This window comes from Gossypium hirsutum, chromosome A03 (assembly GCF_007990345.1).
Source record: "Gossypium hirsutum isolate 1008001.06 chromosome A03, Gossypium_hirsutum_v2.1, whole genome shotgun sequence".
Classification (NCBI taxonomy): domain Eukaryota; kingdom Viridiplantae; phylum Streptophyta; class Magnoliopsida; order Malvales; family Malvaceae; genus Gossypium; species Gossypium hirsutum.
This window is the reverse complement of record NC_053426.1, coordinates 93,426,665-93,497,881: the sequence shown is the minus strand read 5'-3', so window position 1 is coordinate 93,497,881 and position 71,217 is coordinate 93,426,665. Positions and strand designations below refer to the sequence as shown.

Below are 71,217 nucleotides of genomic sequence, written 5' to 3'. Positions count from 1 at the left end.
GTTAAAAGGTATTTTTCTTAAAAGGAGGTTAAGGTGAAAACCCACAAAGGGCGCAAAAAAAAGAGAGGCCGAGGTGAAAACCCATAAAGGGCGTATTGAGACCAAAGGGGTTTTGAATTGAAAACCCCAGAAGGCCAATTCAATTTTCGATCGAAGATGAGGCATGTGGTAGTCTTGCTCTACTTGAATTAACGAAGCGGAAGTATGCTACGTCTTGGGGCATCGACAAAGTACTCTAGATCTCTTAAGCACATAATAAGTTCAAAATGGTCCTTAAAGAGTTCGTACAGAGAAGCTCAGGCTGCGATATCCAAGGCACCAATTCTTCATCTTACCCATATTGAATTTACCATTTCTAATTACTTTATTCATCTCGAGATACCCTCCCAATAAATTTCCCTCTTATTGCATTTGCTATTTTTGATTAACTTATTTGTTTCGAGCTATGCTCCTAATTATTTTCTTTCTTATCCATTGTTATGATCTTTTTTTCGATCATTTTGCATTGAAATAATGATTATTGGACTAATAAAACTTTCATAAAGAAGTTATGCATATTACTCTGAAAAGTTTCTAAATAGTATAAGAACCTGAAGCGGGACTGATGTTTAGAACTTACCAAACTTTAGGGTTGGAAATATTTGAGAAAGACTAAATTGCAAAGATACCAGCAGAGCAAAAAAGGCAGGATAGCGCATCAGTGACAGAACTTTGATGAATAATGAGCAATGACATCCCAAATTTTAAAAAGGAATCATTCTCATAACATTTCTACAATCATATCATTCATAGTGCATTTGGCTAGGAGCATTTGATTCATTCTGATCATAGCATCCTAATCATTTGGCATAAACATAGGCATATAAAACCGAGTCTACAGGACATGTTCCCTAGAGGACAGTGTAGCGACATTGGTGAATTCACAGGTCTTATATCCCTAAGCAGTAGTGGAGCAGACCAAAGACGGCGAATCTTATCTCCATGTAGCGGTAATAGAGCAGATTAAAGCCACTAGCCTTATCTTTCCAAGCAGTAGCGGAATAGGCTGAAGATTGCAAATCTTATCTCCTTAAGCAGTAGTGGAGTAGATCGAAGATAGCGAATCTTATCTCTATGTATCAGCAATGGAGCAGATTAAAGCCACTAGCCTTATCTCTCTAAGCAATAGCGGAGCATGCTGAAGATTACATGTCTTATCTTCCTAAGCAGTGGTGGAGCAGACCAAAGACGGCGAACATTATCTCCATGTAGTGGCAATGGAGCAGATTAAAGCCACTAGCCTTATCTCCCTAAGCAATAGCGGAGCAGATTGAAGATTACAGATCTTATCTCCCTAAGCAGTAGTGGAGCAGATCGAAGATGGCGAACCTTATCTCCATACAGCAGCACTGGAGCAGATTTAAGCCACTAGCCTTATCTCCCTAAGCGGTAGTGGAGCAGGCTGATGATTGCAGATCTTATCTCTCTAAGCAGTAGTAGAGCAGATTGAAGACGGTGAGCCTTATCTCCCTGAACAACAGTGGAGTAGGCTGAAGATTACAGCTCATATCTCCTTAAGCAGTAGTGGAGCAGATTGAAACGAAAATTCTAATACTCCTGAAGATGCAGTGGGTTAAAGCGAGGGTACCTGAAAAAAGGAAGCATCAAGAAGTCAAGACTTAGCAAGCCCGAGAAAAATTGGCCCATTTAAAGTTTTTGCTCCATTCTCGGTACACGACAATGAGCAAAGAGGGGCAGCTGTAGGGCCAAATTTTAGCCCGGGACCCAATAAACAACAGTCTAAACTTAAGACCTAAAATATGTAATGCAGCCCAATAGGCCCAAAACATAACCCTAGCCCAAACTTAAACACTAAACAGAAAATAGGGAAGCAGCACACCCCTTGGACTAGCTTCGCATGTTCATTGGCCGCCTCGCATCCCGCTCCTCCACGTTCGCACCCACGTACCACGTCAGTGCCTATGTCCACCATGCCTCCCATAACCTGCAATGGTTTAAAATGTTATAATTTAGGCTATATAAAGCCAGAGACAACACTGTAAAAGAAAAAAAAAATTACGAAGATACAGAGAGATACAAAATAAAAAAATACAGAGAATCTACAGAGATAATTCAAGTAGGTTTTAAAGGTAGTTTTACGTTTTTGTACGGACATACACACAAAGAAATCAAAGTACAATGTGACTTTTTTGTATTATTTTCGAGTTTTTCTTATTCTTTTTTATTTTTGAAAATGTTTACTACTATTGTTTTTCATTTTTATTTACGTATATTTCATAAAAAATTACAAAAAAAAAGAGAGAAATGTGGTGCCAGCGATGACAGCTGGCGGCGAACGAGGGTGGTTGGTGAATGAAGCTTGGCCGAACTTCAGTCCTGCAGAGAGAAGCTGGGGAGAGGGTTTGAGTTTTTTTTTTAAAAAAAGGCTCAAATGGTTTTTTTTACAAAATATTGGCTTATATAATACTACCAAAACGACGTCGTTTTGGCTTAGGGCAATAAGCATCTAAACAACGTCGTTTCGCTTGTCCCGTGTGAAAACCGACCTGACCCGGGGAGGATCCGCGTGTTTTCACTCTGATGGGGAATTTGCACGTTTGGCCCTTCCTCTATTCCTGATTCTTCAAATCGATTTATTTTATTTTAAAATTTATCCCTAAAATCTTACTGTTGTTTCGATTTAGTCCTTGGCCATTTAAACGTGGATTTTGGAACAGCGTCGTTTTTGCGATAGGGCATAATTGCCCAGTTAGTCCCTACGATGTGGCGCACATTTCAATTGGGTCCCTAGATTGGCCCCATTCTTTTATTTTTTTTAAAATTGGCCACCAAAATCTTATTTAAACTTTATTTTAGTCCTTATGCGCTTAGTTCTTTGAGTTTTACCCCTGATTTTCATTCTTTGTTCTGATTTAATTTTTTTTATGTATGGTTATTTATTTATTTCGATGTTGTATATATACTTCTAAATTATTTTGTTCATTTTCTATTATTGTTTGCATTAAAATTGTTTCATTATAAATCTTCATATTGTTTTACTTTGCATATATTATTAAATCTAAATTGTTTTGTATTTTATTTTTAAAAAGGTTTACCATATTATTTATTTTCAAAGTTGTTTCATCATCTTTCTAAAATTCTTCATATATTATTTATCCTATATTTTTTCTTTTATTTTCATATTTGATCTTTTTATATTTCCCTTAATTAAGTTTTTATTTATTCCCTCCTTATTGTAAAATTTAGGTTTTGTTATTATTATCACTGTTAGGTTCTTTGCTAGAATTATTATTATCGTTACATTGTTCATGTTATTAGTTATTTTACATTGTTATTCTTTTTCTTGATCATCAATATTAGCGTTACATGTTAAAATGTTGTGTAACTAAGGTGTTTTTTTAGTGCATTTGTATTCTTATTATTCGGTAACATAAGGATTTTGTTCCCAAATTATCCTTTTAAATAAAAATACATTTCATCTATTTATTACATATTATTCAAAAGTTTTTAAATAAGGCAATGCTCAGTACTTGGGAGATTCAAGAAAATTGTGCCTTAACTTACTGGGCTTCGATTTTTCTCATTGAATTTAAGTAACCGAGCACCCTTCTCGAAATCAAAACACATATAAGTCTCAAATAAAAGCTTATCCTCAGAAATTCAATATGTTGTGTCCTAACTTACTGGACGTGACATTTTGTCACTTTGTGGTAAGGATTTTCTATAATTAAAGACAAACTTAGTTTCGAGGGTTTGAAATGGCATATCCTAACTTACTGGGTGTGGCATTTTATTTTCTTGGAAATAAGGGGGTCTTGGCATCCAACTTAATTTATTCAAGTTTTCTTAAATAAAAAGGATCGTGTTCTAAAATCTTTTCAAACATTCGATGTTAAGACATTAATTAATCAATTAGGTACCAATTTCGGGCGTTACGAGGGTGCTAACCCTTCCTCGTGCGTAACCGACTCCCGAACCTTTGTTATCAAATTTCATAGATCAAAATTAGTTAATAAGTTAAAATGTTTTATTAAAATGGTCAATCTCAAGGTGATCTGATCACACCTCGATAAAGATCGGTGGCGACTCCATTTTTGTTTTTAAGTCGACTCCCGTTTTTCAAATAAAAAATGGTTTCGACAGCGAAATTATGACAATTAAATATTAGCTCATTGATTGTGTAAGTTCAAACAGAAGATAAGTGGCATTGTAAGAAAGTTTACATTATGAGAAAGACAATTTACTTCAGTAAGTAATCTAAATAAGTCTGTAATCTCGTAAAAGAATCAAAGTGAGCATTTGATTTAAATACTGAGAAGGGTCATTATGTCGTCTACAATTCCAATTGGGGAGATGGTTAGTCTTGTCTATCAAGCAGTTGACTCCACGAGTAAAGACATAGATGTATTGATTGGTAGAATGATACATTGGACTGGACCTAAGATGAATTAATTCTGAATCCGTTTGTGAATTAATTCACTTGTGACGTTCATGATACGATTTACCTAAATCCTGGGTTAGTCACCAACCATACGTATGTGACTCATGTGCTTTGATATAAGTAGAGGCTTATGCTCTAAAGATGATCAAACCTATAGGCGGTATGTTAGGTACATGAATTGTGTATGGCATGGCTTTACTAGCAAAAGTGGAATTCATAGCTCAATTAAAGAGTTAATGATATCCTCTCATTGGAATTGTCTAGATTGATAAATATGGAACGTGGCCACAGGTTTCTTGTTCTCGAACAAGCAATTTATCACAGCCATTTGTTGACAGTGATCATATTAATCATTAAGAAGACCCAATAGTGACAATGAGATAAAATAGGATTGTATTGAGTGAACGGATTTAACTCGAAAGCATCAAGGATATCATATGAGGGTAACACACACGTGACAAGGTCATTGGACAAAGCAGTTGGATAAATTGCTTTCATAAAGAGTATACAATAGGGAGTTTTCGAACATGGTACTTCTTGTGGATTGACTACATGATCAATTAATTGCGAATTATTAGAACGATGCTTATAGACATAATTGCAATTACTAGAGTCTAATTGTATATGTCTGATTGGTCCCTCCGCTAGCTCAATAAAAGCTTGATCAGATTGCATTTGAATCAGAAGAAATTTCTACGACTTTGAAAATAATTTAATTGAGTTGATTTATTCGATGTGGAATTAAATTAGGTGGTCATGATAATCGTTCAACTAGAGAAATTGATTAAAGAATTTTCTTGAAAAATTAATTTGAAAAATCTAAGTGATTTTTGGAAAAATTAATTTTGATCAAGTAAAATTAAATTAATCAAATTAATTAAAATTAATATGATATTTTAAAAAATTAATTTTCATGTTAGACAATTGGTCTAATGAGTAATTGAACATAAAAATTGGACCTAAGATCGTAAATTGGGTCTGGGAGCCCAGAATCAATATTAAGACCCAAAAACTGGTCGAACCGGTTTCGAAATGTGAAACCGAGCCAACGGTCCTATAACACCCTGAAAATTTCTATAGTAAGATATTATCCTTAATATAGTAAAATAAGGAAATAAAGTGACAAGAAGAGGAAAAATTGAGTTATGTCACTGGGAAGTATATTATGATATACTAATTTAAGAAAAGACTAAATTGTAAAAGTGAGAAAAGTTTTGTGGCCCAAGAGTAAATACTTAAAATTTGAGGGATTAAAATGTAAATATGAAAAGTTGAAGGACTAATAGTGAAAATATTTTAAGGGTGGAATGATCTAGAAACCAAGGAAAATTGATGAATTAGGACCAAATTGAATAGGTGAAGAATTATGAGGGACTAAATTGTAATTTTATCAAATTAAGTGATGACTCAAGAATGGCATTTTAAAAGATCACTAAGGGCAAAATGGTCAATTGGAAGAGAAAGAAATCTAGAGACAATGATGATGTTGGAGATATTTTAGATAAATTAAATAAATAAATATTAGTTTATTAATACTTTAAATTGATTTTTAAATGATATTTTATTATTTTATTATTATTTTATTTAGGTTATATAAAGAAAGAAAGATGAAGAATCATCATCTTTTCTTTCCCATGCAAACCAACGTGAGAGAGAGGAAGAAGAAAAGAAGTTTTCTTTTTTTATAATTTGGTCATTCCACCAAAAATTCACCATTTTCACCTAGAAATCAAAAGAATTTCCATAGCTACTAAGAGAGAAAAATGTTAAGGAGTCCATGAGGAGTTAGAATATCAAGTTGGATTCAAGAAATAAAAGCTGGAGGAGAGAGAAAATCAAGTTAAAGATTAGTATCAATAGAACAATGTAAGTACATCAAGATTTCAATATGTTTTTTAAGTTTGTTATTATTGACAAAGCATGGAAATAATGTAATAGTAGAGTTTTCTTACATAAGGTTCTATATTTTTTATATGTTAGTGAAGAGAAAATAAGAGAAAGTGATGAGAAATGGTGTAGAAAAAGAAAAATAAGGGTGTTATAACCTGGTAATTAATATCTTGCACTAAAACAGTTTTGGACAGTAGCAGTAGTCTAATTTTGAAAAATCATAAAAAATTGTAGAAATATAATTATAGGATGAATAAAATATGAAATTAAATCTTATTAAGTATAGTTTCTTATAGAAGAAATTATGTAAGCAATGGAATTGTAAATCATGATATATGATGAATTTTGTGAGACAAGGTCAGAATGATTTCGGGTTCCCCTGTCCTGACTTTGTAAAATCATAAAAAATTGGATAAAAATAATTATGGACTTAAATTTATATATTTAGAATCCTTAATGAGTATATTTTCAAGATAAACAAACGGTAACATCATTCAAATTCTGTATGAGGAGATAATTAATTTTTAGTGAAGAAGGGTCACAACTGTCAGACAGCAGAATAAGGGTGACTTTAAAGAATAAACTGTACTTATTGGCTAAACCAAAAATTCTGAAAATTTTATGGAAAGAAATATATATGAGTATAGTTTCAGGGAAAACTATCGGATCTTGATTTGGAGTTATATATCTCCAGATATAAATAATCTAGTGATTATGACGCAGATAGACAGCTTGAATATTCATAAAAGTAAATAATAAAAATTATAGATAATGTTACTTACAAGTGTGTATATACATTAAGGATGTGGAATGGAGAGAAGGAGGAGGAAAAATATGTATGAATATTCATCTAGCATGGCTAATTTGCATATTTTAGGCTTAGGGACTAAATTGAATAAAAGTAAAACTTTATGGGCAATTTTGTAAAAATGTCAGAAATGACCAAATTACATGAAATGGATTATTTTATTATTTAAATTATAAAATTGAATGAAATTATTAATTTAGTTCAAGATCGGGGGAAAACATGTTTTAGGGATTAAATTGAAAAGAGTTAAAATTATGGAAAATTCTGATATTTTATAGAATTCATGGACTGTTATCAATATGTATGAGAATAATAGCTGGAAATAAGGATTAAATTGCAAGAATTTTATTTTCCTGACCCTAAGGATGAAATCGTCATTAATTAAAAGTTTAGGGGCAAATGGTAATTTTGCCTAGAGCATTAATTAAATGCATTAGAATATGAAATGAAAGAAAATGATGATCAAATTTATTTATAAAGATCCGGACGACTCAAATACGAGACTTGATCGTGGAAAAGAAAAGATATCGGATTAATGAAATTATAAACACAAACAAGCAATGAGGTAAGTTTGTGTAACTTGAATTGTATTTTTAAATACTTGAAATATGTGGTTATGTGATGAAAATATGATTTGAATGTTCAATTCATGATAATTGATGAAATATTGATAATACTCGATATAAATTGAAAATAAATCCCAGTTGAATGGAATGAAATTCGATGTATCATTGGAAAAGGAATTGACGGTAAAAAGGATCTAACCCGGACAGGTGATCCTATTCTGATATAATCCTCCAGAAGAATACGTGTAAAATCGATTTAGCACGGATGGGTAATCCGAATTAGGGTCTGAATTTAGCCTGGATGGTAATTCAAATCCAAGCTCATTAGAGTAATTGTCGTTGCAGGGGATTTAGCCTGGACTAGTAATCCCGACAATACTCTATGAGTTTATATTACAGGGGATTTAGCCTAGACTGGTAATCTCGCTGTAAGGATGAGGTTCGCGGGAGTGTGCTTTCTAAAATGAAATGTGTAAGACTATGGTTGAAAGACACCATGGCAACATGATATGAAATGTGTAAGACCATGGTTGAAAGACACCATGGCAACATGATATGAAATGTGTAAGACCATGGTTGAAAGACACCATGGCAACAGGATATAAAATGTGTAAGACCATGGTTGAAAGATACCATGGCAACATGATATGAAATGTGTAAGACCATGGTTGAAAGAGACCATGACAACAGGATATAAAATGTGTAAGACCATGGTTGAAAGATACCATGGCAACATGATATGAAATGTGTAAGACCATGGTTGAAAGATACCATGGCAACAGGATATAAAATGTGTAAGACCATGGTTGAAAGATACCATGGCAACATGACGGGAATGAATAAGACCATGTTTGAAAGATACCATGGCAATGTAACATGAAATGAACAAGACCATGGTTGAAAGATACCATGACAACCTGATAGAAAATGAGTAAGACCATAGTTGAAAGACACTATGGCATCATGTCAAAGATAAATAAGACTGAGGATGGGAGACGCGATGACATCTATTGAACAATTGATATTCAAGTAATATGTATCAGATGACGAATGGTTATATGAAATGGTTGTGTGAAATGTTTACAAGAACTGGTCATATGGAAATGTATATACAAAATAGTTGTATGAAATAATTATGAAGATAGATAAACGAAATAAGAATAAGTACATGGAATATAATTTATGTTAAGTTTGATATAAACTTTACCGGAATAAATATACATAAAATAAATGGAAATGATGTAGCATGAAATATTGATATAATGAAATGATTGATATATAGTTATGAAGAAATGGTAAGAGAATGATATGTTTCATGATATGTACATATATGATTATCTTTGATATGTTGATACAAGGAAATTATGTAAGTAAAGACAATTATTAAACTCAAGCGTGACATGTCAAGAAAATAAGTATATCAATGTTGAATTTATATGAAATATGTGCAAGTATACTAACAATAATGTTGTTTGACGCTTAGACAAGTGTCAAGCTATTGGTTGAATGGTAACATGTTTAATTATAAGAAGCATTGAAATGGTAAGTACTTAGATGAAAATATTTAAGATTTTACGAAATTTTTTATGACCCCGATTTAATTCTGGTTGGTTTTTAATGTATGTTTGGGGCTTCAAGGGCCCAATAGGGAGACGTTATGATTATTTTCAAAATATGAATAATAAATGACTCAGAATTATCTGAAAATGTTCAATAAACTCCGGTAATGCCTTGTACCTATTCCGGCAATGGATACGGGTAAGAGGTGTTACAGGTCCAATCGGTGGCTAGACCGGACTAGTCGGGTCATCACTGACCTGGATCGAACTGGCAACAGCTGAACCAGCTCGGGGTGCCTTAAGGGTGTCACACCTTATCACTAGACATGGCGATACCGGCGGCTGCAACGACGGTGTCCTAGTGGCCGGCGACGGTTGGTCTTAAGTGGTTGAATAGTGGAAGAGTTACTCTCCTACTGAGACTCTACCAAAGAATTTGATTTCAGATTAACTATTCCAAAAATAATATTATTTCAATAGTTTAATATTAAATTACTTATATTAATAGTACTTTATTAATTTAATATTAAATTAAATTAAATGTTTATATTGTAAACAAACATTCTATTATTTTTTATAAGATTTAATATTAAATTTAATCTAATATTTATATTGATAAATATTATATTAATTTAATATTAAAGTGATTAAGTTTAATCATATTTGAACTCTCTAAACTCTCCTTATATAAAAAGAGCTTTGGGTCATTATTTTTCACATACTTGAAATTTTTTTTGAAGAAATTATTTTAGAAAATTTTTAGAGATATTTTTTGATTTACAATTTAACCCAAAAGTTTAGAGAAATTACAAAATTGCCCCACTGGTAATTTTTGTGAAAAATTTTATGATTCGAAGCAAACCAACACTCAGCAAACGTAAGCTTGAGGATAACGGAGAAGAATACTTGGTTGAAGCGCTCATCCTAAACAAATCAAAAGTGTACAATTTTGATTAAGTGCTTATTATTTTATATATCACAACTAAGATCTTATTTTGTAAATTTAAAACTTTATTTTCCCTAAATTTATTTTTCACTGCATTTTTCAAACTCGTTTTTTCCAACAAAATTGTGTGGACCTGAGTGTTGTAAAGATCGGGTGGCCTTCGTCGGCAAGAGAGTGCACTTTCGTGTGGCAAATCATAAGCATTCGGACCGGCCTCCGGTATTCCTATAGGTGTATTGAAGAAACTACTAAAATCATATGTCCCATTATTAGGGTTGGTGGGGTACTGCAAAACTGGAGGTGCTGAGTCGAAGATGTCCTCAAAGGAATGTGGTTACTATTTGGGATCGAAATGGTATGAGTACATTTTGGAGGTCAAATGTTGGGGCTAGAGATTGAGGTCCAAGACAGGTTGGATTACACCGGACGATGAACCTTGATGATGGCGTGCTTGAGTCGGGCCTCGTTGTTGTTGAAACCCCTGCCAACGCTTATGTGGTGGCACCACCATAAACTGACCAATATATATAAATGACTTACCGTATGCCATGTACCAACTTTGGCACTCGGGTAAAGGCATGAAACCTCTAACATAGACATGCAAGTGAGGTCGCCTCTCAAGTCGGGTGTTCTACAAATAGAGGTATTGACTATGTACGACAACCCAATTCTTGTTGTCCTTACCCCTTTTGTTAACTTAGTGGTCGTCATCAAAGTTTTGTAGAAGGTCCCAAATATGTTGAATGCACCCAAACTGTCTCAAAACTCGGTCAACATTGTGCCACTCGATCGTCAAAAAATTGAGCAACAGGGCGTTGGTTGTCCATACTAGTTGCTATTGGTGGACCCACACTGGAATGTTTGTTGCAACGTCTTCGCCGAATGAATATGCACAATATCAACAATTTATATAGTTAAATAAATCTGTTTCAAATGTTGCAATAAAAAAAATATTCGTAGTATTTAAATATTGTAATTTCAAAAAAAAAATTCAGAATAGTATTTTAAGTTGTCCTAGGGTGCGCTTCAATCATTTGGCGGTATACTGGCACTGTCGCCTACCTCGTAATTCTCAAAGTCGTCATCTATCTGAAAAATAATTCACAATTTTTTCATACAATTCGCACGCGCAAAATATAATTATATTGAAACAATTTTAAATTTTTTTTCCACCTATTAATAGGTGGCCACACGGGTGGTTGGTGACTCATGGATGCTAGAAATGGCATTCGGTGTAAAGCCTGAGACAGTAGCAGAAGAAGTCAACTGCTTATGTTCTTTATCTTGTGATTTGTCACGCGACATAGCTCGTAGTACAACATCGCTAAAACTGTTGAGCGCCAACTGTAGGCCCGGGCATTGTTAAGATCTTCCAGTAATGACAAGTACATAATGTGCACTTTATTTTGATTCGAGTTCGACATCAGTACGCCACCTATCAACAGTAGAATATACGCTCGAGCAGTGAAAATAATCTTAGACTTGGTGGGACTGCTCGATAGTGTTTCAAAATTTTCTCTTAACCAAGAAAATTTCAAACTGTTTAATCTTTCATCCTTATCGTAGAGGGGGGATGCATCCAAGTAGTTGGTGGCAAGTGCCCCAAGGATCGGCCACTTTACTATACCCCATGACCGCAAGTCCATCAGTTGAGAGCCCTAGTTGGACCGATACGTCCTCTAGCATTACCGTGTACTCCTGACACGGAAGATAAAATGTGTGGGACTCTGGGCACCATCGTTCTACTAGCGCAGATATTAAATCTAACCTTAAGTCAAAAATCTCAATGAATGACGTTATGCTAAACCCAGCGACACCCAAGTATGGTATAATCCTATGGTCGGGAAAATATCCCAGGGCATGGAGTCAAGGCCTCAAAACCTGATACCCATCCTGTACATATAATAAACCCCATGTTTTTTATTTTTCCAAATTTAATTTTCATAACTAACGAATAATTTTTTTTAAAAAAGAGATTGACTACACAGACAATTTAAAGAAAAATTATATGGTTTTATTTAAAATTGACTTGGACAACATTTACCTGATTGCTAATGAATTCCGCAATGTGGTTGGTAGCTCAGATAAGAGAACTCATTCTAATTTTTGCATTAATATCAAATAAAGTAACACTCGCCATAAAAAAATAACAACAAATAATTAAACAAATCATTCAAATTAACAACATGCTAAATTACCTTAAAGCTTTAATCTTAATACATGGGAAAAAAATGCAAAAAAAAAAAATCTAATGAATGTTGGCCGGCTGGCCAATGGAAGGTGGTGGTGGATGGCCATGGGGGAACCATTAACATATATATAGTGGGAAAGAAAGAAGAAGAAAAAGAGAAAGAAAGAAAGAAAGAAAAAAGTGAACAATACCGCCGTGACAGTCGGGTCACATTGGTGTTAGGTGACAGGCCGGTGCCGACTAACATCCAATTTTTTTCTCTTTATTTAATAAAAAAAGCATAACATTAACAAAATTTTTGTATTCAATTAACGCGTTTGTTTAGGTAATGATGGAAGAATTTCTAACTTAGATAATGATGGAGGAATTTTTGACTTAGGTACCGGTCATGGGAGTGCCAGTATCAGCGTGTACTATTCATTTTAGGTTATTATTATTATTTTTTAACTTGGATCATTTTCGTAAATATTAAAAAATTTTGGGTTAATTTAGTAAAAAAGCTGAAATATATATACTTATTTTAAATGAATTTTTGAATTAGAAAATCAGGCTGGTTTGACTTTAATTAATCCGATATATTTTATTAAGTCCATTAATGTTTTTAAGCTTACAGTGTGTTTGGATTTGGTTGAGATTTGATGCGTGCAATGCAAGCTACGCAGGTTTCTAATTCCAGTCAGCGGGTAGTATTTCATTTTTCATTTTTATATTAACTTAAATCGTGATGCCCACGTTGTTGGTTACCAAGGAGAGACGCACTTTTTCATTAATATATATTATTTTCATCATTACTTCACTCCTTCGCTTACCTTTTCTTTATTTATCTTCTCTTCTTTAATCAGGGATAAAGCAACTCAATATATATATATATATATATAAGAAAAAATAGAAAAACTAACAAGTCGAAACCTGTTGAGGTAGGGAAGTGGATGCGAAGATCCCAATCTTTGACCCATTGACGAACTTCGACGACACGTATCGCTCCACCAACCACACCCCAGTCTTATCCTATCTAACCCTTCTCCTCTCTCGTCCGATCAAAATCCAACGATTAGCAAGCGATGTTTTTTTAAACGAGATTCGAGATGAGATTAGGGAGGGAAGGCAAACGAGCGTGACATTTTGGGATTTCCCTCCTCCTGCTCCCGCCACATAGAAAAAGTAGTAGATTAAAATAAAACAATAATCCTCCTACTTTTTAATTTATTTCTAAAAAACAATATGCTAAAACATAATAAATTTACAAAAAAAAAATTGGTATGAAAATCAAACATGGTTTTGGATTCAAATTTGCTCATCAGCGTGTGTTTTTCTAAATAAAATAACTTAAAATTATATTTATTACTTCATAAAAATATTAAGTTTTAGATAATTTTATAATTTTGTTAGAATACGATTGAGATTAATACCAACTCAATCAATACTTTAAATAATAATAGAAATTTTTAAATGCATAATGAGAAAAAATAGATTAGATAATTTTTTTCTAAATTTAATTTTAAATTAATTAATATTTTAATTAATTTTTAATAAATGATGGTACGAATTGATAATCAGGTAATTAATTATGATATGAAACAAAATGATATTACTTCATTTATGATAAATGCACAATTTAAATTTCTATAAAAAATTAACACAAAGCGATATAACATGTTGAAACCAACATAACTATATCAATAAAAATACTGATTGAATCTTTGATGTTTAGTTGGAATACGGACCTCTTCTCTCGTTACTGAAACTGTTAACTAATCCTATAGTTTCCAAAACGTCTAATTGCCCCTCAATACATTCAATTTTATATATTTAGCCCTCCATTTGTCTAAGATGATATTAAAATTCAATACAAATCTGACTTCTATTAAATTCAATTATTCACTATTAATAGGACTTTAATTTTCAAATTATATTTTTAATTTTTAAATATCGTATATTCAAATTTTAAAATAAGACATTTAAATTTAACAAAAACTCAATTATAATATTATAAATTAAACTATAATTTTCAAATTTCACAAGTGATAAAATTAAAAATTAAAAAAAAACTAATAATAGAATTAAACCTTTCTAAAATTGTCTTATTTTTTCTATAATTTAAAATTTTAAAATATATTTTAGAGCTAAAATAGTAACCAAATTTGACGGATTCCAGTATTTCACCATTTCACCGTTACCACATCTTCGCCTCCTCCTTCTCTAGCAAGAAAATTATCTTTGGCGCTTTTTTTTTTCTTTTTCATTTCCATTTCTGTTCTCTAGCATTTTAGAAATAAAAGAAAAAAATCAATAAAAAATAAAACCTCTTCTTCCTCATTTGTCTGTATTGATCAGAGTTCTTTAATTTCTCAACCACTCGCAAATCTAAAAGAAAAATTAAAAAAACAATTTTATTTTGGTCCTAAATTCGAAGAGGTTTTAATTTGTAAGCCAAAAGACTCCTTATTTTGGTAGAATTCTTTTGTTGATTGCGTGGGAGTGAAATCCGAAAGTGGTTTCCGATGGAAATATAAGATCATAATTTGGACTTTGATTATCGCTCAATCCAGGTTTTTCTTGCTTCACCTTATTCTTTTTAAAATATTTCTTTTTTTACTTCTTTTGATTCGTCGCAAACCTTAGTTTTTGGTTAGGCTAGTTTTGAGGGATTTAAAGAAAAAGAATAAAAACGAATTTGAGATTAGGAAATTTGATATTGATTTTATTTTCCCGGGTGTATACAGAAGTCAGTTACGCCGCCGTTTTTGTTTTCCCTTTTTTGGGGTTTTCAGTTTGATGTTTTGGTATTTTAATGCAAGAAACACTCTGTGAAATTTTTGATGCCTTGTTTTAGTATGCCATCCAAAATCGAGGGTTTTTCTTGTTAGATTAGATCCTCTGCTAAATTACCCCCTTTTTTTTGTTGTTTTAATTTTGATTTTCCATTTTTTTATTAAAAAAAAGAGAGAGAGAGAGAAGACAAGTGAGGAGGAAATTTTTTGGGTTTGCATTTTAAGAAAGGTCGTTAGGGTTTTTGGTTAGAATTACCGTAGATATTGAGGAAAGAAAGATTTTGGGAGTTGGTTGTTTGTAGAACAATGGCGTTGAATTTTTCCCATCGGCCTATCTTTCCTGCTAATATGACTGAAGACAATCTGGTTTCTCCTATGAGAATCGCCAATGGGTACCTTGTTGAAGGTATCCCAGAGAGGAATGGAGATGGGTGTTCAAAATCTTGGTTTTCGAATCATGAGCTGGAAGGTTGCTTTGATTATGGAAGAGACAAGAGTGGTGATCGAGGTGGTTCTCAGGAGTCTTCTTCTGATGATATTGTTGATCTTTTGCCGTCTGATCCCTTTGGAATGGATATAACCACTACTTTCACTGCAATTTCTGGTTGGCTTGAGGATTTGGAAATTGATTATGGCCGCTGTGTGAGAGATGAGGTGGGCACTGGTGATGGGAGTTATCAGTTGTTTGCCGGATTGAACTTTATTTGGAACAACGCCATGTGGTTCCAAACCTTCCCTGGAAGCATTGGATTTGAATGTAAGGGCAGTATGTCTGGTGGTTTTGGCGGTTTTTCTCATGCTAAGGAAGGAGGAGATGTCTCTGGTTGTGCTGGCCATGGTTCCCCGCGTAATGTAGAGGATGTTTTGTCTTTTGGGGATGAAGATATGGTTTCGGTTGATCAGGAAAATGAAGAATTTCAGGACTGTGAGGTTCGTGCTGAGGGACATGAAGGAGCTCCTCACGAAGCTCTTATTTTGGCGCTTGGCTATTTGGGTGTGCGGGATCTTTTTGTTATTGAGAATGTTTGCACATCTCTGCGATCTGTAGTTCAGAATGATCCTCTTTTATGGAGGGATATTCACATAAATCCGCCACTGAATGAGAAGATTACAGATGATGTTCTTTTACAAATAACTGGTAGAGGCCAAGGTAGCTTGCATTGCTTGAGCCTGGTTGATTGCCAAAGGATTACTGATGAAGGTCTTAAGCACGTCATTGAAAATAATCCAAAGCTAATCAAGGTAATTTATTGGTCCAATTTTTTATTCTTCTGTTGGTTTTTTGAATCTGGGTTGAAGCCTTGCTATGTTATAGGTTTATTTGCCCATACCCTTATGCTTAAATATGTTGGTTGGTCTTCATTTGGGTTTATATGTAATAATTATATAAACTGGAATATGGTGGATCATGCATTGATGGTATAGTATGATTTAATATCTTCTTATATTCCAGCAGAGTGAAATTGCGATTTGCTCTTTGATTTTGGTTTTATGTATTGTATGCGATTTGCTCTTTGATTGTTTTCTACAGATTGATTCAAAGGAATTATCAACAGTTATGAATCTAAATCCTAGCAGTAGTTATATGAACTGGAATATGACTGAATATGCGTATTTCAGCAGAGGGATATTACTATATACTCTTTCTTTTATTCATATAGACTAATTGTTTGCTACATGTTGCTTCAAAAGAAACAAATTATAAACAGGTATAAATCTAAATCCCAGTTCCCTACAGGTTTTTAGACATCCGCAAAATGATAAATGTATATTCTCTCATTATATGTGAATATGTCAAACCAAAAATTACTTTTTTCCTAATAGAGGCATGTAAAGAGGAGGATTTCAGTTTACTATGCTTGTATGTTTTATGCTCAAGTAACACGTTTAGGTCCAATGCATTTACTGAGTTGCTTAAACTGGGAGCTGTGCTGGATTAAATATTTTAGCTTCTATTTTGCTAATATGCCAATATTGACTGGTATCGTGCGTCTTGGTTTGCTTTTAAAACTTAATTGGGTAGTTTCATAATTGTTTTTGTTTTCTTTTGGAAATTGGTTTTTAATTAAAGTAGCTCCAATTATGAAATATTTTCCTGCGTCTTTTTACTTGGATTAATTTTTCTTTTTCTTTTCTATTGTAACTTCTAAGCTAACTAAATATTTTTCTTCTTGTAGCTGAGTGTGCCTGGATGCACAAAACTAAGTATTGAGGGTATTTTGAAATGCCTAAGGGCTTTGAAATTTATGGGCTCACAAGGAGTGAAGCAGTTGAGGATTGGCAGTCTCTATGGTGTGACACAAGTGCATCTTGAAGAACTGAAATTCTTGTTGGGTGTGGATGACCAAATTCAGCAGCTCGTGCACAAGCCTCACTTTTATAGCAGAAGAAATGTATATCTCCGTTGTGAAGATGATCGTGCTATTGATATTGAAATGTGCCCAAGATGTGAAAACATGAGGCTCGTTTATGATTGTCCTGCAGAGGGTTGCAAGCGGGAAGGGCATGCTGCTCAGTCATGCAGGGCGTGCATTATTTGTGTATCACGGTGTGCTCAATGTGGTAGGTGCTTAAATGACAGTGAGTATGAGGAGAACTTTTGTTTGGAGTTACTTTGTTCAGATTGTTCAAAGCCACAACTTCCGAAGTGCGGGGTGAGTCAGAATGGAATAATTGGCATGTCCAGTTCGTTCACTCTTCAACAAACTAGCAATGTTCATCTCCATGGCTAGACTGAAATATTTCACATTTTTATGGTTTTGAAATGCTGTTAACATGATGAGTTCCTGATAATTCAAGGCAGCCAGAAAGCAAAATATAAAGAATATGATCTCTCTCCATCTTTCTTGTTGACTTTTTAATCTGCTAAAAGTTTTAGTCGCTTACGGGACTTAGCTTGAATAGCCTTGGGGTTCTCTGAGCTAAAAGGTCAGGAAACTGCACTTTTGCATGTCTTGTCCAAGAAAAACAATCTCGCTTTGGTGATTTCTGTTGGTTCACAGTTTTGGGTTTGCTTATGGATGGTCAAATGCCGAAGTCAAAGAATGAAGGTGGAGAGTTCGACACAGTACGGAAGCACTTTTAAGTATATTAACTTATGTGGTCGATAGTGGACTGAACCATTCTGCTGAGGACTGGGAAATCGTAGCAGCTGAATGCAATATCCGCTCCCTTGATCGTGACTTGTTGACTTAATAATCACAACTTATTTTTAATGTTTCATGTGATGAACTTTTGAATGATACAATGGTACTTGTTTACAGAGAACTTGCTGTCATTGAACTTGTTGGGTTGTATCTGTTATCACTTAGTATGCTGCCTTAAATCGAAGACATGACCATGTTTGCTGTCTACTTTACTAATCTTGGAAATGTGGTGCGTTCTGTAGTTTTTTAATAAGAATTGAACCAATACATGGGAGGAAATCATATGGTTCAGTATGGAATTAAAAGTGCCTCTAGGATGTCGTTCAACCAACATTGGGTGGAAAATATTATTCAGATGCTCAGAGTTTTAGCTTGGGATAATCTATAAAGTTCAACATGACTAACAGATTCAGACGAATCTGGACATTCAGAAAATGGCAGGAAGGAAAACTCAATTACAACAACAAAAAGAAAAAACAATAAGTTTTGGCATGTAACCAGACAATAAGAATATCACTTTTATTTTGGCAAAGAAAACTATATATTATTAATAAAGAGTTATTTAGATTTATTGATACCAAAATATAATTGTAGAGGGCCACCCATCTATGTTTCTGTTCATGAAATCCAGTTTATTTCAATGGCAAAAAGTGGCTAAAAAGTACATTTCAATCACGCATCATGACTGTTTTCTCGGTTTGCATTTGAAACCCTTGAAAACTAATTTGAAACCATAACCTCTAAAGAAAGATGAAATTAACAAAAGATATGTAGTTCAATTACATCACAACCATGCACAAAAAGCACACCCAAAATAATTCTATATCACCCCTTTCATGGCTACGTGAATAGTAGATTCACAGATATCAGCCAAAAGAAGTTTGAAATCACTCTACTGCTCCTCCCATTCGTCGTTCTTGTATGATACAAGTGTGTCAACCTTGTGTATCTGCAGGAATACCACACACAGTCACAATTTAATCAACAAAGGAGGTCAGCCTTGTGTTTGCAACATTTAGTATACCTTGGTATCAAACGAATGCAACTTCACCATTTGAGGATTTGCAATCAACTTTGGGTCACTCTCAATCCAAGTGAATGGTACTGCTACATCTTTATCAGTGTATGCTAATACATCAAACACACCTATGAACACACAAAGTAAGATACTACAAAACATCTTGTTCAAGAAGACGACTCAAAGCTATGTTGCTGCTTGTCATTAACACATATTCGGGCATGAAAAAGCTTTTAAAAATTTGAACTCAAATACTGCTCTTACATGGTTCATCAAGGCATGGCAAGTAAGTGATACTTGAAGCAATTTGTCTCATGATTGCCTGTATTTCTCTCATAATTTCTTTGTCACTCTTTTCCCTTGACACACTGCAAAATCAAACACCCAAATCTCCTAGATTTCATATTAACTGAAAAACTATGCCTGTCAAGCAAAAACCTTAAAGAAAAAGAGGATCAACTATTACCCTTTCTCAACAACCTCACTATCTGTTTCAATGCTAAAATTCCACCTCTCCAAGACCTCATTGGTAGCCTTACTCATGATAACCAACACAACCCTTTGTAGCTTCCCAGCTTCCAGCCATTCTTTTTCCAATACAATTAATTCATTTCCAGAATGTGAGAAATGCCCTACAGTTTTATTATAAGAAAACCAACAAAATATCCGAAAACAGGGAAAACATTTTACCAGAAAGCTGGGCTGTCAGGTTGGAAATGAAGGATTTTACACCTTCATCTTGGGTAAGCAACATTGGAAGCCCATATTTCTTCACTTTGGCAAAACTTTCTTCTGGGTAAACCCCTCGATTGTACAAAATGCTAAACAAAAACATAAAATTCTAATCAAACCCTAAACCCTAATTAAGAAAACAAGAAACCCATAAGTATTTATCGATTCATCTTTACCTATTCGCTGCATAACCTGAAAAATGAAACGAACAAAATCAGAGAAAATTTCTCAACAAACCCAGGAAAACAAAAGAAGGGTAAAAGAAAGGTTTATTTGAGAAATCACATACCAAAAAATTCGCTTACGATTGCTGCTGAGCCTCGAAGAGTGATTATATCTTTGGCAACTGTTCTTGACGCCATTCGACTTCTAAGATCAAATTTCCTAGTGTATTTGAAAGGAAAACTTGCCAAAAAAAGGAAACAAAAATTCTAAGGTGTGAATTTGCGGTTAATATAGTAGAAAATTAGGGTTTGGCTTAGATGAGAAGAAATTTGAGATAGGAGAAATAATGAAAAAGGGAAGAGAAAAAAGAAGGCAGAGTAACGGCTTGTTTGTTGATGTCCCGTCTTGGAGCCAACGGTAACATTTTAAATTGCGCCTGTAACGGTAAAAAGTGGGTCCGCCCTTTTTATATTTGAAAGTGCGAAGCGTGCGGCCATTTAGGATATTATTATGAAAAATTTATTCAAATCCCCATTACTCACTTTTATTTTATTAACTCATAAAATAAAATACTTAATAATTCCCCAATCTTTATAAGCCTAAGTCTTATCTCCACTTAAATATCTGGTTCCACCCAAAAAAACAATGAGTTGCAGTAGTGGCTTTCACTAGGTAATTATATAATTGGCTAGTATGGGATCATTCATTAAAAATTATTTTAGGTTTATTTTATAAAAAAATAAATTAAGTTTATATACTTATCAAAAATTAGATTTTTAATCTTTTCAACAAATAATTAACAATCAAACATCCATTTATAGCTATTAAATAATGCGTTTAATTAAAATTAATATGAATCATGAAATAATTAATAATCACAAAATTTAAATTTTTTTTTGCAAAAATAAGAGAATTAGGAAAAAAGAAAGGTGATTTCTCATTAAGAAAATAAATGTGTTAAAAGGTTGACAATAAATCTATTTCAATAGGATGTTAAAGATTCGTAAAATATAGATATTGATACTATTATGTCTTCGAAATGAGATATGAGATATGGGGGAAAGGGGATTAGGTCTTACTACAACCAGAACGGAAAAAATTGAGTAACACTTTTTAAAGGTGAATAGATAATAATATGAGAAGTTGTTTAATGAATAATTTTAATTTCTTATATGTATCCAATAGTACCATTTGATTTTCATGTCAGTGTTTGGAGTTTGCCAAGGAAAATAATAGCTCATAGTTGTTGATGGTTTGTGATGCGAAGGAGCGTGCTCGATTTCTGATTTTTGATGCTATTATTATTATTATTATTATTATTATTATTATTATTATTTTTGCTCTCTTATTGAACTAGTTGATGCGTAATTAGACTTTTTTTTTTCTCTTATTGAAGGATGCTTTTTTATATAGTGTTGTTGCTACAATATTCCATTTTTGAGTTTTAATATCTAAGTTTCTTCAATTCAATACTAAAATTTATTTTATTTTATTTAAATACTTGAGTTTGAATTCAATGTTTAATTCAATTTTTAAGTTTTTTTTTTTTTGCATTTAGGTACCTATAATTTATTTTATTAAAATACACATGTCAAATATTCATTAGACTACATGATGCGATGCGATTTAATCTGGAGACCAAATTGAATATTAAAGTTAAACTCAAATATTAAAATCAAAGTGTGAAATGCTATACTAACCCAAAATTTTATAATGACTGGAATAAAAGTAACAAACAAATAGTTGACCCTTTAATTTACTCAAAACCCAACTTACATGAAGATGAAATATATCAATTGAATTAAAGAAACATAAATTATATTAAAAATGATGCAAGTAAATCACTTCTAATATAAGTGACATCCATGAAGGCAATGGAGAAAACCCCATAATGGCATACATTCTATAAACAGGAAATTGAAAGGATTGTTGTTTATTTTAGCAAGGCACATTTTTATCTTCAAAATGCCAGCCAGCTACAAGAACAATCTGATATTCTTATCCATTTACAATAATATGCAACAAATCTTAAATCTGAAACATTCGACGAACTATGTCAGCCAACAAAACAGCATTATTTCGGTTTTGACCCGTCTTCCAGACCTTAAAATCGTCTGGAAAGTAGTCGAGGTCCATCCAATTTTTCAGCGACAGGAGAGAGAAAGGACCCTGTATATCTCCCTGAGGGTCTTGATAATGCCATATCAAGCTTCTCACATCATCCTGTGCCTCGGTTTTGTTTGAATCCTCATGTTCTTCATTGTCGTCGTTATCGTCATCACTCAAATCAATCACTTGAGTGGTATCCAATACTTTTAAAAAGTCATGTTTGACTATGGCACCATTTTCTTCTGGTACATTGACAACCTGTGTCCTCTCGACATTGTTGTCTCTTGGGCGGATTAGCTGCTCCTGAACATCATGGCAATGAACTGCAACAAAAGGAATGAGTAACTTCAAAGGATGATAGAGAAAAACATGCAAAACATTGAACACTTCTACTATGATGGAGCTTTGTCTCTTGTTTTAAAGTGCATAAAAGCCCAGAAGAAAAAAGACGCACTCGGGACACTTTTGCCATCTTAGCTCCATACAAATCTTTGTAGATTTGCCAGAACAGAAAATCGACCACCCAATGTAAGAGACCAGTAGATATGTATACACATACACAGACTGATACGTCTATTAGTTGACAAATTGAGATGGATTATAAGAACTAGCATATGGGCAGTGTTGAATCATATAGAATATTTTTGTAACCCTTCATTTGGGTGATGAAACGGACAAAGTGAAGAAAGATTGACCAAAAGAACATCTAATTTACTAAATGCTGCCGTTGCATTCCTTTTCTGCCTACTCTATATGGTTAACAAAGGAAACAAAACTCATGCATACCTCTATCGTCTTTTAAAATTATTGGGGAAGATTGGGCCACTGCAAAAATGAAAGAAACAGTAAATATTTAAAGACCTGGTTTTAAGGGCAACAAGGTCGACAATTTTCCATTTGAAGCTGGATTGCTAGGAATTTCCAAAGTTTCCCTCACAGTTGATATCTGTGAGCTATCCTTTTCATGTTTAACATCTTGCAGTACAGTTTCAGGTTCTACTTCCTCTGCAATAACATTTGGAACCTCACACAGCAGTCGTGACTGTTCCTCTGGAGTCTGAAGCAGTTGTCTCCTTTCCATGTGCTCGAACATTGTAAGAGCAGAAGCAAGTTAAGAAGTCAATTAGAAGGGAAATGCTTCATGAAAGATACCAACATGGTTAATCGGATCATGGTTTCAGTCATAAAAGCAAAAATAAACTGTTTACTGAAGAAACCCGTCACATAAAGGCAAGGACCATGTAGATTCCCTTGCCTTAAAATAAAAAATCACGATTTCAACAAAATCAAAGGCAATATGCAAACTCTACATCTTTCGAATGTATCCTAAAGAATTTCTATCATGAATGTAGCAGAGTTACCTGTAATCTTGAGAGGTGCAACAGTAAATCAGCAGTTTAACTATTTAAACAAACTTAAGTTTTATTTTTGAAATTATAGTTTAGGTATTTTAGTCCCTTCAAAAATGTATGTTGGAAGAACTTAGTTCAGTAACAAAATTATTAACCCTCTAATATTGCATTTTCTTATCTCGTCATAATACCTAAAATGAAACGGGTGAGCTCCATAATTAGTCAAAGCATGTAAGTCTATGCATGTAATCAACAGATATTCAAAAAGGATATTCTCTGCGCCATCCCTTTTCATTGGCACGGTCTATTAGCTTTGGTAACAACGTAAGTTCTGCTGCAAGCCACTGGGAAAAAAATACAGAAAACCAGAAGAAAAAATTTAAGAATTCATTACCACGCTAACAAAGTCATCAGAAGCATTCCCAATAAAGAGTGCCACCAAAATATAAAATTAAGGTCCCTAATATACAAAGTACAAAACATGTGGTAATAACATCACCTTAATACAACAACTACTAAGGTAGCAGCTTTACGACTTCCAACAATTTAGATTTTTCTGTGTCATCTCGTTTAATTATTTGATAAAACACAAACCATAAAAGTTCAAAAAAATAAAACAAAAAGAACATGTTTGATAACATATTTTAGAGACTCGATGGAAGGTTTTCCATGAAAAAGTTTTGAAAAATGCTGGAGTTAAAACCTATAATTGCACAATCTTATATTCTCTCCTTTTTTTTTTTTCAATGTAAATATCAACTCAATATTCAACTTTCAGAAACATTTGGTGGTATAAATTCAATACAGTAATTTCTTATAAATAAAAAATTTAGCATTTAACTTTTCAATTTATCGAACATCACCTAAGGAACAGGTAACCAGTAGCAAAAGAGAAACTTGGCCACCAATTGACAGTAGCAAACACCAATTACAAGAGAATATAAGATTCAGTTGTTCTCTGATAGTTAGGTATGGTGAGAATGAGAATACATACATGCTTGGTTATATCTTCATGCAAAGCCCGAGCCTTTGCTTCAAGTTCCGCCTATCAACAATATAAAATAATGTTGACATTTGTAAAAGTTAAAAAGTCAAAAAGAAAAAGAAAAGATGATGGGGGCTAAAAACTAAAAACACAAGAAGATAAAATCAACGAGTAAAACAGGGACTGGAGGATAGAGAAAAATAAGTATAAGAATTGATACAGACCATCATCAACTAGTAACCAAACATGAAAACTGAGAATATTCATTATGAACTTTATAATTTAATATCTTATAAAAAAGCTATTAAAATGTAGCCAGCTTAATGGTCAGTGCCATCCCGCGACAACATGCAAATTCAGTTTCGTAAGACATCACCAGTGCCCATTGAAAGTTTTGCTATTTAACTATAAACGGATTAGGCACACCACGGACCTCTTCATGGGTACCAGACGAGAATATAGTCTGATCTGATTATTGAAACTGTCCCCAAGTCAATATCCTCTGTATCGATAACGGATAATCTGACTGAGGCTTTCAGTCCTATGGAGATGGTCTGAGGACTAACAGGAAAGAACCAACAACAATCAATTGTCAAGCAGTGAGCACAATCAGGTTAGTTCTGGTTTTTAAACATTCATCAAAAGTAGCATGCAACAGATTGTTTTGACCAAAATCTCATATCTAAAACCAGTTTAGTTTGACATAAAAATTCCTATGTAACTATATTTTCAATCACAACTATACCTAAATCAAAGAAACAAAATTAAACCTAAACCCTTCACAAAATCCAAAGACAAGCAGGATAAAGAACTTGATTTTTAGGCACCATATAGAAAATCAATCACAAAATCTTACACCCTTTCCTTTTTTTTAAGATGATAACAATCAATGATTTTTATCTCAAGAAGTCTTAACTAGGCACAAACTTCTAGCATCTACTGGGACAAGGCTACATCCCAAAAAATTCCATAGCATTAAGTTCCTGGTTAACACTTCATCCTATCTAGTTTCCAGTTAACCTCCATCCAGTTATCATATGAGAGTTTTAAAAATGGACAATCTAGATGTAGATGGTTTGAACTGCCCAACATAGCCCTAAAAAACATAATTTGTTAAATAAACAACCAGTTCCCTTCCTCCACTAGAATGTAATATTATGGATTGTGCAAAATGTACAAGAGCTTACAATGGTTGGTCTCTTCAGCAAGCCCTTTTTCATTCTCTGATGCAAATCTTCACATTCTTCCTGCAAAAAACCAACAAAAACACTAAGACAAGCTCATACATCCGGATCTCTATACCAGTATATAAAGCAGCCTGCTACAAAAACAAATTAAGATCTTTTAACACCATAAGCAGTTGCTATATCAATGCTAAGGCACCATAACTTAAACTATGCTTGTTTGTAACATATAAGGCAGTAAGGCACATATGCTATAAATATAAAACAGATTATCCTCAAAGGACCTTAGATAAAAATTAAAAGCAAATAATGAGCTATTCTAAGATCTAACTATCATCAAGACAATGTTTATTTTGTTCTGGGCCAGAAGAAAAAAAAAATCTGAAGGTCTGGAATAACAAGTCATAGATGTGACTTACATCAGCAGTCACTAAAGAATCCAGCCTATATTTTTCTACAGTTTATGTATCCCATAGGCAAAGTAAAATATATGTAAGGGAATCATTAATGTTTTCCACTTTATCTCAATAATATTTAGCTTTCTTCAAAAGGGAACCATCACCAATATTCTAAATTACATTTCTGTTCAGTTTGGGTAAAAAGAATTAGCAATAATTCATCAGAATATTCAAATTTCCAAATGCATTGCACCCAAAATAGGAAAGATAATAGAAAACTAGAAAGTTCAAGTCCGCATTGAAATATGTCAAATTCTAGAGCTATTTGGATGAAATAGTAAAAACTGTAGCATATACTGCTTACCTGAGAGAAATCATCATCTGAAAGCATGGAAATTCTAACATCTTTCACAAAATTTGAAACCTGAAGGAGAATGTCTGCATTTACATCATTATTCCCAGAGACCTTCATCCCTAGACAACAAAGAATGCTAATACCGTGAATAAACTATTTAAAACAGACAACAGAACATAAGATACAATCACAAGATATAACTAACAACAGAAATTCTGCATATATTAATGCCAAAGGAATTAACAACTGTGTGCCAATTGTTTACATGAAATCTTGAATGAGCACCATGTCTAGTTATTTGGGCTATTAAGAAAAATGTATTATATCAGCATCAATTATTCAATTATCACTGGTCAAGAGTAGTATAACTGAGTGAGATGATAAAAATATGCAGACTGCTAAGGATATACTTGCGCTCATCCAGGAGAAAGAAGAAAAGGAGTCAAGTTGTTCCCAACCATAGTGATTGATAGAGAAGCACCAAGAAGCTTGCAAGATAAAAAGCCGCTACTCAACTAAGATTTATGCATATCTAGATTCATGTTTCTCAACTTCCACTGCTTCAACTTCAAGTCAGGGACAACAAATTTAAAATTAAGTAGAAACTATGTCTGCTCAAGGACTGAGAATTTCAATTGCTAAATATACACACACATGTGATCGCGCAAGCGCACAATGCAAAATATAGAATGAAGCTATTTATTACAGAAACATCTAGCTCATTAAATCAGAAATCCACTTAACCTACTTCCAATGTCAATGTCAGGGGTTTTTTTCTATTTCCTCTCTCATTTTTGTTTGTTAGATTAACATACACAACAGCACAATATATTATTAAAAAAAAACAGCACTTCACAACCAAAGTTAATTCCAAGTAAATAACTGATAATTGCTACCCACATAATCCACAGCAAATTACCTTTAACTAGCACAAGCTGATGAGAATTTTTCTGAAGGAAGTTATTTGGATCTGATTTGATCCTCACAAAGCTATCTACCACTTTAGCTTCAAAGCTTCCAAAATCTTTCGAAAGATCCAGAACTAAGCTCTTTTTCAAGTACACTAGTTTAATATTCTCTGGTTTTATTGCAGCAAAGCAGCTTTTTGGTGTTTCAAAACCCCTTTTCTTCTGGTAATTTTTTTTCTCCAATCTCAAACTTTTTTTTTCTTCACCAAGATTCTCCTCTTCTGAGCTAAAAAAGAAGTCATCATCCCATGCATCTTGGTTTTCTGCATAGTGTGTCTCAAGCAAGTCATAGACTTTGATTCGGCTTATTGTTTTTCTTCCAAAAATAGAATAAAGCCTTTCATCACAAAGAACTCTCTTCTTTTTTGCTGGGTTAGTAAGGTTATTGTCATTAATATATTTTCCTATAATGTCACTAACATCATGCTGAGAGATCTTCTCGGTGGTGTCTTTACCAATAGATTCAAGAAATTCAATGAGTGGTTTAGATCCCCAGCCATTAAACTCCAGTTTCTTCGTTTTGGCCTTTCTTTTCGAACCGACAGGAGTAAGTGGCTTCCCACTGTATTCTTCCAACCAAAAGATTGATGCTGCATTTCCAGCCATATTTTACACTCAAATAGAAACCCTAACTTCCTCAACTTGAAATCCTTCAGTTGGACATGTAACCCAAATAGGCTTTACAATGCAGTGCATTCATTTTCCATGAATAGAGAGACATGATCGACCACCCTGAACATATACTATGCCCTGCAACTGGAGAGGAAGATAACCATGTTAACAATGACCATAAATGAACAAGGTGGTAAAGCCTATGTTTATGTCCTATCATTTTGCGGTTATTCAGTCGCCAAGTAAAGCAAGTGCTGGGCAATTACAAGACAAGTAGTCCACCAAAAGAATGAATGCAAAAACATATAGACACTAAAGTTGCATCAGAATGGATGAGGGTCTCAATGGTCATACAAAAGACTGTACGGATGAAACAAACATGTACAGAAATAAGTAGTCAGTAGTCAGTACACAAGAATCAAATAAAACGCAATCACTTATGGTCATAAAGAAATTAAAATATTCTACTAACAATTGTCATTTTAGAACAAAATAGTAGTAGCACTATAGCAGTAATAAATCATAATACCTTTTTAATTACATCATAACTGAACAATACAAATTATATCCCCACCATTTATCTATAAATAAACTACATATTGATTATTACAATAATAACAATAGGCATCATTTTGTGTTCAAAATGGAAATTAAAAAAAAATATATTTCAAAATTAACATCAAAATTTTGTCATTTATGCTTCTTTCGAAACATGAGGAAAGAAAGTGGGCATTCCAAGAGTCCCCGGTCCGCCTTTTAATTCTTTGTTTCCTCTTTCAATTAACTAAGTAACTAATAATGATAGATATGGAGTAGAAGAGAAGCAAATGATACAATAATGATGAAAAAGTAAAGAATAAAATTAAGAATCAACTAAAATGAAGATTTGGGAGTCTTGGGTTTAGGGTTTTACCTGCAAAACCTGAAGTCCACTGCAATTCTCTCGAACCCTGAGTTTCAAATGAAAAAGAATGCAAAGTTCAGAGTAATGCAGTGTCAAATTCCGGAAGAAAAAAAGAACACAACTTCAGCAAAACAGGAATAGAAACCCAGATAGGAAAATTGGTTCTCAAGGCAAACAAATTTCAGTAAAGAACAAGAAGAAAGAAAACAACTGTAATTGGAGAAAGCAATAACAGTTAAAAACGAAGCTAGAGCTTCTTGAAGTAGAGGTGAAGTGGAAAAATACTAGTGTTCAAATCTTCAAGCCATACCAGTGCCGATCGCTGGACAACCCCTGCTCCTATCTCTATCTCTTATTAAAAAAAATTAAAAAAATGCCACAAGAAAGGAGAGAACTGAACAAGAACGGTAAGAAAAGTAAATTTGTAAAAGATTAAAGAGGTAGGGTCGGTACCTTCGAAATTCAACGGGGGATTTGTTGCTTTGAAGGGTTTGGGTCCGTAGACGGGAGCTTTGTTTTTCGAAAAGAAAAAATTTAATGCCGTTTCTCTAAACTCTAGTATTAAGTTCTTTTTAGTGCTATGTTTGGATTTGGGTAATAGAAGAAATGAAAGGAAGAAAAAAAGTATATCTAAATTTTATTTGGATACTTCAAATTAAGGGCAAATTACTTCACCAGTCATCCTAAAAAAATTGTTAATTTAATTACCACCATTAATAAATTTGAACAAAATGATCACTCATTCAATTTTTTCTCTCAGAAAATGCTGATCGAGCATTCCACGTAATATGTGGTGCAAAGTGATATCTAACAACTCTGAAATTTTACGTTCTTCTCTTTTAGTCGTTTAAGATGATATCCATATACTTCAATTGAGCCTTCTTCCTTCAGAATTTATAGGCGACCAAACAGCAGAGATGCCTAAGAATCAGATCTTCCACGAGAATCCAAATCTCTCAAAATCTTAAACCCTCTTTTTAATTTCTAAGGGAAAAGAGGAATTTGTTTCTAAGCTCTAACATTTCCCTGCGATGTTTTTAAATATAAAATAAAACAGATAATTGAACTAATCCATATAATTTATCAATCGAAACAGAACACACAACATTGAGGTTCTCATTTCTTTTCCTTATTCGTTTCGTTATTAGATTTCTCGGCATCCAAACAGAAAAAAAAACTAATGAAGAAATAAAAGAGAAGGAAGAAAAGAATCGAAATGAAGAAGGAAAACAAAGTAGAGCGAGAGAATTACCGAATTAAAATTTCTGATAAAAGAGAAATCGTATAATTTGGGGGATTAAAAGAGAACCTTCCTCCAAAAAGAGAGGTAGTTAAATAAAACCCTAAAATTTTAACACAAAATGTTTACAAGGCCTTGTATACATCCTCTGAGCGCCGCCATTTGGGATTATGAATATGATAAATGCCAGGTCAGCATTTCATTGTGGAGAAAATTGAGGGTTATCATTTTGTTAAATTTTATTAATGGTGATGATTAAATTAATAAAAAAATTTATGAGAGTCACTAAAATAAAAACGATATTATTCTAAAATAACCAGTAGAATAATTTATCGTAAAATTAAAAAAAAAATGTTAAGGTCTCACAATTTATAGTTTTTGGATACGATGCATGAGATTTTCTTTTACCCTGAATTTTATTGATTCTTTCTAGATTTTAGTTTAGCCTTTGTTTGATATTTTATTTGTCATGCATTGTATTAGTTGAGACATATATTTTATATATATCTTGTAATTATATTATTATCTCTGTATTAATGAACTTTTCAAGTATAATGAATTTTTTGATGTAAAATGTTAATGGTATTAAATATCTTAATTAAAAAACTACTTTCCTTTTTCAACTTTTTTCCCAAATTGAGATAACCAAAAATAAAACCGAATATTTCAAGTGAAAGTGGTAAACATTGGGACACTTGCTTACTGGAATAAAAAAAAATATTTAAACAATGAAAAAGATTTTGGTTTCACTTAATTTTCTTTATTCTTAATGCAATCCAAACATAAGAGGATTTTAAAAACTTGTTTTGACTATAGATTAAATTTTATTTCATAAGAGCTTATTTAAACGCTTAAAATGATGGTTGATACAATATAATAATCCTAAAAATATATAATAAAACAATTTGAAATCCAATCCAATATGGATTTAGATGCACCAAGAAAATCATTCCTATACTTGATTCATATTATAAATAAAAATATTTTCTTGATAAGTATAGTATAGGGATTGAAATATAATTAAACCCTTTTTCTCGCGTTCTTGCCCACATTCCCGAAATTAAAAGTTTGAAAGACTCAATTTTAAAGTTTTGACAAGTACAGGGTTCCGCATATAATCACACCCTTTTTTCTCACATTCTTTCCCCCCAACCCAAACAGAAAACCTTGCTAACGTTTCATCAATTAGAGGCCTTACTCATGCATGTTGTTTTAATATGTTGTTATACATTTTTAATTCTAAAAATTTTAATAAATTTATCTCAATATTTACAATATTTATTAATTTAACTATAATTTTTTGATATTTTGAATGTTCTTAGACAGTAAAGTAAAGGACTTTCAAAAAAAAGTTAAAGCTTGAATCTTGAAAACCAAAACATAAATGATAAACCCCTTTGAATGTTTGGTTCTTTGAATAAATATCCCATTGTGCAGCTTTGATAGCAGATAAGAAAAGGAAGAAGAAGAAAAAGAAAAAGAAACGGTGGTTCTAGTTTAAGAGAAGATTCAAAGAAGAAACCATCAATGCTTCGTCAATTACAAGAAAACAAATTCAGTGAAGCTCTTGATCAAGTGTATGAAGATGGGTCATTGATAAGCACTCATATTTCATCTTTGGGGCCCTTGTTACTTTTTACTTTTTATTATTTCATGAGTGAAATATCGTATTTTAGCTTTGTTTGTCATTTATGTATCTGAAGATGAGTCATTGATAAGCACTCACAACTTAGCGTCGCGACACCGACTCAATACAACAGTTGGCGCCCTAGCCTAGCATCCAACGCCCCAAGCCCTATGCCATGACGCTGTTTCACCAAGCTGCGGCGCTACTATTCATGCCTCGTGGGTCTGTTTGTTGTTTTAAAACTGAGATGTAAGGCTACTTTCATCTTTTTGAGTATTTAAATCTAAATTAAGTCTGTAATTTTAGTTTGATATTAATTAAAACTACATAAACTCTCTAAATATTATCTTAGAAGAGAGATAAATTATCTCCGCTTCCAATTTTAATTCAATTTATATTTTATTTTTTTTATAAATTGTTAAAATTGAAATAATATTCAAAGTTTGGTTCTATATTTGCATGCCTTCTAATTTAATTAATCTCTAATGGATTTTACCGTTTCTACTGATTATTTTTCGTTTTATTAACTGTGCAGTCACTTTCAAAATCTCAAGACATTGATCCTTCATCATTGAACCAAGATGGGAACAATGAACGGTCAAGATCATTAGCTAGGCTTCGTGCTCAAAACGAGTTCTTGAATGCTACTTCCATTGTTGCAGATTGTATTTTTTTGCTCTCAAGATTCAATTCCAGGCTTCAATGATGCTCTTTCCAAGTTCATTACAGTGTACCCTAAGTTTCAAGCTACTTAAAGAGTTGATCATCTGAGAGTGGAGGAATATGGGCACTTTTCTAAATCTTCTGTTAAGGTTTGACTTGATTGTTGTGGTTCTGGGTTGTTTTCTTATAACCAAACACAATAGAATTGGGATACAACTATGTTTAGTTTGTCTGAAGTGACAGCAAATTTCAGTAACCATGCTTGATATGGTGGTGCTGAGAGTGGTACTTGGGATCATTTGAACATACCTGTTAGCAGCCGGTCAGCTTTTAAATTGTTGGCTGAAGCTTACACCTTTTAGACTAATAAGAAAGTACTGACCATGTTTGATCATGAGAGTCAATATGTGATTTGGATCGCTCAACGTGCTAAGGTTTATAATGCTTGGTTTAAATGGCCTTCATTGAAGGGAGTTGAAGAAACAGGGGGACTCCTAAAATGAAGATTTTTGAAAACTTAAATTAGCATAGATAAAATTATATTTTAGTTTTTTAAAATGATAAAAATTTTATTTAATCTTTTAAAAATTATAAAGATATAAGCTATTCAAATGGTGAAATTGTATTTTAATTATCATAAAAATTACAATTAAATTTCGGTCTGCCTAACAAAATTTTCTAGCTTCACCTCTGGAAAAAAGGTATTGGTAAATGGTCTTTTTGTGTTCCCAGTTATGTCAAAAGCGGCGGGGCAAAGCATTCCTATTTGAAGAAAATTTTATAAACGTTAGGTTAAATTTATTGATTTTTTAAAAATTAAAATTAAATGACAAGTTAGAATTAATTAAATTTTGGAACAAATTGATAAAATTTATAAACAATGGAGGGCTAAATCTATTATTAAGCCAATAAAAAAAAGCCTAAGTCAGTTTAATGGTGAGTGATTAATATTTTAAAATTTAAAAAAATATATTAGTGATGAAATTAAATTTTTTTTAAATTGGGTGATTAAAATACAACCTACCCAAAATTTTAAATTTGTTATTAATCACCAAAAACTCAAAATAATATTTAGAAAATTCAGGTGACGGTCCAGGCGGCCCCATAAACTATGGGCCAAAACTTATAATCTGGCCCTGCTCCGGGATGAATGAAGTATATCTATACATATATAACAGCAAATTTTAATTCTTTTCGTAATTACTTTCTTCTAGTTTTTTTTTTCATTTATAGGAGATATTATAAAATAAACATAAAAATAAAAAATAGTAAAACTTGAATCTGAATATTTAAGGATTTAAAAAATCCTCCTTAAATAACGATATCAAATCTAAAAAATTTTTCAAACATCCAATCTAAAGTAAGTCTCGAACTTTCCTCGTAATATAAGAAATAATAGATGGAACACTCCGTTTTGTTTTTCTTTTTTTGAAATAGAGTGGTTAATATTTATTATCCTGTGGTGGTTTCATTTTCACAATAGTCAATTTCAAATCTTCACAATTTCATCTCCACTCCATTTTCTAAAAATAAAGTGTGTCGACATTGTGTAGTCATCCATTTCCTCATTTTCACTGGATCAGGACATAATACCCATTTCGTAATATCATTGTCTTTTTACAAATATTGTGGGTAGCCTTTTAAAATAAAATTAAGGTTTGTGGTAAATTAAAAAAAATGAATAAAATAATTTATAAATATAATAGTAAAGATGTGCGATTACAAGGACTTAAAACAAAAATAATATTTGATTAATGTAAATATTTTAATAATTTCAAATTTTTAGTAATTTTAATAATCTGTTGGGAGAGGATAACATTGTCTGTGCATTGAAGTGGATAATTCTGTTTTATTCTTTAGGTATAAAAACAACAAATCCTGGCAGTGGCAGTATCACCCTTGGCTACCACATCTTGTAGAGTTGCCAACTTTAGTGATCAAGGTGGTCTCTTCAGCTGTGTACAAGACACAAGCAAGTGTGGGGGTTAAACTACAGTACCAGTCATTTATCCTCATTTATTTTATTTTTCAGCTTAGTACGACTTGGTTAATTTGGTACTTTTGAATCTTTTAGCTCTAATATTCTCTTTAGACCAAATCAAACCATTTTGTCGTTAGATTTATGTTACGAGTCAATTCGATTAAAAATATTTTTAAATAAAAAAATTAAATACTAATATATTGGTATTTTCATTGCATTTCTATTTCAACTTCAATTTTTGATTAAGTATAATTTAAATATTAAATTTTGTTTTGGTTAAAGCTGTTTGATTGGAATATCATTTTCTACATGTTTATTTTAATTTTCTTTCATGTGAAGTTTTAGACTCAAATTTCAAATGTTATTTAGATCTATATAAATCATTATATTTATCAATAGTAAAATATTAAATTTCAACATAATCACTAATCCAATTTAGGTGAGGTTTGGGCTTAATTTTTAATCTAAACCTAATTTAAATATACTTTTATATTCCATTAATAACATAATAATAAAATAACTTATGAAGTAAAAAATATACGCAAAAATCACTCCCATATCTGTCTCCAAGTTATTTTTAACTTGTATTTTCAATGAAAGTGATAATATCAAAAACCATATGGTAGTCCTTGTTGGATTCATCCAATTCCACGCATTGTATTTGTACGTCAAATTAAAAAAAGAGAAAAGTCTACCCAGTACTGATGTTTTATATTATTTGTCGTCTACCTTATCATTTGATTTTTTAGAAAAAAAAAAAAGTTACCTCCCCTACATGATTTTCTGGTCTTGCCCTTAGTTGTAATAACTATGTGTTAGTTTAACGTTGTGGACTAAATTGAGTAACAGAGCCATGGTTTAAGTATTAAAGTTGGACATAAAAAATAAGTATCAAAATGAAAAAATAGGTATAGTTTAGTGGCTAAAATAAGCATTAAGCCTTATATAATGTCTAATATATTAATAGTTATAGATTTTGAGATATTCATATGTATATATATATTTTAGGATTATTAGTTTTATATTTAAGTTTTTTGATTGATTTGATGTTACAAGTTAATCAAACACTAACTCAATTGATAACAAAATAAAAATTTTAAAAATTAATATAATAAAAGTATTTATGTCTTCAATAAATTTTTTTATGTTTTTGTAAATTAAATAGCTAGATAACTGATTAAGTTAAAAATTTAAAATTTTTTAGGGTGAATTTGACCATTAATGTTGATTTTCAAAATTCGTGAACCAAATTAAATATTTATATGAAATTTAATATAATCCGAAATTTCCAAAGAAGCACTTATCCCGACAAAGATTTTTGTATTCAACTTTATTTTCCTCCACAGTTTTTATTTTGCATTATAAAGAAGGGACCATGAAGTCATAGTGTGGAAATTAAGGATAAAAAGATTGGATTGCAGAATATAATGATGATTAAGGAAACCATGCATGGTCCACTCTTATTAGGAAGTTAAAGCCCAAATATATTCTAAATTCTCCTCCATTTGCCAGCTAAAGGACTCTACCAACCAACCTAAGTCTTTCTTGGAACACGCAACATTTGTCTTCTTCTACCTCCATTTGGTCAAATCATGATTTTATAACGAATAACAGGCTTATTTAATTCCAATCACATTTTTGATGTTTTTTGGAGCCGACCAACAAAAATAATTTTAATATTATTTTTAACCATTTGCATCCAATTTTATATTCTTTTCAACGACAAATATTGTTAAAAAGCTTATTACCAAAAAATGTTATGGTGAACATGAAACCTCCCCACAATTCTACACTCCTCATTCATATACACCACGTGTTCGACGTGTAGCTCCATAGTTTGCCACTAAGTTAAAAACCGAAATTCCATGCCATGTGGGCAGCTAATGGTTGGCCGCACGCCAGCGGCGGAGCCCACTACACCTACACGCCAGCCATCACCATTAGAACACAGTCAGTGTTGGGTGACTGACACTGACATCGAAACTCGAAGAAGGAGTGAATGTGTACAACACAAGCGGCGTGTTCCTACTTACCTTACCCATTGGAATCAAATCCAGAGACGATTTCCACAGCGGCTTGTGAGACTCAATAATTACGTAGCCACCTTTTCTCCTTTCAAAACCCTAGTTCCGTACCAATTTGATATCATAAAATAATATTCAATGAGACATTCATTATGTAAATTTAATTTTATCAAACGTAAAAATCACATAAATATTTATTTAAAATTAATCTAATATTAATAATAGCATATGAAATATAAATAAGAAATAGAGGGATATGGATATAATTTGTAAAGGGGTAAATTACTTTTTATAAGTAGTAATCATTATCTTAAAAGAGACCATGATTCTGTGAATGATATTACCTACCTATTTTAGGTGGAAAGTTCTGAAAATGGAAAAGTAGAAAAAAAGTCTGCCTAGTTGCAGTGTGTTCAATTGTGGTGGTCATTTTTCTTAAATTGACAATACCAATTAAGCTTAGTCTCCCACGTTTCTTCTTTTTCTAACATCGTATTGCTTGGTAGGTTCCTAAAAATATATGGGTCAATTCTGTGATTCTTTTTAAAAAAAATAATAATAATAACATTGGGATTAAGATGCTATAATTTTTTTTTATTATACTTTAAAACCACATAACATTATCCTCTTATTTGATTCCATTAACAAGATAATATTTCATGTATATCTATTTATATGGGCACACACATTTAGAATTATGACTCAAAGTATAATTCAAGATGTGCACCTACTCATTTATATATGTCATTTAAAAATATTATTAATAATTATTTAATTTTAATTTTAAAATCTTGGAATGAATATGGATACTAAGCTGACATGTGACTGGATGTACATAAAATTAGAATAGTTCTATATTTTTTTTAAAAAATTGGATGCATCATTTAAAAACTATAAAACATAAGTTACGAAAATAATTTTAATTTTATATTTTGTGCCAAAAACTTGCGAGTAAAAATGCATAAGAATTATTCTAAATAGATAATTTAAAATTAAATATATGCAATCGCATATAAAAAGTAAATTCACACATTGGAGACTAATCATGATAACATGAATAGATAGATTTTAATTTGAAATTTACGAATGGTGATTATGAAATCATATTTTCTAACACCATTAACTTTCGGGTCGTTACATACCAAATTAGTTATTAGCCTTTGAGTTAACATGTCATGTCATCATTAATTTAATGACTCTCTGTATAGTTGAAGACCTTTCCAATCCCTCTCAATTTTAACATTGAGCAAATGAGTCCCTTTAAAAAAATCAAATCAATTTAATCATTGTTGATTTTGAATGTGAGGAATTAATGACAATTAATTACAACATTAATATCTTCCATCAATTACAAAAATTTGTTTGGTATTGTTATACATGTACATTTTGATCACGATGTGGGTCTCACCAAAAACCCTTATATATACCCTTGTTAGGATTAGGATAAAGGGAGTCTTTTTGTGGTTTTTCCTCTCTTCTACTTTACAGTAGCCAAATGCTTTTATCCATATTTTCTCCCCTCATTTCCACCATTGACGACTCTCCACCCTACAAGGGTGAATCGTTCCAAACCCCCACATCATTCTCCTCCTCCTCATCGTTTCCTCCCTTATTGATCTCTTGTGTCAACAGGTATAATAGTAAATTTAGCCTTCAAAGTTTACATATTCTATCAATTTGATCATGATTTAACAAATTTAGCTGACAAGATTGGTACCTGAACTTGACACTTTTTCTTGGAAGATAGATTGGTTAGTATCAGTGTGCTTTTCCTACCTTAATTTTTATTTAAAGGCTTAATATAACATTTGGTATCTGAATTTGACACTTTTTCTTAATTTGGCACCTAAAATTTTTTGGTCCAATTTGGTACTTAAACTTGACTCTTTTTTTTCTAATTTGGTACCCTATCTATTTTTTTGTCCGATGTAATACTTGAAATTGTCAAATGTTTTACAATTTACTCCAATATACTAGCAATGTTATTTTTTATGAGGTAGCAAAAATAATCAATCTATAATTGACATGTGGCAGATGATATTTTTTTTGTATTTTAAATGTTCAATTACTTTTAGTTTTATCCATTTATTTGTTTATTTTACTAATTTAAAATAACAAATTTCTTTTATTTTGGATTTTTAAAACTCTTGCTTTCTTATCCAATATTTATTCATTTAACATAACACAATGCCTAATTTTTTAATATGAATTTCCTCCAATATTGATGATATTTTTGTAGCATAATTTTTTTTAACACCATTAGTGTTTTGAGTAATTTGTATAACATTTAATTTAGTTTAGGTATCAAATTAGGAAAAAGTGCCAAGTTCAGGTATCGAGGTGAAGCCAAAATTTTTTTGGGGGGCAGGATTAAATTATATATTTTTTATGATAGTAAAAATTTAATTTCACCATTTTAATAGCTTATATTTTTATAATTTTTAAAGATTAAATATAATATTTATCATTTTTGGGAACCAAAATGAAATTACTAAATTAAAATTTTATAAATTACAAAAGGGCCTGAACCCTGACTTTGCTCCTATTTAGGTACCAAATTGGGCCCAAAAAAAGTTTATGTATCAAATTAAGGAAAAGTGTCGAGTTTAAGTATCAAATTAGACAAAAAAAAGTTGAAGTACCAAATTGAAAAATATAAATTTAGATATCAAATATTATATTAAGTGTTATTTAAATAAAAGATATTGAAGGAAAAAAAATGATAGCTCTCATTCAATTGTCTTTTATTAATTAGTTTGCATAAAATGTGGAAAATTGTTAAATAAAATTATGGTTAAGATGTTATTTTCTAAGAAGAAATAATAATCGAATCTTTATTTAAAATTGTCTCCAGCTCTGGATTCTATCTAAAGGAAAGATTCCTCTGTAGTGAATCATAGTCGAGTTGGTAAGTAAGGTGGAGCCACTTACTGTGGTTTTCTATGCTAAGGGACTATTCTGTTGAGCTTCCCATCCTCTATTCCATCCCTAACCCTACATTTTTGCCTCTTCTAGCCCTTAGATGACCCGAGAAGCCGCAGTCGAAATGATAATAAAATATCATAGATTTGTATAAATGTGACTTTGCCATTCATTCTATTCTTTTTTTTGAAACATCAATGTTAGTTTAATAGTCTTTTAATGAAAAATAATTATAACTGATTTAATTAAATCGATTTGATAGTTTTCTTAAAATAGAAATTAAATTTAATGAGAATGGATGATATGAAACTGTAATTTCGCGTCATCTTTATCTTTTTTTAATATAAAAATAGAAAATTAAATTTTTTCTTTTAATTTTCAATTTTTTCCTCCTACAAAATTAAAATTTAATTTAAAATACTAAAAATCACGAGAGAAATTTTGATTTGTCATGTTAACTTAAAGTACACGTAGACTATCATGTAAGTTATCATACTAATATTATTACAAAAAAAATAATTTATTTTTTTTAAAGGTTAAGGGTTAAATTTAATTCAAGAAATAAAAATAAAAATAAAAAAATATATAAACGTAAAATTATCATTATATTAAAATTAAATATATAAAAAACTTTTACTTTGTTGTCTCTGCCTACCAAAAATAATTTTAACCCAACACCCTATTTTGTAATTTTGCACGTCCCCAGTCCCCACCCCCCCAAAAGTAGAGAGAAATTAGGAATGTTAATAAAATGTCGACATAATTTAAAGCCTTCAGTTTGACATAATTTCGTAGTACTAAACAACATATTTGGTTTAATTTCTATCAGTCCTTATACTTTCAGCTTTTTAAATTTTAATCTTTTAATTTTTTTAAAATACATTATTTAAAAATTAAAGTCGGAAAAACTGAGCATTAGGTTGTAAGGCTAATGATGGACTTCTTTATCTATTAAAAGAAGTGTAATTTATAAAAACATTCAAATTTAGAAAAAGTCAACAAACAGTGCTAAGAATTGATAATTTTTGAATAAAACAAATTTTTGGAATTAAGAGTAAAAGGACTGACATTTAAAAGTATTAAAAAGTAAAGGGACTGGAGTCACAATTAAAGCATAATATTCAGCATATTTGCTGAAACTCTTGTCATAAAGAGACTGGTCCAAAAGAAAATATTCGCTAATAAAACGTTATAAAAGCAAGCTTAAGAGGGCACCCAAAGTTGTAAAACAAATCGAATATCGATCCGTTTGTTTAAGCACAATGTTAGGGTTTGTGGATTATGGGGGAGAGATGGCGACTGTGTTGGAGTGTTTTTCTTTAATGGCTATAGCTTTTATAAAAAGTGCTTTCGAAATTATCCCATTGTGTACAAAAACACTGAAACTTTTCACCTTTCCTTCGTCAGCAACCTTTCAAAAAGCCACGTGCTATGTTCGTACATTTCAAATGCCTTTCTCCTAAACCCACCGCGAGTGTTTTTGTCTTTTTCCCATGAATGTGAGTGACGAATACTTTCAGTTTTGTGTTCTTTATCTTGTTATTTGAATTGAGTTTTTTTAATTTTTTTTAATTTTTTTTGTTTTGGTCGTCGATCACTGAAAAAGCCATTGTTGTTTTTGCAGGCTTAACTTTACTTATTGTTTGGTTTTTGATTGGGGGAGAATAGGATTCTGATCCAGCTTTCATGGAGGTGGCTTTAGAGCTTGTCAATGCATCATTTGTTTTAGCTTTACTATCATGGATTATCATAGATATTTTGAAACGTAGGAAACATCACAACGGTAGCCATAGTCATAGTGATGTTATACCAGACTTTAAACACAGTGTAGGAGGAGGAGGAGTAAGAGCTTTTGGGGCTATAGTTGCCATATTTAATGTTATAATCTTTATATTTTATTTGGGTTTTGGGTTTTATGATTATTGGATTCATAGTTTTGTCTCTACAAAACTTGTATGCTCGGGTGTCACTTGGTTTCTAGCAAGTTTAGTTTCAGTTCTTTCAAAAGACAGGACTTTCAGGGAGGGAAAAAGATGGCCTTTAGTATTGGTACTTTGGTGGGTGTTCTCCTGCATTCTTGTGTCGTTTTCTGTAGTGGTTTACGTTGTCCACCACGTGAACTCCAAAGATTTGCCTTATTATTTGCCGGAAGCCAACATTGTTGATATTGCTTCTTTGCCTTTCTTGCTACTTCTTTGTTGCTGTCTGCCTCTTGCTGTTAACAGAAACAGTGACCTTCAACGTCCATTGCTTCACAAGGAGGATGAAATTTTCTCCAAAGATGATGATACTGCTTTTGCTAGTGCTGGCATATGGAGCCAACTCACATTTAGATGGCTAAACCCCCTTTTTGAAAGGGGTCGAGTTGAAAAACTTGAATTGCACCATATTCCTCAGGTTCCGGATTCAGAAGCCGCTGATAAAGCCTCGTCGTTGCTCGAAGAATCGCTTCGAAAACGGAAAGCAGATTCTTATTTATTGCCAAAAGCAGTAGCTCGTTCTATCTGGAAATCCTTGGCTGTAAATGCAGTTTTTGCAGGTATTTTCTTCTCGATTCATTGAATCTGTTTTCAGGTTCTGTATGCAGCTTCTTCCAATGCTTATGTTTATGTTTTGTAGGACTTAACACCATTGCCTCCTATATTGGACCTTTCCTTATCACCAGCTTTGTGAATTTCTTAACTGAAAAACATGATGGTTCAAGCAATCGGTATGGACTGGTTCTTGCATTCATCTTCTTCTTTTCAAAGACTGCGGAATCGCTAACTCAACGGCTGTGGTACTTTGGTGCTCATAGAATTGGAATAAGGGTTCGTGCAGCTCTCACGGTTTTGATTTATAAAGAATCTCTGTCAACTAAGTTCGTTTGTTACAGCAATGGTAAAATCACAAACCTCATCAATATAGACGCTGAGAGAATTGGAGACTTTTTCTGGCACATTCATGGAGTGTGGCTGCTACCAATCCAAGTCTTACTGGCCTTGGTAATACTGTATAGGAATATGGGTGCGGCTCCTTCCTTTGCAGCCATCTTTGCTACGATTTTGGTGATGGTGAGTAACACCCCATTAGCCAGTAGGCAAAAGAGACTTCACTCCAAGATCATGGAAGCTAAGGATGCAAGAACAAAAGCAACTTCAGAGACTCTGAAAAGCATGAGAGTCTTAAAGCTACACTCATGGGAACCCACTTTCTTGAAGAAGCTTCTTCAACTTAGAGAAACTGAGAGAAACTGGCTTAAAAAGTATCTATATACAAGCTCAGCTGTTGCCTTTCTGTTTTGGGCTTCACCAACCTTAGTGTCTGTCATCACTTTTGGTGTCTGCATTTTGGTAAAAACACCATTAACATCAGGAACAGTACTTTCAGCCTTAGCAACTTTTAGGATTCTACAAGAACCTATTTACAACCTTCCAGAACTCGTTTCCATGATTGTTCAGACAAAAGTCTCATACAATCGAATTCAAGAGTTCCTTGGAGAAGAAGTCCAAAGGAAGTTCATATCTGAACATGGTGCAAAGGCATCTAATGTTGCTATTGAAATTGAGCCAGGAGAGTATGCTTGGGAAACAGATAGCAAGGACATAAAGAAACCAACCGTCAAAATCACTGACAAGCTGAAAATATTGGAAGGTTACAAGATAGCTGTTTGCGGCTCGGTTGGCTCAGGTAAATCAAGTTTACTTTGCAGCATACTAAGTGAGATACCAAGGATTTCGGGTGCAGCCATTAAGGTTTATGGGAAGAAGGCTTATGTTCCTCAGAGAGCTTGGGTTCAAACAGGCAGTATCAGGGAGAATATATTATTTGGTAAGGACATGAAGAAAGCTTTCTATGAAGATGTTCTTGAAGCATGTGCCTTGAACCAAGATACTGAGATGTGGGATAATAAAGATATGAGTGTTGTGGGAGAGAGAGGGATGAACCTCAGTGGAGGCCAGAAGCAGAGGGTCCAGTTAGCAAGGGCTGTTTACAGTGATTCTGATATTTATATCCTAGATGACCCTTTCAGTGCAGTTGATGCTCATACAGGAACACATTTGTTTAAGGTAAAAAACAAAATCCTCTCTCTTTTCAGTTGTTAGTTGTTTTGCAAGTTGCATTCTCATATGTGATTTTTTTCTGTTTTTTTGGCAGAAATGTCTCAAAGGACTGTTGTCTCAGAAGACTGTTATTTATGCTACACACCAATTGGAATTTTTAGATGCAGCAGACATTGTTCTGGTAAAATCCTTTGGTTGGTACACATATAATATACTGAGAACTTACCGTTGTAGGCTCTCATTCTGCCTTTTATGCTTGTTCCTGTAGGTGATGAAAGAAGGTCTCATTGTTCAGTCAGGAAAGTATGAGGAGTTGATAGTGGATTCTAATGGTGAACTTGTTAGGCAGATGAATGCTCACAGAAAATCACTAGACCAAGTGAACCAACCCCAAGAAAACGATTCCTTGACGGGTGGACTGTGCCAGATAAGTCAAACTGAAGTCATAGAAGAAAAACATGGAGAGCCCAACTGCAATGATAAGCTTTTTGAAAGTAGCCAAGAAGAAGAAACCGAAACCGGTCGTGTCAAATGGAGTGTTTACTCGACTTTTGTTGCAGCAGCTTATAAGGGAGCACTTGTTCCAGTCATCGTTCTCTGTCAAGTTCTCTTCCAGGGACTACAGATGGGGAGCAATTACTGGATTGCTTGGGCAACTGAGGAAAATCGCAATGTATCAAGAGAACAGTTAATAGGCATATTTATTTTGTTGTCTGGTGGAAGCTCCATCTTCATACTGGGAAGGGCCGTTTTGCTGGCAACTATTGCTGTAGAGACAGCTCAACGTCTGTTCCTTGGAATGATAAAATCTGTTTTCCGGGCACCAATTTCATTCTTTGACTCAAATCCCTCAAGTCGAATCCTCAACAGGGTTAGTTTCATCTTGTTTGCAACAAAGCTCAACTGCTTTAAGATTTTGCCTAATTCGTTCATAAGTTAATTCTCTCCATCTTCTGGTTAATTACAGTCATCTACAGATCAAAGCACGTTAGACACAGATATTCCTTACAGATTAGCGGGGCTGGCATTTGCTTTAATTCAGTTGTTCAGTATCATCATCCTTATGTCCCATGTTGCCTGGCAAATCTTCCTTCTCTTCCTTGCCATCCTCAGTATCTCCTTCTGGTATCAGGCAAGTACCAAATCCATCATGAATTCGTGTTCTACTTGTCTCTCACATGACATAAAAATGTCAAAGAAACTGCAAAATACAATGACTAATGCGACTTGCATCTACATGTATAAAGTTTATTTTATTTCTTTGTATTGTTACAAATTCTAAACGTGGTAAATTATCTACAGAACTATTATATTACGACTGCTAGGGAGCTAGCCAGGATGGTTGGAATTAGAAAGGCTCCTATTTTACATCATTTCTCAGAATCTATCACAGGCGCAACAACAATTCGTTGTTTTGGCCAGGAAGACAGGTTCATGGAGAAAAACTTGAGCTTAATCGATGATTACTCTCGTGTAGCCTTCCATAACTCCAGCACAATGGAATGGTTGTGTGTTCGAATCAATTTTCTTTTCAACTTCGTTTTCTTCCTGGTGTTGGTCATCCTGGTTAGCTTGCCGCGGTCTGCTATTGACCCTAGTAAGGCCCCCCTCTTCCTCCCACCTCTTCTCTTTTTTATCATCTCGATAGTTTATCTTTCCCAAGTTTACACGGTTCGATATCTATAATGTCGAGTTTGTAACAGACTAGCATGTTGATGTCGTATCAGGCTTGGCAGGATTGGCAGCCACATATGGCTTGAACTTAAATGTACTGCAAGCATGGGTAATATGGAACTTATGCAACGTTGAAAACAAAATGATATCAGTTGAGAGAGTTCTTCAATTCTCAAACATACCTAGTGAAGCTCCCTTGGTGATCGAGGATTGTAGACCGAAGCCTGACTGGCCAACCAAAGGAACAATTGAGCTTGAAAACCTTCAGGTGCAATACAAGCCTACACTCCCTGTTGTACTTAAGGGTATAACTTGCACTTTCCCTGGAGAAAAGAAAATTGGAGTTGTTGGCAGAACAGGAAGTGGGAAATCCACTCTAATTCAGGCTCTCTTCAGGGTGGTAGAGCCCTCAGGAGGACGTATTATTATTGATGGAGTAGATATTTCTACAATTGGTTTGCAGGATTTGAGGTCAAGATTGGGAATAATCCCACAAGACCCTACTTTGTTTCAGGGCACCATAAGGACAAATCTGGATCCTTTGCAAGAACATACAGATCAAGAAATATGGGAGGTACATTTTAAAAACTTGGTCTCCCTGAAACTATTTCCATTAGATTTCCGGTTTCACTGACGTAAACTCATGACAGGTCCTCAACAAGTGTCATCTTGTAGACATAGTACGACTGGACCAACGGCTTCTTGATGCTCCAGGTTTCAAATTTTTAGTAATTTCAAATTATATATATATAATATGTGCATGCGTGTGTATATATATATTCCATTTGACATAATTTCCTCTGGCAAAATTGTGCAGTGGCTGAAGATGGAGAGAATTGGAGTGTTGGACAAAGACAGCTTGTTTGCCTGGCTAGGGTCCTCCTAAAGAAAAGGAGAATTTTGGTGTTGGATGAGGCAACAGCTTCCATTGATACAGCTACAGACAATGTAATTCAGGAGACAATAAGGAAAGAGACATGCAGATGTACAGTCATCACTGTGGCACATCGGATACCAACTGTCATCGACAATGACTTGGTTTTGGTTCTTGATAATGGTAAGTCTGAAAGACTCTTCTGCATATTACCAAAGCATTAATAAACAAAGTTATGACACATAGTTAATGTTACTAAGAATGTATAAGTTAAATTTAGCTGTTTGTGACTAAGAAATTGTTTAATTCCAGGGATGATAGTCGAATACGATAAGCCAAAGATATTACTCGAGGACAAATCTTCTTGGTTCTCGAAGTTGGTGGCTGAATTTTTGAGATCATCCAAGAGCAACCACCCTAAGAATCTGGTTTGAAGGTATGTGGACAGCTTTTAGAACTCAAATGAAGAATTCTGTTTATGAATCCTGAAGACCAACTTTCTGGGGGAGAATTCTAGTCAAGATCCATCAAATCATGTGGAAAACAATGAATAAAAAGCAATAGTGTAAATTTCTAGTTATACAATTTTGTCTGCATCTTTTATGGCAATCAAAGTTCAGTTAGGTTCTAGTAAACCATAACATACACGCATATGTTAGATTACATACACATATATATAAAAAATAAAGTTTCTAGAGTGCAAGGAATGTAGAATTAAATAAAAGGACTTGTCCATCTTTTTAAATCAAATAAAATAGGTGTATATGATAAGATAATCCACTTTCTTTATTATCTTTCTTTATTCTTACTTTTTTTATTATTCTATTGTTCTTGTCTTTTAATTTGAATTTTTAAATTTAATAAAGAAATAGTTTATTACAAATTGTCGAAAGATTCGATTCGTTAGAATCCGGTCCAAGAACAAGGATTATTAGTAAAAATAGAATTTTCGGGAGATACAGAAAGATGCAAAACTCTATATTTCTATTCTATTTTTTCTCTATTTAAATTATATATACATACGCAATAGAGTAAGATAAAATTTCAAATTTCATTTCACAGAAGGAAAAATTCGCTTTTTATCTTGTTGCTAGAGGTTTACTCATTAGTAATATCGGATAATGGTAATAATAATTATCCACATAATTTGTTTTTCAACAATTCCTTTTTTTGTCACAAAGTCAAACCCTATTATGCGGGCTTTGACTTTGATTCTGATAAACTAACTAACTACCTTTTCACTACAAATAAAAGATTTCACTTAAGACTGTACTTGATTGAATTTTGATTCAAAGAAACCGTGGAGCTGAACTAACTCACTCAAAAGACATTTTAAAGGATTACGTGGTACGATTGGATCAATAGACCCTTATGGAATAAATATTCAGCCGCCTGTGAACCTTCCAGTATTGTTTTATTCAATATTTGCTCAATTACTCTTTTACCCGCAAAAGCAATATAGGCATTGGGTTTAGCAATAATGATATCCCCCAACATACCAAAACTCGCGGTCACTCCATCAGTAGTAGGAGATTTAAGAATTGATACATAAAATAACTTTTTATTTGATTGATAATCATATAAGCGAAAGATATTTTAGCCATTTGCATCAAGCTCAAACTTCCTTCTTGCATGCGTGCTCCTTCGGAAGCACACTAGAATAAGAGGTAAAAAATTATTGGTAGCATATTTGATCAAACAAGTGATTTTCTCGCCTACTACGATCCCATACTCCCCCCCCCCCATAAACTGAAAATCCATAACCTTGATTGCTATAGGAATACCGTTTAGTTGACCCGTGCCTATTTGAATAGTCTTAATTAATCATATCTTTCTTTGATAAAAATCAATACGATCTTTATAAAGCTCTTCTTCAGACTGAAATTTAATGGGATCCAGAGAGATCATGTCTTCATCCATAGGACCCCAGGTGCCTAGATCAATCGAAAGTTCAATTCTATCTGAACTCCTCATTTTCAAATGATATCCACATTGTTCACAAATATTCATTTTTGAATTAAGTGATTTCTTATAATTTACTCTATAACAATTTTTGCATTCGCATTGAACCCACAAATCCTTGTATAGATCGAGATTATTAAAACTTTCTTTTAAAGTTAAATTATTACCATTTTCACGAGTTATTATATCGAAATTCAGTAAAGATAGTTTTTGTTTGGCGACAAATTTGCAACTGAATCTGCTGAACAAGCACCTTACCATTAACAATAGCTTGAAATCATCTTGCTTTGTAAAGAATTTGAGAAGGAATCACAGTATTCTGTCAGTGATGCAAACCCCAGATTCTGGCTGGGAAAGACACAGTGTTGTTTAGTAAAAGGCGAAAGAATACTAGCTCTGTGCTCAATGCCCGGCTGCGTGCATTTTGACAGGTATCCTTGATTTTAGAGTATAAAAAAATTGGTTAAATTTCAAATTTGGCCTCCTCAAATTTGAGTTTTTAATCTTTATACTTTAATTTTGACTTAATTGGTATCTCAATATTTATAATGCTATTAGTTAGCCTAAATATCATTAAAATTTTTTGATAAGTTCAATTCAATGTCACACCATCAAATTTAACAAAAAAAATGAAGGAATTAAATTCCAGATATATAAAGAGTATAGGAATTGTGGAGACTAATTTTCAAATATACAAAAATTACATAAAACTTGGGCATTATTACCAATATAGAAGGATGTAGGTTTGAATGTGCTGAAGTAAATTATCATTGTATTAAAAAGAACAAATATGACCGCAACCTATAATGAGATTGTTAAAAAAAAACATAAACTTAAACTATATTGCAACTTTTAAATTTAAATGATTAACCTGATATGAAGGGTGAGTTAAAAGTTTAATATATTCTTATTGTAAACCTCATTTCACCTATCAAACAAATTAAGAAAATATGATTGAACCACAAAGAAACTAAGATGGCATTACTTTTCAAAAGCCAATTTCAGTCTGGTAGATGCAAAACTTGAGACAAATTGCAAATTATGTTTTTTAGCAGCTTGTAACGAGTTGTCTATGTAACAAAGATTTTCACTTGAAAATTAGTATTTTAGCTTTGTTTATATGACAGTTTTTCACTTCTAGTCACCGAAACCATTACAAGATACAAATAAATTGGTCTTTGATATTGTCACCATCCCCTTTTATCTTCATCCTACGGCTGAACAAAAATAGTTATAACCCAGAACTCAATTTAATTGCTTCATTCCATCATTCTTAAATAATGACATACAACAGATTTTGAGTTTTGATTCCTATCTTTTTCAACCCTTGCGGCATAGTTACAATATTTATATATAAATTTAAATAATTTAAAAAAAAATTCAACAGACAATCAATTTGGAATTTGGCGAACATAAGCTTGAAGCCTACAACAGAAGAAGAAAGGGAAAGGAATGAAATCTTATTATTTTAATTATTCAAGAAGAATATATCTCAAAAAACTTGGCAGTCAAGAATACAATCGTCTTTATGGCTTACTTTCATCCAATTTTGAAGAATTGTGCAAATGGATTTTATTTAGGGTCAGAGAAGAAGTTATTGACGGAGGGCATAATTTGAGGTTGTCTGTTGCGCACAAATTTCCTAAGTCCATGTTCTGCATATTTTTCACCTTCTTCAAAGTTGTTAAGAACTCCAGCTGCCCTGTTTTCTTTGGTTACCCTGTTTCACATTCATAACCATTTGCATTGTTATCTCAATTTTCTGTCAGACAGAGCTGCCATAATACTGCATATATGAGATATACCTGACTTCAGGGTTGGTGGTGATATTCCTGACAAGTTGCATGGCACAAATGCCGACCGCCACACCCACCGATGCAAATAGCGGATACACCTAACAGCCATGGACAAGGAAGTAAAATTGTAAACGTGACCGACATCATTAATGAAACAGACTTCTCAATTTGTTAGACTTTCGATTCAGATCTGTTTGTTCTGGACAAATGTTCGGATATGATGTAAAAAAGGATCATTTGATTCATGAAAAAGCACAAATCTTAGTTACAAATGAGAAGCATTTAAGCAAACACTAAAAGAACATAACAAGAATATGAAACCCTTAAGCCTTAGCAGCATGATAATTTAGTTACAAATGAGAAGGCTTAAGCAAACAGTAAAAGAAGATGAAAGAATCTGGAATTGGATCTAACATGGTTTTGATATACCCAACTGATAGATCTGATATGAACAAACAAACAAATTTGAGTTTAAACATAAGATGAATAAGTTATGAGGCTTTTGAGCAGACAATGAATGAAGAGAAGGCAAAAGAATAGGTACCTCAGGTTTGAGCCATCTGTTTGCAGAAGCCATGTGGATGCTTAGCTTAGAGATCTAAGAAGAGAGAAGAGAGAACCAGTGACCCCTTCTCCAAGAAACTTGTTAAAAAAGAAAAGCAATGAGAAATACAGAGGGAAGTTGCATACAAACTCTTCATAAATCAATACAGCTTCTTATATATTTCTGAGTTTGACCCGTATGGGACACTACTTTTTGAATTTAGTATAAAAACCCTTTTTTCCCTTCTTTTCACGCCATGCGCGGTAACGAAAAACTAGTAAGCAATTAGCAGCCGCCCAACTGTATGACCCCTATGAGTTGTATGGATGATTAGGTTAAACTCTCGTATTAGTCCCCAGTACTACGTTTATGTTTTAGATTTAGTCTTTGTATTTTCAATTTTTGTGCCTAAACTTTCTGAATTAATCATTTTTAGTTCTTATATTTTTAGAAATTTAAAATTTCAATCATAGCAATTAAATTCGTTTGGTTAAATTTTGCTATTATTGATATTAGTGTTCAACAAGGAGGAGAAGGCGATGGTTGTTTGTAAAGAGAGGTTAAGGAGGGAGGAGAAGAGGACTTAAGAAGATTGGGGAAGGAGAAAGTTGTGTGAGTCCCAATTCTTAGGTAGAATGCTTAAGGGAGAAGAAGTTTATTTATTCTTCGTGTGTTGGGGTATATATAGGGGGAAGTCCCCTTGTCTGGTAGTGCAATGTCGCCAACAATCGAATAGTGACCCGCTCGTGTGGTCAATCAAGCTGCATGTTCGTTATACATTAGTTGTCGTCAAGTGCAGTTCTGTGTGGCCTTACTCTAACATTCTCTCTACTGAGGTAGTACGAAGTTGTTATTCCTTAGTGTTCTTTCAATGGTCCCTATAGACAGTTTGTAGTAGGTGGCTAAAACCGGTTCGTATGAGGTATGCTGGTGTAACCAGCCGGACACCCAATCTGATATAATAGGACAGAGAGCCATCTATGGGAGCCTTTCAAAGCTGCCTCCCGTGCTACCAAGTGTCCAAGCCAGGGTAGGGTGTAACAATTATTAATATTGCACTATGTGTAGGTTATAAATTTAGTTCATTTTCTTCAATTTGATCATTTTTAGTCTCTATGTTTTTCGAATTTTGAAATTTCAATATTGATTCAAATAACATTTGTTAATTCTGTAACCCTTCTAACCCCTCTCCGTTGTTGGATTAGGGTCACGAGCATTACTAACAAACCAAAACAAATAATCAATCATAATTTAAACATGTAAGCTAGCCATTAACATTATAATATACAGGGGCAAGTCATGACAATCTAATACTTAAACTATTCAACAATGTCAACATCTAAAATCTTGAACAATACTAAAAATTACAACCTGAGTCGGGTAACCATAGGTACTGGAATTCTAAAAACGTAAAAATTACAAGAAAATGACTAAATTGTACTAACCAATTTAGATTTGAACCCTAGATCCCTTACCTGTGCGACCCTTTCTCTCTTTTCTTTTTCATTCTTTTCTAATTTGCATGCATTCATCTCTTTCTTTCCACTTTGTTTCTATTTCATTTAATTTGTTTTCATTTTATTTATTATTATTACTTACTATATATATATATAATATACACATGTATGTTATTTAGCTCATGGCCGGCCACATATACACAACATTAATTAAGTGGCACAATTGTTACTTTAGCCCTTTTAATTTATTTCAATTTATAATTCAACTTTTAACCATTACGCGATTTAATTCCTATACGTTAATAACTCTTAATTTCATGAAATTTATTAATTCAAAAATTAATTAGCTACCAAGCCAGCCTCATAAATATTTAATAGTTTATGGGTACCCTGACTATTGGGTCGATACAAAATTCATTATTTTTTTTGTGAGTATCATGTGAAAGTAGCAAGCTAACATAGTATTACATATCTGATAATATATTTATTGCATTAGATTTTAGAAATAGCAAAATTTTTAATGATTTAATGGCTACTATTTGTTCTAGGGTTGAAATTACAAATTTTAAAAAGTATATGGACTAAAAATGATTAAATTAGAGTACAAGGGTTGAATTTATGATTTACACATAATATAGAAACTAAAAGCAAAATTTGAAAAATGAAATTGAAAGTTTGACCATTACAAATGAAGTACATTCGTACGTATAGTTAATATGTTTGAACAAGTATAATGTAGAATCAAACTAGCACAAAGCACAACGAACAAATAATTAGAACAAAACCCAATCATGGCATATGCACATATTGGGATTGAAGACCCTCACATTGCAATTTACATATGATGAAACTCGAACCTTAATATTCAAATACCTAAAATGTCCACATTAACCAATGATATTAAGGTGTAGTTCAAGAATGCATTTTGAAGTATAAATTATCAAAATATTCTTATTCGTATTAATTACTTAAAATATGTTTAAAATTTTAGATTAATTTATATTTTATGTATCATTATATTAAATTATTTAAATATTATCTAACATAATTTATTTTAAAAATTTTAACCATCATGTCTAAAATGAACATTTTAGCGTCCCATCGTATTTTTTAACACTAATATCAAACACATTAAATTAATAAACTATATATTTTCATAGCACTTTATAAAAATACTTTTCTCAAATCGAACTTTTTAATAACATTTTTCAAATATAAAAGTAATGTTAAATAGAACCTAAGATAAAGACCTCAATGATGAAAATAGAAATAAAAATAAAAAAGTTTTATTTCATTTAAAATTAACATGCATAACTTACGTTAATATAACTCTTCATTTCTTATTAAATTTTGCTAGTGTCTCATATCTTATTATATAATATTATTAAGAATTTATTGACGGTTCATAATCTTAATCATGCGTAAAGTTTTACATTTTTTTCAGTCCATAAGTTAACATAACAAACAATACACTGACATAAACATATTTCTCAATTTTAAAAAAAATACTTATTTAATTATGTTTGAGATTCATGCCTTTAGCTGGTGAGCTGTGATCACGAGAAAGATGGGTGTGTAACCATTGCCTAAGTGGGGCTGCCGTTACCTGTATTATTCTCTTTTCTGATTCATGCCTTTTATTCCGTGCTTTATGTGACACATCTAGAGTATTTTTAGTTTATATTTTTTTTGAACAGTAAAATAGCATATACAAGATAAAAGGATACCCTAGTTCAATGTAGACAGATTAGAATTTGTCAAAAGCAGCTCGGAGGTTCCTCCAATAAATGAAATCTCAAATAACTCTGGATATTCAGTTTTGACTAAAAAATCTACCACTATATTCTGCGCTGGAGGAATATGTCTGACAGGAACCTTCCAAGATCGAATAAAAATGTGATGTATCAGTCGAAGTTCCGTCAACTTGCTATTCGCGATACCACCAGCAAGAATAATCTCAATCAACAAAGCGTTATCACACTCCAATTCCAACTTTTGAAATCATTTGTTCCATGTTAAGTGAAGCCCTTCAAACATCGCCCTTGCTTCAACCTAAAATATTGTACATTCTCCAATTGACATTGAAAAATCACATTGCCACAACCCATTAGCATCTCTAATAACACCTCCAACAAAGACACAAGCCCTTGAATTTGATATTTTTAATAGGGGATTTACATTGTATGTTTAATGTGATACAAAAAAAAATTATATATTTTAGTATTTAAAAACAAAAAAATTAAGTTTTTAATACTTTTTTAAATATTTAACTAGTTTCTAGAATTATTTTGCTTCACTTGACAATCTCTTTTCTAGTTACATAATTAAACTTATCCCTCAACATTTTGTAAATCTCCAACTCTTTCCTGTTTTGTAAAGTTAATTCATTATATGAAATTTACATTGTTGCTTAGAACTCTCTAGTTGGATTTTAAAAATAAAATTTAATGATTTAATGATTCAAATAAAAAATTTTTGAATAATTCAATTTTTTGAATGATTCAATAACTTAAATGAAAATTTTTAAATAATTTAATTATCATTTTATAACTTTTTTAAAATTGAATGATAAAAATAAATTTACTAATAATTTAATAATATTAAATGTAATTTACCTTAAAATTTAAATCCAATTCAAGCTCATTTCTCGTTTTGATTCAAACCTTTGCTAAATCATATCGAAAAATCTCTTTAAAAACCTTTTTCCTAGAAAAAAGTAAAATCTTTATTCTCTGTTCATGTTTATTCTTTTTATTTAAGATATAACAATGTATCTAACCTTCAAACTAAAAAATATATATTTTAATTATCCATTTAACTTTTTACTTTAGATATACATGTGAACTGACACATGAATATTACATCAATAATTAATTTTTAATATTTTTATTCTTTTTAAATATAATATTTTTTATTTTTGACAAATTTTTTAAATACTTTTCATACTTTTTATAATTTTTTTAAAAAAATCTAATTGATTGGTTATGTAGCATCTACATGGTAATATCTGTTTATGTCCACATTAACAAAAGTTAACATACGTTAACATTTTCCTCCATTTTAGAATAATTTGATAAAAAATTATAAATTTAAAAATTGAAATAGACAAAAAAATTTAATAAAATGTTAAAAATAATTTTTTAAATTGAAAGGCTAAATAAGTAATTATAGGATTGTTTATACTATCATTGCTCTCTCATGTCTAAGGTTTTAGCCCAATGAGCCTCACCGATCATCCAGAGCTTTCCTTGAATTTTTCTTATTTCTAAATTTAAAAAAGAAAGTCAAAGTTCTTTTTTTTTCTTTTTTTACTGTTTTGAGAAAAAGTTGAGACTGTTAAACGTTTTTTTCAAAAGAATTACATAAAAACCAAAGCTTTCATTTTATGTTTTTTTTTTTTAATCTCAAAGTTAATTTTAGGATTCTAAAAGAAATATTTATAGCGTGAAATTGTTTCTTTCTTAATGTACTTATGAGATACCTTTATTATAGTTATCTAATTAAGTTGTACTAATAAAAAAAATTAAATAAGATCAAATTAGAATATAATTAATTTTTATTATTTAAATAATATTATTTATTGTTTGATAAAGTTAATATTTTTTAAGTTTTTGTGGTCCGGCAACTGAATCTTTTTATTTGAAATTGAACTGCAATTAAAAGATAAATTTCAAGATAGTTTTTATACAATAAATATTACCTCTATTACAATTTTAATTTATTTAATTATTTTAATAGTATAATAACTAAATTGATCCGAAATTCGGTGTCTAAAATACCGACCTTCTAGATACTTTAACGTCCATTAAAGTCTCAATTTGATTTTTCTTTTACTTTGATACTTTGATTTATTGGTTTTATATGATCTCTTATTGTTTCTAAACTAATATCCCTTTTTTAACTTTTTCCCCTATTTTTGTTTGATTTTGTCCCGTAATTTGGTTTGATTTAGTCCATAATGTTGACTTAATTCATCAATTGATATGTTGATTTAAGTCCATGCACTATTTGTTTCATTTAATCCCTGATAGTTCTTATTTGTTCAATTTAGTCCTTGATTAAATTCTAAATATATTCAATTTAATGTTTTTTATTTTCTTTTTCTGCATGTTTATGAGATATTCCGTGTGTGCATCTGGAACAGGAAGATTTTTCAAAATAATAATGGTTAATAGTCAATATTTCTATATTTTTTTATTAATTTATTAATTTTATTTCTTGAAATTGACAAAATTGAAAGGGATAGGTGTTTCTATTTAAATTCCTAATTGAGTTGTTATATTATTTAATGGTATTTTAGTCTTTTATTGTTTTAGATAGCCAATACAAAATTTACATGGGGTGAAATTTAAACCTATACCATTTGTATTAATAAAACCTTAATTTTATCATTCTTTGTATTTTATTTTATTTTATTTTATAAAGAATTAATTTTACCATTCAAACAAACTTTAATTTAATTTTTTATATGCATATATATTTCTTGTGTTATTATTAATTAATTTCAAATCACATATATAATTTTCACAATAAAATTTCTACATTCACTTATTTCTCTACTGATTTTAAAACCATTACTATAACACAGAGTGTGATAGGAAATACTACTAAATAAATAATCCATAAATACAACACATACGAATTTTTAAAGTATATATTTGAATTTGAGGCCAATATTTTCAATAACATCGACGTCAGGTATTAGATCACAGATTCGCCATCTCAGCTCAATGGTCGCCTCAAGCTTCATGCACGCCTAATGTTTCTAGAGTTTTAATCCCAAAAAGCTAGAAAGATTTTTCTAAAACGAAAAATTTGACTGAATTATTGATTTTTTTATACTTTTTAATGGTTGATAATCACATTAAATCTGATTAAAACGAAAGTAAAGTTTTTCTAAAACTCTAACCCAATTTTTTTTTAATATAATAGCAATGTATTTGAAAAAATATAAAGAGAATTTAAGTAAAAATAGGCTTTTATAAATTAGGAGAGTACAAGTTTATTTAAAATACCAATAGTTAATTGGATCTCTGCTTTTTGTGGTACGCAGTGTTTTCTTTATCTTTTTCTTCTTCTTTTTTTGTTTTTGAGAATTCAATTCCAGTTAAAGTTTGTCTAGTAATGGATAACTTCGGAGGATAGGGAGGAAGAAGGGTAAGATGTTACTGGGGGAGATAGTGGATACGGACCAGCCTCTTACAAGCTTTGTTTGGTGGGAAGTTTTTTTACAGCTAGCATTATTAACTTTCAAGAGGAATATGATAGCAAATGTTTGGCACCCCATTAGTGGCGTTGCGATTTTTTATTTAAGTAATAAATGATTTCTCTTCGCTTTCTGTATGGTGTGGATATTAATAAGATTGAACACAGTGACCCTTGGACTTTTAATAGCCATCTTTTGGTTTTCCATAGATTAAAGGAAGGCAAAGATCCCAAATCAATCACGTTGCTTTACATAGATTTCTAGGTACAAATACATAATATATCAAATAAGCTGATGTCTGAAGTTTTGGCTAAACAATTTGGTAATTTTATTAGCTAGTTTATTGAGTATGATATGAAGGCAACCATGAGGAACTTTCAAAATCATATGAGAATCCGGGTTTGGATTGATATCCAACAACCTTTGAGTCGACGAAAGAAATTGCTATTAGGTACGAAAAATTCTATTTATGCTACCTTTAAATATGAAAAACTCTCTCTTTTTTTTTGTGTGTGTGGGAAACTTGGACACATCACTAATTTTTGCTCGAAACGTATTCATAACGATGGAGTAGAAGTGGTTATGGGATGGGATGCTTCCATCCAAGTGTTGTCTAGAAGGGTGGAATCGAATCATAGCAGGTGGTTCTAGGAAGATGTGGAAATTAAAAACGTGAATTTTGTTTCCTCTAATTTAGGAAATGAGTTTTCTAATGAGCAAGATTTGGAGGATCAATTTGTTAATCAAATCAACACCAATCTGGGTCTAAACATAGGAGGCGCAAATGAATTGGGCATAAATGGGGGCAAATTGATTTATATTGAATCTGAGGATTGTAACATGAGAATCAACAAAGGAAAAGAAAAAAGAAAAAAAGGTGCAGGTGGAATTAATGTCTCCTAAAGTTTCTGACTTTATGGATTCTGATAGGACCACACATAGGTTGACTATTGCTTCTAATTTTGATAAATCAACTAAGCTTGTTGAACGAGTTAGTTGAGCCCAATGGATATCCTAAGTTGGAAGGTTCATAGGCTGGAGAACCTATAGACTATTCATAGACTTCAGCGTTGGCTGAAAAAAAAACCCCAAAATTATTTTCCTGATTGCGACTAAAGTGTTGGGTGTAAATATGGAGCAGATTAAATGTAGATACGGTTTTAACATGAGAGTTGATGTTGATGCCGAATGACCGATGGGAGGGTTACCATTAGGATGGAAATGTGGTTTTTCTGTTAACACTCAGGAACTTCATTCTCATTTTATCAACGTGGACATTACTGATGATGCCAATGATAAAAAATTGAGGCTTACAGGGTTTTATGGAGCTCCAGATGAAAAGTTTATGAGAGAGTCCTGGAATTTATTAAGACAACTTCGGAAAAATAATGTCGGTGCATGGATTGTTATGGGGGACTTTAATAAAATCGCTTATTCTTTTGAAAAAAAGGGTGGTAGAGCTAGAAGGGATTGTAAAATGGAAGAATTTCGTCAGCTTTTGGATGACTGCTTGTTAGCTAACCTAGGCTTCAGATGACCCTAATTTATAAGGGAAAGAGGGCAGAGTTCTGAAACCAATATTCGGGAGCTGTTGGATAGAGAGCGGTTGCCAATTCGAGTTGGTGGCATATGTTTCTTGATCATGATGTGCAACATCTTACTAGTAGCATTTCGAATCATTCTCCGATTATAATTCAAACCAAAGTTTTAACGATGAGATGACGAAAAATTAATCGATTTAGATTTGAGGCTGCTTGGCTATTGGAGGATAACTGTTAATCTGAGATTAAACATTGTTGGAAAGCTAATCAGTGGTTACTTCTGTACTGTTTGAAAATGTTGAGGAATCATTTGAAAAAGTGGTACGCTAAGGTGAGAAAAGCAAAACATGATCAGTTTGATGCTTTGTGGAAAAAAATTGGGAATCTCGTGGAGCTAAAGCTTGAAAATGATGTTTTAGGTGATATTATGGAAACTGAATTAGCCATTAATTTGGAAATGGACAAAGAGGAAAAAATTTGGGAACAAAGGGCCCATGCGAACTGGTTGAAGTATGGGGATAAAAACACTAGCTATTTTCACAATTTTGCTTCACAATGGAGGAAGACAAATACAATTATGGGTCTTGAGAATTCTAGTGGTGGTTTTACCATGGATGCTATGGAAATGGATTCCTTGGCTTTTACTTACTTCGAAAGGCTGTTTACTAGTAAAGGGAGGATTGATACATCTCACATTTTTTTAGGTGTTAGTAGGTGTATTAATTCTTATATGATTGGGTTTTAGGGTTTAGGGTTTAGGAGGTCTGTGCCGATGATGTTCTACTTGCTGTTAAAAGCATGCACCTTACGAAGACGTATGGTCTGGATGGTTTACCTGCACTATTTTATCAAAGTTACTGGCACATAGTTGGTTTTGATGTGATGGATTTTTGCCTTAGGGTTTTGAGAAGGGATATTAATATTGATTGTATAAATTGTACGACTATAGTTCTTATTCCTAAGATAAAGAATTCTCGATATATGACCCATTTTAAAACGAAAAGCTTATGTAATGTTTTATATAATATTGTGGCTAAAATGATTGTTAATAAATTCTAAATGGTCCTGAATGTGTGCATTAATTAAACACAAAGTGCTTTTGCTCCTGGGTAGATGATTACTGATAATGTTTTGATAGCTTATGAGATGCTTCATGCACTAAAACAAAAAGAAGGCTAGAAAGAAAGGTTCTTTTGCTTTAAAGCTTGATATGAGCAAAGCATACGATGGAGTCGAATGAAATTTTGTGGTAGATATGATAAGAGCAATAGGGTTTACAGAGTATTAGGTAAATCTCATCATGTATTGTGTTTCGACTGTTATGTATTCTGTTGCTATTTGAATGGGTGTTTGGGAGATTTGACAAAACCAACTTGTGGTTTACGGCAGGGAGACCCTCTTAACCCCTGCCTTTTTCTTATTTGCAGTGAGGGATTATCGACTGCATTGCGATTGGCTTATAATGATGAAAGATTAACATGTAACTCTATTTATATAGGAGGGCCTTGCATATCTCATTTATTGTTTTCCAACAATAGCATCATCTTTGAGGAAGCTACAGAATGTAGGCTATTATCAAAGAGTATGAGATGGCTTCTGGGAAATTGGTAAAATTTGAAAAATATCTCATATTTCAGTGGCAACATTAGGGATTCTATGTAGGGTCATATTACCAATATTTTGGATATAAGGGTAACAAGTAATTTTGAGCTCTATCTGGGTTTACCAACTATGGTGGGACGTGATAAAAAATTGATGTTTTAGAAGTTCAAAGATCGATTGCATGCAAGGAGTAATAATTAAAGTACTCGCTTATTATCACAAGATAAGAAAGAAAATTTTATTAAGTCTGTTTTATAAGTAATTCCCACATATACTATGGGTTGTTTCTTGTTACCTAATTTCCTTTGTAAGGAGATGGAGGCTATTATTGAAAATTATTGGTGGCAAAAAGGACATGGTGAAAGGAGCATTCATTGGTGTTCTTAGGATACCCTTTGTGACCTTAAGAAAAATAGGAGTTTAGGATTAGAAGCTTGACTCGGTTCAATATTGCTTTATTAGCTCGTTAGGGCTGGCAATTATTTGCTAATCTAGGTTTATTATTTTCACAAGTTTTAAAGGCCAAGTATTATCCTACTACCACTTTTATGGAAGCTAGATTGGGTCATTACCCTTTACTACCTTGGCGTAGTATTTTGAACACAAGAGGGCTATTAAAAAGCGGGACAAAATGGTAGATTGGTAATGACAGCCAAATTCAGATCTGGGAGGATAATTAGTTATCTGGAGAAGGTCATAATATGGTTATTACTCCTCGTCTTAATTAGGACATTATGCTGGTAAAGGATCTCTTTGTATAAGATACAAAGCAATGGAATGTACATCTAATTAGGGAGATTTTTTGTGATGCTGATACCTTGTGTATCGTCAACATCTCAATTCCTTGAACTGAGATTGAAGAGAAGATAACATGGTCAGGTGAGCCAACAAGGGAGTACCTAGTTCGAAGTGGTTATAAAGAATTATAGAGACTTCGCTTCGGAAGTAACAATCCTAAGAGACCTATCTACAAAGCTTTATGAGACACTACAGTTCCCCCAAAAGTAAATATTATAAACTGGAGATTTTTAACAACTATATTCCTAGCTATCATAATTTACAAATTAAAAGGCTCAAGAACACAACTATTTGCTTGAGATGTGAGGCCGGTGTTGAAATAAACGAGCATAATATTTGTGACTGTCCTAGGGTAATCAAATATGGGATGCTTTAGGGGTTGAATAGACCTGCGATGAGAGACAATGAAGACTTTAAGTCTTGGTTTATGAGTTTGTTTAAAATCATGAATAGTTTGAATTGTCAGCTAACACTTATTACAATCTGAGCTATTTGGTTTTCTAAAAACAAATTGGTTTATGACAAAGTTACTCAAAATACTCCCGATGTGGTCACATGGATTAGGCCTTTTCAAGAGGAATTTAAAATTCATAGCACTGTTGGAGCTAAGAATAACGACCAACAACTGATTGTTTGGAAACCATTAGAAAGGTTATAGGTTCGTGCTAACTTTGACGTGTCTTACAATTCTGCAACCAAACATTCAGTTTTAGGCATAATTGTGAGAAAGGAAGATAGGGTTGTCATAAAGGCCAGAGTGATAAGAAATTATAACATTACTGACCCATTTCTTGAAGAAGCCATTGCATGCAAGCAGGCGATGGCTTTTGTTATCTTGTTGGAGTTCGCAACCTCGAGGTTGAAGGATACTAAAAAACCGTAATCAAAAAAATGAAAGCCACAACATACGATTCTATAGACCAAGTATTGTTAAGGTGAAACAAATAGCAAAATCGTTGGATAATTGTACATTTAAGTTTATTCTAAGAATAGGGAATCAACTTGCCCACCAATTTGCTTAGGAATGTCGATTTTTACTCGAAAACACTACTTGGTTGGATGGTTTACCTGTTTGATTAAAGAAGTTTACTGATGATGATCGACGGAGATCCGATCTGCTGTTGGGTTGACGTTTGGAGTCGTTAATTTATACTTTCCTTGCAGATTTGTTTCTTAGTAGAGGATGGGAGGTGACGTTTTGTTACTTGCTAGTAGCTTTTTGGAAAGTGAATGGTTGAAGGCTGTTTTTCTTTTTGTTTTATCTGTTCTCTTTATTGTTCTTTATTATTCATCTTCTCTATGTATGGTTCATTTTTTTAATAATATATGGGCTACAACTAGTTTCCATTCAAAAAAAATACCAATAGTCAATTAAAAATTTATCAAAATACAATACAATCATAGTCTACTTGTAGAGTTTATAAAATTTTAATATATTGATAAGTTCTAAAAGTAACATGTTTTACCCTATTTTTATTGCAATTTTTGGATGATTATTCGAGGTAAAATGGTGAATATTATGCTTCTAATCCTTTAAATTTATGTTTTTATACTTAAGAGAGCATTTGGGAGTAAAAGGAGTGGAAAAGGACAATTGGAGCATATTTCAGGAGCCCACGAGCTAGTTCATTCCGCATGAAACTGGGTCATTCCACACGGGCTGGACACATGGTTGTGTGAGCCACACAGGCTGCCATATGACCATGTGTCAGACCATGTTGATTTCACATACTACACTCAAAACACGCGGAAAAACACAATTCTTAGGTTTTTCGGGCATTTTAAGACCTATATATGACAAAAATAAAAAGATGGGAGAAAGCCATCAGAGAATATTGAAGAAAACAACTCGAAAAACACCATTGGAGCCGACTCCAGAGCAGATTTCCATCAAAATTGAAGATCTCCTTTTGATTTCTTTGAAGTTTATTATGACTTTATTTATTTCTTGTGGTTATACTGTCTTTGGGATGTCTTTATTTGCGATTATGATCTAACTTTCTAAATACCTAGAAGAAATGAACCCTATGATGTATTTTGTCTTTTAATTTTTGTTTTACGTAATAAATACTTGGATATTGTTCTTAGTTATTGGTTTAATATTTTTAGACTATTAATCCATGTTTGTTGTGGTTAAATTAAAGGTGGAATAGACCTTATTTAAGAGTAGATTTAGCATAATTGAGTGGAGTTGCATGCAATCTTAGAAATAAGACGACATAAATCTACCGGATTAGAGTCAAATCTAATAGGGGAATCCATAGATCGAGTTAATGCGATAATAGAGGTTTTAATTAGAAAGAAGTTTCAATTAATCAACCTAGAGTCAGTTGTTCTTACTCTTGAAAGAGATATTAGCATAATTTAGAGATTTCTACAGATCAAGATACTAAGTGAAGAAATTGTTTAATTCAGATTAATAATATGACAAATGAAATCTAGGTGGATTCTTTCCTAGGTATTGTCTTGCTTCTTGGTTGTTAATAGTTTATTTTCTCGATTTGTTCTTTGTTGTGTTCTTTAGTTAATTTTATTTTTAATCAACCACTCCAATTTGTTGATTAAATAATAAAAAGACAGTAATTACTAGTACTTTTAATCTTCGCGGGAATGATATTTGTGCTCATCGTAGCTAAACTATTAATTCATAGGTGCACTTACCTTTGCCGAATTTTTAATTGGTTTACGATTGCATTGTTTATATAATTATTTATACTTTCTTATATATTATACAATTTTTTAGATTCTAGAATTAGGTTAAAAGTGTTATGAGTGTTGTGTTTTTGTCATATATTTAATTTTAATTTTTTTTAATAGTTGTAAGATATTTATTATACCTTAAAATTTACTTGTGGAGTTTAAAAACTTAGACAGTGTATGAAATAATTTCTTTTTTAATATGCCATATAAGATTCTATGTCATGAAGATTGAGTCTTAATTTAATTGGTATGGGTATTGTTACTAATGTAGAAAAACGTATGTTCAAATGCATTAAAATGCATTATCCTCTTATTTATGGGTTGGGGAGGAGCTGTGAGTAGTTTTAAGTATTGTATAAAAAAGAGATACCAATAAATACTAAAATAATATTGCTTTGTTTATATATTTTTAGTTTTAGTTGTTGAGGTGTCACAAAGCACTAAAATATAAGATGTGAAGCCTGGATCTATGAAACGGGTGATGTCCAACTTCACGCTCTAAATCGTTCGTTGACATCAAAATAAAATTATAATATGGCGGGCCCAAATGATATCTTATTTATTTATTTAAGTTGAAATGTTTATAAGATATTTAAAAAATCCAGAAAAATGATATTTAGAAATAATTGGATAAAATATTATATTTTAAAAAAATAGAAAAAAAAATGTTATGGTATTAGTTTAAGCCGGACACATTTTATTACTTATATTAGATTATATATTAAGTTATAGTGGAAGGCTAATATATTGGTAAAGTTGTTTTGTTTTTTAACTTTTTTTTATAGATTAATTATTTTTAACGGATAAATTATTATTTAGTTATATTAGATTAATATAATCTAATATAAGAAAATAGTGTATATATAATAATTTTTTTGGATTCTTTATAAGTATTATATATACAGTATTTTTTAAATTTATTTAAATATATATACATGATTTTATATGTATATTATTATATTTAAAAAATATATGTAGGATAATTTAAAATAAATATACTTTTAATTAACATTAAAAATTTAAAATTTAAAAATATCAATTAAAATTTATTATTAAATATTTAATTCAAATATTTGTTAAAAGTAAAATTTACTTTAAAAATTAAATACAAAAATATTATATTATATTATATTTTATCATTATATTATTAAGAAAATACTCCATGAAACATATGTAACAATGTAAATTCCCTATAATTTTAGCATTACATTTTAAAATATATCAAATATTATAATGTAATTTTATTCCAAATAATTTCATTTCAAAAAATCTCATTATTATCACTTCTATCAGTAAGGCTTAGAGAACGTCTAAGCTCATGAGACTCTAAACATTCTATGTAAGAAATCGAAGTGACTTGACATAGCAAGTAGTTATTAGCAAGAGAAGCTGCAGTGCTGATAAATTAACCCTCAACGTGGCAAAACCAACAACCAATGCCCATACACCAAACAGTCGTTCAAGTAGCTAAAACACTGATATGAATATTTAGACATTGTAATGTTCTGAAATTTGATATCAGATTCGCATTGAATCCACATACTTTTGAATTTTTTAAATATAATATTTTCTGATCGAAAATTAGACTTATTTGAAAGTTTTTATTTATTTGGAGACTAAACTAAATTTTTATTTTGTTTTAAGCAATGTTTTAATTATAAATAGTTTAATCTAATTCAAAGTTTAGGATAATAATATTTATTAATGAATCTAGATTAATTTGAATCTAAATAAATAAATTTTGTTAGATTATTTTAACTTAGAAACTAGTTGAAAGGGCGCCTAATGCTTGGTTGATTTTTCATTGGTTATTTTTAGGGTAAACCACCTAAACTTTTAGGGGCTTTTATTTTGGTCACCAATTTTTTTTTACAATTTTGTCACTTAAATTTAATACGTTTTTGTTTTAGTCATTCAAGTGTTAAATTTTTAATAACAACTAATTGCATACGTTAAAGCATGTCTACATCATATTAACACTTTCATTTTGGTTACTCAACTTTTAGATCGTTTTTATTTTAGTTATAAAAAATATAATTTAAGTCTTGATCTAGGTAAAAAAAAATTAAAGATTAAAGTGGAAAACGATAGAGACTAAAATAATGCATTAAAAATTTGTTAAATTGTACTTGTTTTTCATCGTTGAAAATTCTAAATTTCTTTTTTTTTTCAATATTGAAAATTTAAATTTCAAAACATCAAAATCAATTAAATAAATTGTTTAAAATATTCATCCCTTGATAGAATGTTGACCAATTTGTTACCATAATATTGAAATTAATTAATTTAATTATTTTATATTTTCAATTTAAAAGCAAATCAAATAAACTCATATTTAATAATTGTCTACAAAATTTAAATTTCTTTTGATTATATAATATTTGAATATTTCATCTAAGCTAAAATCAAAGAAAAATGATACTTGCAATTGTTCTTTGATAGGGTAAAGAAGTGATGGAAATAATTATTCATTTTGTTTGGCATGTAAGATAAAATTAATTAATTTAATTAATTGCAATGATTTTCCTTTACTTTTAGCTCAACATAATAACATTGAAGATCTAAATCACATAATAAAAAAAAATTGAGTTCCATAGATAACTAGTTAAAATAAGTTATTTGATTTTATTTTAATTTGAAAATATAAAATAAAATTTTAAAATTGAGAAGGAGATTAAATTAATTAATTTAAATATTATAGAAACAAATTGGCTTACACGTTCAAGGGATAAAAAAAAATTCAACAATTTATAGATTTCGATGTTTTGAAATTTAAAGTTTGAATATTTACAAAAATTATAACTTTTGACATGAGGCAAACAAATACAATATGACAATTTTAATGCTTTATTTTAGTTTTTATCGCCTTTTTTTTAATCTTTAAATTTTTTTTTACCACGATCAATATTTAAGGGATTCCTTTTAGGTGATCAAAATGAAAGTGACTTAGAAGTTGAGTGATTAAAATGAAAGTGGAAACATGATCTGATCATAAATTTAAAGCTTGTGTGACTAAAATGAAAACACCCTAAAAGTTGAGTGACTAATTGGGTGCTTTACCCTAGTTTAAATATGAGTTCGTACGGTCTTTTCGGCTTTGGCCTTAAGGTTGGACTAGTTAAATTGTGCTAAAAAACTAATTGAATCAACAATTGCATCGGTTGAAAAGATTTTTTATTTTAATATTTTTTTAATAACTTATTTGATTAAGTCGATAATATGATAGATTCAATTATCAATTTGGTTGTGAAAATCTTGATTTTGTTTGGTGATAGATGATAAATGACAAAAGGAAAAACAAAATTTTCTTTTATTGAAAATTGGACAAAATACAAAAAAAAGAAAAAGACTATTTCGAAAGTTCCATAATTTTTTCCTAAACGTAAGAACAAGATGATTTCGTGAATATTCTGCCTTAAATTCAAAAATGATGAAAAACATGCGTCAAAATGAAGAAAAAAAAAACCAGACAAAGGTCAGGCAAAGAACATGATGAAAGAAGCTATTTTGGATTTTTTTACACTTACACCCACACAGTTGAATTTTATAACCGAACCTAAATGGAAACAGAAAATACCGTAATTTTCACGCAGAGTGCGGCTCACGTGAGCCAGCTGCCATGCCCAAGCTCTCATTGCCATTGGGCACTGGGCAACTTTTCAAACCTTCTTTTCATTTTTTCTTTTTTGACTCCTCCAAAACCCAACGGCTTTGAGCCGCTGAATGTTCAAAAGGCTGAAAATTCCGATTCCCCTTCTCATTCAGGCAAGTGAAGGCTATCGTCTCCAACACTTTGTCCTTAAGCTTCTACCCTATATAAACAAGTGAAATCAGATCCCATTACTGCGCGTGGACATTCACATTTCTAACTCCTAAATTAAATACAGCGGCTAATACAGTAATACTAGATTCAAGACAAATTTTTGACACTCCCCCCCCCCCTTCTTCCCACAAAAAAAATTAAACACTATATTTTTAATAACTACAAAATAAATAAAAGTATATAGTAAAATGCATTTATTTATGCATAATACACTTTCAATAAAATATTTTTCCCTCATGTAATTAAAAAAATATTAATTTATATTAAATCACTGATGAAGGATTAAATCTACAATTTATCTTTTTCTTTGGGTGACAAAACAACGTTTCTAACTAAAATAAAACAACGGCTACCATCTCCACTTTTCTTTTGCCCCAAGGAAAATTAAACCCCGCTCATCACGTGACACGTCACGCTTCACCTAATTGATTTCTCCATCTCCACCCTTTAAATAACCTCACAATGCCCTTTTCTCTCTGCGCTAAATCTCACTATTAAACCTTCTGCTTAGCTTAAAAAATCTTGAATCTGCACTCTCCTACTTCCCTCGTTATCGTCAATGGGTAATTTACTTAATTTCTTATCTTTTTTTTTTTGTTGCAATTATTTGGTTTTGTTAATATGTTTTTTATTAAATTGAGTTTTCCTAATCGTTCGTTGACTTGATTTAAGCAGCTTCGGACAAGAAGATTAAGATCGGGATTAACGGTAATTATCAGATCTAATAAATTTACTTTGTTAGGGGGAAAATAAGTTAAATCAATGCTTAAAATGTTGAGTAGATGCTAAGCATGGGAAAAATTAAAAATGGTGCAGGATTTGGAAGAATCGGACGTTTAGTTGCCAGAGTTGCTCTTCAGAGGAACGATGTTGAACTCGTCGCCGTTAACGATCCCTTCATTTCCACCGATTACATGGTATTAACATTTTCAAAAAGCTTTGTTTGCCTCTACTTTTATTCCTTTTTTTTTGTATTAATTATATTGGCGGGGAAAATGCAGACATACATGTTCAAATACGACAGCGTTCACGGTCAATGGAAGCACCATGATCTTAAGGTCAAAGACTCTAAAACCCTCCTCTTCGGCGAAAAACCCGTCACTGTTTTCGGAATCAGGTAAATGATAGCCATGGAATCTCATTTCAAAGCTATGTTTATCAGTTTATTCCCCTTTTTTTTTTAAATTGTATTGTTGTGTGGTTTTAGGAACCCTGAGGAGATTCCATGGGCTGAAGCCGGGGCTGAGTTCGTTGTTGAGTCAACTGGAGTGTTCACTGACAAAGACAAGGCTGCTGCTCACTTGAAGGTTTCTCTTCTTTATATATATTTGCTTGAGTCAACTGGGGTGTTCACTGAAATTGAATGGAATTGATTGTTCGTTTTACAGGGTGGTGCTAAGAAAGTTGTGATCTCTGCCCCTAGCAAAGATGCACCCATGTTTGTAATGGGTGTAAACGAGAAAGACTACAAGCCAGAGCTTGACATTGTTTCCAATGCTAGCTGCACTACCAATTGTCTTGCTCCCCTTGCTAAGGTTATCCATGACCGATTTGGAATCGTTGAGGGTCTCATGACTACCGTTCATGCCATTACTGGTAATAAAGCTCTTTACCTTTTATTTAACTAATATTAAAATGGGTTAATGCTCGTATTTAAATAAACAAGTTATTTTGGTCTACAGCAACACAAAAGACCGTCGATGGACCATCAATGAAGGACTGGAGAGGTGGTAGAGCCGCTTCCTTCAACATCATTCCTAGCAGCACCGGTGCTGCCAAGGTATATTTTCAATCTGATTTTGATCAGTTCCTTCTTATTTTGTTATGCTAGTTCTTATATATGTACCCGATGGTATTGAGAATACGTAGGCTGTTGGAAAGGTTCTTCCTGCCCTCAATGGCAAACTGACTGGAATGTCATTCCGAGTTCCTACCGTCGATGTATCAGTCGTGGATCTCACCGTTAGGCTTGAGAAATCTGCATCTTATGATGAGATCAAAGCTGCTATCAGGTAAGTTTTTATCATAATAACATCTTCTGTAGACACCATTGCCTTCCTGCTATATTATTATTAAATATCTCATCCATGATCTCTAATAATTTCAGGGAAGAGTCTGAGGGCAAGCTTAAGGGCATTTTGGGTTACGTTGAGGAAGATGTTGTGTCCACTGACTTCGTTGGTGACAGCAGGCAAGTTGAAAACTATGATTTTTATTGTTTGTCAATGAGTTCTAGTGTTGTTGCATTTATTTATAACAATTCCCTGAAATGGAACACAGGTCGAGCATATTTGATGCCAAGGCTGGTATTGCTCTAAACAAGAACTTTGTGAAGCTTGTTTCCTGGTACGACAACGAATGGGGTTACAGGTAAAGAATGCTTTCCATTTTATTTCCTTTTTTGAAGGTCTATGCCATTTTTGAAATCCTGGTTATTTGAAAAAGCTTGTCTTTTTTTTGCAGTTCTCGTGTGATTGATTTGATCGTTCACATGGCATCCACCAAAGCATGTTGAAGTTTTTTTTGAAGGCCAGTGAAGAAGTTGTGTTTCTGGTTTAAAGAATATGAGGTGTTTGAGAGAAGCTTCTTGTTATATGGAATAAAAAACCCAATGATTTTACCCCTTCTTGAATGTTTACATTTCTGCGGTTTTGAAGGTGTAGTGAACAAGTTTACCAGTTTGATGTTATGAAGTAAAATGGTGTTTATACATCAATCAAATTAGTGCTGTCGTTTTTTTCCCTTTTAATTGGTGCTATTTGCTTTCAAGTTTACCCAATTGTATGAGAAGGGATATGGGTTTTCGAATGATTTGGGGCAACCCATTCGGTTTTTTCAGTATTGCAGAAAATATGAATCAGATATGAATGTTCATTATAATTGTGAATTTTTATGATTTAAAAATAATATTTTGCAAACAAGTTAGGCGAGAACAATGAGCTTTCCTTAAATTATCAAGGCCCAATTTTGTAGTTGGGTCATAATGTACACTAATAATTGGATGGCTAAGAATGTAGTTTATCCAAAATTTACTAATACTTTGTTTTATTATAATTATTATCGAGAGATACTAATTATATGCAATTACCGAAACACAGAATGCATATGCCGATAAAACTTGCATGCTTTGCTTAGTTGGGGCTGATTACAGCGTTACTGCAAGCCCATGTAATTGCCCCATCCTTTCTTTCTCTCGACAGAGTTGGTGATAGGCCCAAAACACACATCTACCCCCCGATAGTACATCTCCCGATGTCCACATATAAAAGATTAGATCTCATCTCCCAGTGTACATCTCCCAAATTTGTAGTTGGGTCATAATGTACATCTCGTTTTTCTTTTTCATTTTCGAAGTCCACATATCAAAGATTACATCTCATTTTTTATTTTCTCCAAATTCTCTCAAAATTCTCCAGTAAAGATTTTCAGAGTTAGGGAAAAAAAGTCATCCGAGTTCTTTAAAAATCTTTTCAATCTTCAATATTTATAATTCTAGATTGATTGAATGTAATTTCTCAACTCTAAATTCATTTTAAAGTTGTTTTTAATCATTATTTTTTATTTAAATCGATTAAAATAATTTTTCAAATCTTGATCTCTTCTCTCTTGAACATGAAATTCATAAATAGTGAATTCATGG

The 71,217-nt window shown here is 32.1% G+C and overlaps 6 protein-coding genes across 15 annotated transcripts; 3 read left to right on the top strand and 3 right to left on the bottom strand.

Moving 5' to 3' along the window:
* Window positions 1-14,544: 14,544 nt before the first annotated feature.
* LOC107886508 (F-box protein SKIP14) lies at window positions 14,545-18,525 on the top strand. Its single transcript, XM_016810484.2, has 2 exons — window positions 14,545-16,414; window positions 17,350-18,525. Exons 1-2 carry the CDS (start codon window positions 15,479-15,481, stop codon window positions 17,902-17,904), a joined length of 1,491 nt encoding a protein of 496 aa, XP_016665973.1. The 5' UTR covers window positions 14,545-15,478; the 3' UTR covers window positions 17,905-18,525.
* Window positions 18,526-19,042: 517 nt separating this feature from the next.
* LOC107886509 (mitotic spindle checkpoint protein MAD2) lies at window positions 19,043-20,632 on the bottom strand. The gene is made up of 7 exons (XM_016810485.2): window positions 20,358-20,632; window positions 20,245-20,260; window positions 20,027-20,157; window positions 19,803-19,923; window positions 19,601-19,704; window positions 19,343-19,464; window positions 19,043-19,267 (listed from the first exon to the last, which is right to left on the bottom strand). The coding sequence occupies exons 1-7, from the start codon at window positions 20,428-20,430 to the stop codon at window positions 19,211-19,213; spliced, it is 624 nt and encodes a 207-aa protein (XP_016665974.1). The 5' UTR covers window positions 20,431-20,632; the 3' UTR covers window positions 19,043-19,210.
* Window positions 20,633-22,034: 1,402 nt separating this feature from the next.
* On the bottom strand, window positions 22,035-30,476 carry LOC107886510 (uncharacterized protein At5g08430). 7 transcript variants are annotated; one of them, XM_016810492.2, is made up of 10 exons: window positions 29,554-30,314; window positions 29,386-29,451; window positions 29,110-29,146; window positions 27,536-28,340; window positions 26,626-26,735; window positions 25,867-25,926; window positions 24,689-24,739; window positions 23,968-24,038; window positions 23,204-23,436; window positions 22,035-22,665 (listed from the first exon to the last, which is right to left on the bottom strand). In XM_016810492.2, the coding sequence occupies exons 4-10, from the start codon at window positions 28,188-28,190 to the stop codon at window positions 22,262-22,264; spliced, it is 1,584 nt and encodes a 527-aa protein (XP_016665981.1). In that variant the 5' UTR covers window positions 28,191-28,340; window positions 29,110-29,146; window positions 29,386-29,451; window positions 29,554-30,314; the 3' UTR covers window positions 22,035-22,261. The 7 variants fall into 7 exon arrangements, with proteins under 7 accessions (XP_016665981.1, XP_016665976.1, XP_016665978.1 ...); XM_016810487.2 differs by having other exon boundaries at window positions 29,411-29,451; XM_016810489.2 differs by having other exon boundaries at window positions 29,411-29,445.
* A 7,636-nt stretch (window positions 30,477-38,112) lies between these two features.
* Window positions 38,113-46,937, top strand: LOC107886511 (putative ABC transporter C family member 15). 3 transcript variants are annotated; one of them, XM_016810493.2, is made up of 13 exons: window positions 38,113-38,267; window positions 39,490-39,543; window positions 40,965-41,056; window positions 41,182-42,096; window positions 42,177-43,606; window positions 43,695-43,781; window positions 43,869-44,471; window positions 44,568-44,732; window positions 44,903-45,197; window positions 45,328-45,848; window positions 45,925-45,988; window positions 46,092-46,331; window positions 46,461-46,937. In XM_016810493.2, exons 4-13 carry the CDS (start codon window positions 41,244-41,246, stop codon window positions 46,580-46,582), a joined length of 4,380 nt encoding a protein of 1,459 aa, XP_016665982.1. In that variant the 5' UTR covers window positions 38,113-38,267; window positions 39,490-39,543; window positions 40,965-41,056; window positions 41,182-41,243; the 3' UTR covers window positions 46,583-46,937. The 3 variants fall into 3 exon arrangements, with proteins under 3 accessions (XP_016665982.1, XP_016665983.1, XP_016665984.1); XM_016810494.2 differs by lacking the exon at window positions 39,490-39,543; XM_016810495.2 differs by lacking the exons at window positions 39,490-39,543; window positions 40,965-41,056.
* Window positions 46,938-49,355: 2,418 nt separating this feature from the next.
* Window positions 49,356-50,645, bottom strand: LOC107886512 (uncharacterized). Of its 2 annotated transcripts, XM_016810497.2 has the most exons (4): window positions 50,451-50,635; window positions 49,916-50,004; window positions 49,648-49,830; window positions 49,356-49,535 (listed from the first exon to the last, which is right to left on the bottom strand). In XM_016810497.2, the coding sequence occupies exons 1-3, from the start codon at window positions 50,481-50,483 to the stop codon at window positions 49,683-49,685; spliced, it is 270 nt and encodes an 89-aa protein (XP_016665986.1). In that variant the 5' UTR covers window positions 50,484-50,635; the 3' UTR covers window positions 49,356-49,535; window positions 49,648-49,682. The 2 variants fall into 2 exon arrangements, with proteins under 2 accessions (XP_016665986.1, XP_016665985.1); XM_016810496.2 differs by lacking the exon at window positions 49,356-49,535 and having other exon boundaries at window positions 49,551-49,830; window positions 50,451-50,645.
* Window positions 50,646-67,901: 17,256 nt separating this feature from the next.
* LOC107886513 (glyceraldehyde-3-phosphate dehydrogenase, cytosolic) lies at window positions 67,902-70,293 on the top strand. The gene is made up of 11 exons (XM_016810498.2): window positions 67,902-68,140; window positions 68,253-68,285; window positions 68,394-68,494; window positions 68,579-68,694; window positions 68,785-68,884; window positions 68,966-69,173; window positions 69,260-69,357; window positions 69,447-69,589; window positions 69,685-69,768; window positions 69,858-69,947; window positions 70,041-70,293. Exons 1-11 carry the CDS (start codon window positions 68,137-68,139, stop codon window positions 70,090-70,092), a joined length of 1,029 nt encoding a protein of 342 aa, XP_016665987.1. The 5' UTR covers window positions 67,902-68,136; the 3' UTR covers window positions 70,093-70,293.
* The last annotated feature ends 924 nt before the right edge of the window (window positions 70,294-71,217 follow it).

Bases quoted from the DNA above. Each gene is read 5' to 3' on its own strand.
- LOC107886508 (XM_016810484.2), top strand. From the start codon at position 15,479: ATGGCGTTGAATTTTTCCCATCGGCCTATCTTTCCTGCTAATATGACT. The intron at 16,415-17,349 runs GTAATTTATTGG...TTCTTCTTGTAG, and splicing joins ATAATCCAAAGCTAATCAAG to CTGAGTGTGCCTGGATGCAC.
- LOC107886509 (XM_016810485.2), bottom strand. From the start codon at position 20,430: ATGGCGTCAAGAACAGTTGCCAAAGATATAATCACTCTTCGAGGCTCA. The intron at 19,705-19,802 runs GTAATAGTTGAT...TTGATTTTGCAG, and splicing joins AGTGAGGTTGTTGAGAAAGG to TGTGTCAAGGGAAAAGAGTG. The intron at 19,268-19,342 runs GTATACTAAATG...GTATTCCTGCAG, and splicing joins TGCATTCGTTTGATACCAAG to ATACACAAGGTTGACACACT.
- LOC107886510 (XM_016810490.2), bottom strand. From the start codon at position 28,190: ATGGCTGGAAATGCAGCATCAATCTTTTGGTTGGAAGAATACAGTGGG. The intron at 23,437-23,967 runs ATATCCTTTTTG...TTCTGCTCTTAC, and splicing joins GAAAAGGGATGGCGCAGAGA to AATGTTCGAGCACATGGAAA. The intron at 22,666-23,203 runs GTCTTTAAATAT...CTTTTGTTGCAG, and splicing joins CTTGTTGCCCTTAAAACCAG to TTCATTGCCATGATGTTCAG.
- LOC107886511 (XM_016810495.2), top strand. From the start codon at position 41,244: ATGGAGGTGGCTTTAGAGCTTGTCAATGCATCATTTGTTTTAGCTTTA. The intron at 43,782-43,868 runs GTAAAATCCTTT...TTGTTCCTGTAG, and splicing joins ATGCAGCAGACATTGTTCTG to GTGATGAAAGAAGGTCTCAT. The intron at 44,472-44,567 runs GTTAGTTTCATC...GGTTAATTACAG, and splicing joins CAAGTCGAATCCTCAACAGG to TCATCTACAGATCAAAGCAC.
- LOC107886512 (XM_016810496.2), bottom strand. From the start codon at position 50,483: ATGGCTTCTGCAAACAGATGGCTCAAACCTGAG. The intron at 50,005-50,450 runs GTACCTATTCTT...CATGGCTGTTAG, and splicing joins ACAGATGGCTCAAACCTGAG to GTGTATCCGCTATTTGCATC. The intron at 49,831-49,915 runs GTATATCTCATA...AATGTGAAACAG, and splicing joins ACCACCAACCCTGAAGTCAG to GGTAACCAAAGAAAACAGGG.
- LOC107886513 (XM_016810498.2), top strand. The intron at 68,885-68,965 runs GTTTCTCTTCTT...TTCGTTTTACAG, and splicing joins AGGCTGCTGCTCACTTGAAG to GGTGGTGCTAAGAAAGTTGT. The intron at 69,590-69,684 runs GTAAGTTTTTAT...TAATAATTTCAG, and splicing joins GAGATCAAAGCTGCTATCAG to GGAAGAGTCTGAGGGCAAGC.